The sequence below is a fragment of the Strigops habroptila genome, chromosome 4, assembly GCF_004027225.2.
Source record: "Strigops habroptila isolate Jane chromosome 4, bStrHab1.2.pri, whole genome shotgun sequence".
NCBI classification, from domain to species: Eukaryota; Metazoa; Chordata; class Aves; order Psittaciformes; family Psittacidae; genus Strigops; species Strigops habroptila.
In genome coordinates, this window is record NC_046358.1 from 12,787,049 (window position 1) to 12,859,137 (window position 72,089).

Genomic DNA, 72,089 nt, shown 5'->3' on the forward strand with positions numbered 1-72,089 from the left:
GTATGGCAGAAGGAGAAAATAAAGCACTTTTGAAGTGGGAATAATCTTGTTTTGGAAGTATCCTTTTGTTTAATAGCCCATATACTTTCATTAAACATAATTCCATCACTCAGTTTCTGCTGTCAATGAGATTATCCTGTGCAGCTTCTGGAGTTCAATTGCAGCAATGTAGAGAGCAGAGCATAAATGCTTTGCATTGGTATTACTGCAAAGAGGCAAACACGGCTGCATTTCACTCTGGACATCTTGAGTCACATCAATCTTCTTGTGAAGCAACAAACCTCTTCCAAGCATGGGGGCCAGTAAACATCTAGATGTCTTGCTGGAGACCTGAAGATTGTCATAAGGTGGCATTGAGCTGCACGTCTTGCATCTTAGTAATCACTCTTAGCCTTTTATATTGGGGGAAAAAAAAAAGTGGTAGGACAAGGGAATGCTTAAGCTGGTTTGAATGTGCAGCATCTCTCCTCTGTGCTGCACCTCTCAGGGTCTGACTGAGAATTATAGAATAGTTAGGGTTGGAAAGGACCTTAAGATCATCTAGTTCCAACCCCCCTGCCATAGGCAGGGACACCACACACTAAACCATGTCACCTAGGACTCCGTCCAACCTGGCCTTGAACACTGCCAGGGATGGAGCATTTACCACTTCTCTGGGCAGCCTGTTCCAGTGCCTCGCCACCCTCACAGCAAAGGACTTCTTCCTTATATCTAACCTAAACTTCCTCTGTTTAAGTTTGAACCTGTTACCCCTTGTCCTATCACTACAGTCCCTAATAATGAGTCCCTCTGCAACAAAAATTTGGGATGAAGGAGGCTGTCCCTGTGGCAACACCTACTCGGTTTGGCCTATGGCTTTGCAGTTGTAAAATGTATGAGCTACATGTGTCATTAAGGGGCAAGGGTTCATCTTGGACACCTTAGGTAGGTCTCAGAGAGCAGCAATCTCTTGCAGTTGTACACGAAGCTATGATTAAGCACATCCCAGAGATGCTCATTTCACCCTGCAGATGGAAGGTGAATCTAGAGGGCACCTCAGGTAGTTCAGTAGAGGTGAATCCTTGATGGGACTTCCAGCTGTAACTCCTGGGGCATGGGGCAAATGCAGGTTAGTAAAAGCACCAATTTGGCCTCATGCTCTCTCTCTGCCTTTTTTGCTGGCTATTTCACATGTATCATCACTTCTCACAAGCAGAGATCACAACTTCATTTGAAGGAAAGAGATGGTGTGAGAAGCAGGGAGACCTCCCTGTGGGAGGAATGGGCTGGTGGAATTGAACCAAGCAGAAAAAGAAGAGGTCAGGAGAGAAGGCTGGTGTGAAACAACCTGAGTAGGCACTTGGTGAAGGCTGATGCTGGGGGATAAGTAGATTCCTCTATAAATTTCTTTTTAGATAGATGAAGTCAAAAGACACATGTTGAGAGGAAATATTGTGGCCCTCAAACATGTTTTCTTAAGGATATTGATTGAATATTATGGGAGGAGATGCCCAGAAGCAGGGGCACTCTCTACGTGCTCTATTGCATCCAGTCATTACCTAACCCTCTGTTTTCAGTGACAGGAACTTGCATTAGATGTCTCCAGACTTGGGTCTGATCCAGAATGGCTTTTTCTATGATAGATAATCCCACCAACAGTGCTGACAGAGGATGGGACTGTGCGAACAGAGAGGCAGTGAACTATTTGAAATTACTTATCCTTAATTACTACACTGGTGACACTGGGCCATGTGCATCTACAAGACATTTTGTTTCAAAACCACTAGAATTTTTCATTCTATGTCGAAGTTTTGACCAAGAAGCAAAGACTAGAGATAAGAGAGGAGAAAAACCTGCTTCAAACTTTGGTGCTAGTGTATAACAGTCTTGCTATGAAGAAAGCTTACAGACGTCAAAGTCTTTGCAGTAAACTTCCCCAGTGCCTTGTTGCTCAAGCTCCTGGCTAAGACTCAGCGAGGTTTCTGTTGCTGGCCCTCCCACATCGCTCTTTAAGACCTGGGAAGTTTGGCAGAGCTGTGATTTATCACCTGCGTGCAATTGTACCCCTCTCCCGTGAGTACAGCTTTGTTCTAACAATCCTGAGAAGTTGGTTAAATCAGCAAGTCAAGGCATCCCTGAGGATTTGGTTTCGCATTCAAGGTATCAGGCTTTTGTTTATTGCTTCCACACTAAGTTTTGTACATGAGCTGCTAACAGCAATCCTTGTGCAGTGGAGATGAATGATGCTTTGCTGTGGTGAAGGAGCGAGACTCTTTTACACCCAGCCTGTTCCTCCCATCTCTGCTACCCCACAGTGGGGCATGGTGAGCCTTGTGATTTTTCTTTTTTTTTTTGTCATGGAAGAACCAGCAACTCTGCAAGCCCTGAAGGCCACTGTTATGTTTTGGGTTTAATTGTGTGCATTACTGCTTAATAACAATTCCTTCCCCCAGGTACTGACCTTTAAATCTCATTGTTTTTTGGTAGTGCTGTTCAGGCTTTGTGTGTTTTGGGTAGAGAGGAGGCACCACCATGCAAAAGGAGAAGCCCTGTAACAAGAGAGTGAAACCCTTTTCTCTGCCTGTGTCCACCTTGCTTTATTCTCGTGTTTGCAAAAAAAACCAAACTTTTTTGTGTTCTGTACAGCACCCGGCTTATTCTCCTCCTAGCCCAGCTCTTTAGGGGTGCAAAGCATTTCTACCGTAAGCATGGAGAGCAGTGGTGCCCTAAGAAAATAAAGGAATATTTTTAACCAGCTCTGAAAGCACAGATCTGAATTTCACAGACATGAAACCACCCTTGGTTCAGACTCCCTAGAGCTTTAAGAAGCACTGAAACATAGGGTAGTGCAGAGGAGCTCAAATGTACCAGAAAATAGCTTAGTACTGTGATTCAGACACATCTCTTTGGAAAGGAGATTTTTATAATGAGGAATGAGTGAGGCGGGAGACTCAGCAGGAGAAAGTAGTTGCTAAATGTTGGTATTTGTAAGTCCTTATGTAAGGCCTAGTGTATAAACAGATAAAGATGATTTATGCTATACCTTTGGGAAGAAAACACTGCTTTATTTATATTTTAATTTGTTTAGACTGAATTTCTTTACAGTTATTTACAAAACCAGACTGTTGTGTAGACACAGGTGGGAAGTACTGATTTTAGTGCAGGGAGTGTAAACATGCTTTGGTAACAAATAAACTGTTAATGTGGGCAAACAGGAGGGAACCTGGTTGTGTTTATCCTGACGACTCAGCTGTGCAGTGAGAGGCAGGTGAGAGAGGCAGTGGGACAGGCGTGGGATGGGGACTAACCATGGCAGCACATGTTCACTGCAGGTTTGCTGCCCATGTCTGGGGTCTTCTAAGCTGGCAAACATAAATGCTCAAATACATAAAGGGAAAAAAGAATGCCCAAAGGCATTTATAAAGAAATCCTGCTGCTGGCTGGGGATACTGCAAGTTTCTCAGCATCCCCAGTTGGGACCTGGATACTCCAGCCTTGGGCTTGTAGCCTGAAATCCCACAAAGAGGCCATGCAAGCTGACACTCAGCTTTTCTCTAAAAACCTCACCTCTCTGTCATTACATTTCAAATTACTCAGCTTCTTTGGTTTGCTTCCTCTCCCTCCGGGTATATAATTGATATCTCATACTATATCTTTAATATGACACAGAACTAAATGCCCTGCATGGCCAGATAACTTGAAATAGATAGCAGTCCTCCAGCCGCTGGTTCTGAAGAATGAAATGCTTTGAGAATAACTGAGTTGAACATGCAGGTTTTTAAAGCCTGGCACACAGTAACAGGACATATAGAGCCGTTATTTTAACTGTTTGAATTATTCTTTTTTGCTCTGTGTTCAAGCACCTTCAAGCAGAAGCTCCTCTCCTGCAGCTGGGAGGTAATTTGGGCATTTCTGTGGGGCTGGGCAGACAGGGGGAGGTGAACATGGCGAGGGGTCAGCCCAGCTGCTTTGACACCAAACCATATATTTTTCACGTCTGTCATATTCTCTGCTGCCTTGAGCATCTCTGCTGCAGGTCCAGCGGTGCGGGGAAGGTGTGCCTGTGGCTCCTGGAAGGAAAATCATTTGCATTTGTCGGGCCAGGAGAAGTCATCAGCAGCTGGCGGTGCGCCGGGCTCTGCAGTCACTATGCAGGAATGGTCTGAGCTTGTCGTTCTTCCCCAAACCGAGGGAAAGTGCTCGCTTCTTCCTCACTCAGCCAGAATAGCAATGACCTGCCATTAACCCCCTACTAGCTAACGATTTATTGGAGATATTGCAGAGAACAGCACCATTTTCAGGCTCCTGTAATTCTGATAGCCAAACACTGCCTGACCTGATACGAGGAGAGGAAGCTGGAGGATATTTTGGATCTTTACTTGAGGAATCCAACTTGTCTCTGCAGAGATATGAGGCAGGTAGTAGAGGTGCACCTCAGCATGGCTGTTGTTTTCCCCATGATAAGGAAAAAGACTGGTGAGGAATCAGCTGGAGGTGTGACATGTTGCATGAATCACAGCGTTTGTAGGATAGAGATGTGGTGCAGACAGGGTAGATGAGGCTGCAGAAAAACTACAACAACCTCTGAGGAAGTCCAGCCCATAAGCAAGGAGACAGGGCTGCATATGGACACACCTAGGGAGCAGCTCTAGCAAGGTCTGAGTGCCCAAGCAGAGTGTGCTTGGGTGGGGGTCCCAGCATGGCTGGTCAGGGCCACTAAGCCCTATTGGTGCCCTCAGAATAATGGTAATGAAGCTAATCTGAGTTAGAGGAGCAGATACCCTATCTGAGACTGCAGAATTGGCTGCGCTGTTTCACATTTCCCAAACCTTCATTGACACCACAAAAAGGGACAAGACTTCCCAAAGTAGGGTGGATAAACACAGATGTGGGACAAAGCAAGAAACTTCCACTGTTCAGCAGGATGTGTGCTTTTCTCACCAAAGCCAAAACCCAAGATCACAACAAGAGACTGATCATCAGATTACCCTCCAGCTTCCTGCTTGTCTTGGCACACATGGCCTTGCAAACTTGTTGGCTCTGTCACCATCTCTCTGCTGATGACAGACTGATTTCCCTCTCTCCATCAGCTTGTGTTTTAGCTCCTGCTTATGTTTTCTTTCAAGTCTTTGTGAACCAGCCAAAGCTCATTGTGCTGTTCTGACATTGAAGTCTTTCAGCCTGAGAATATGCCGCTTCTAGTTGTTTCATCTCTTCAGACCTCATGCTGTTTTAGGCACCTGTTTGGTGCTATGGAGCAGTTTGCCTCATGCTTGAATGTACTGTGAAAAAAAAGGTTGCTGAGTTTCTGAACCACTGGAAATTGTGACAGTTGCTGCTGAAAAAAATAACATAGTTTGAGCTACTGCATCATTTTCTGCTCACTGACTTTCAGGGAGGAAATCTTCCATGCCAGGAGCTGAAAGGAGAGACGTTGTGAAGATGAAGTGTGGCTTCCTCCGTGCCCGGCGTACACAGGGTGATGGGGCTCAGTTCCCACAACATGTGTGGAGTTCACAAGGAATAGCACAAACACTAGTGCAGTAAATATCATAGAGGATGTTTCTTTCCCCTTCCTGTTTCCTGGGGGCAGATACTTCATCTAGTCTCAGGAGGTAGGCAGGACCCTAATCAAGAGTGTAACAATAGCCAGCATGAAAAATCCTGAGTCATGCCATGAATCCTGGTTTGTTGGAGCACAGGTGTAAATTTAAGACTGCTCAGTTTATTTAATCCTGTGCTGCTGCTTGCTGGCTGATTTGAAGGTGGACCCAAAATGGTAGCAATTAAATACAAAGATGTTCAATGATTCACATCATAATGATGGAACGTCTCATGACAAAGGATTTTACTGAAGGTTATGCACTAACCCCATAGAAGCAATGGACTTGTTGAAGTTCTAACACCCAGCCTAAAGGCAGCGTCCCACTACATGGGGGAGGATTTTAGTTATGCATGCATATGAGTTCAGCTCCTGTTGATTTCAATTGGAATCAAACTTCTGTGTTTCTGAACAATCTGTTAGCAGAGTTTTCATGTCACCTCTCTTGGCTGTCAAGTGGAAGACAGACTTTTCTGATGGCTCTCCAGCCCATCGTAGTGCTGTGCTCTGCTTTGGATGTGCCTTTGGGAAACAATCCTGGGGTGGTGCCTGTTGCACTAGGCAGTGGCCAATCTCTTGCACATGCCTCCAGAAACTGATGGGTGCCCTGGTATCTGAGGAGGTGACCTGTGCACTGTGGGGAGAACTGGCATACACGTCATGCCCAGCTCAGAGATGGTAAAGAGTGGAGAATGGACAGCATCTGGTTTGATGCCCCCTTCCAGCATAATCCCCATGTCCTTACCTGAAACGCTGACATTGGTACTCTCATCAATATATAAATATATATGCATACACACACACATATATATCTTTTCCATGCTTATAGACAACCAAATCAAATTTTCATCTGCATGGGTCTAGCAATCACCAAGATAGTAGCTAGCTCCCAGAAGCTTCTCTCTGTGCTTTAGGATAATTAAATGTGCAGAATGCATTTACCTGCACTAGAGAGGGATCATTAAGATAATCACAGCCTTTGTATAGGTGTAGGGTTGCATTAGTGTGATTTTAGTAGTGAAACTCATCTTTCTCTGCCCAAATCGTGACACAGACAACCCAACAGGAAAGTCAGAGAAATGGTGTAAAGAAGATGTGTGAGATTTCTGCATTTGAGATTTGTCACACGTGCCAGTGGAGCTGCTGGATTAGCAGCACTAATCAAGATCTGGAGAATATGGTTCTCCATTCGAAGGGAGCATCCCTTTTGTATTAGTCTCTGAAGTTATTTTAACTTGCATTGACACAAATTAAACAGGAATCTTGCTGTCTATTGATTTTGTCAGCAATGTTTTTTTCCCCTCCTGAAGTCATCTTTAAAGACTTTACTTTTATTAAACCAAATGCTGCCAGTTAACTAAAGTCTTTGTTTTTATAGACTCAAGAGAACAAGATCTAACATAAATTAATCATGACTTAATTGACTGAACTAATTCAAGTTCTCTCCAGTCCACTGCACAGCAATATTCCTGTCTTCCCAATGCTGTAACTGAAGGCTAAATGGTACATTGCTTGAACAGCATAAACTTTTTATATCTTTAACACTACATTTTTACTGTGGACAAGTTTTAATTTCTTTGGAATTAAGTCCACAAAACATTTTCACGGTTAGGAATGCTGAAGTTAACACCCCTTTTTGTAATGCATATTAGAGCTGACTTCAAATTCTTTCTATGATCTTGTTTTTTTGTCTTCACATGGACTAAATTATTTATTTGGTATTACTATTTCGAAGGAAAACCAAGCATTAATTCAATTTACAACAGTATTCTGTCACCCTACAGAGGATAAAATGAAATGCAATGAATTGCTAGTGTCACTGATGTCAAGAACACAATGCACTTAGCAAAGCTGGCTAAATCATTTATGTGAGTGGCTCTCCTCAAAAAACCACTGCTGTGAGGAGCCAGCAAACCCAGTACATGGCTTTTGGATTTAGCCCATGCAGTGAGTCTGGGGACAAACCCACCAGTTGTGTCCCACACAGTGGAGCAGGCTGAGAGTTTGGGCATGCCTTGTGGGAGACCTTGCAAAATTAGGGAAAGTTCTGCTGCTTGATGAACTTTCAAGGCCATTAGCCACCAGCTCCAGAGAAGACAGCCTGGCAACCTCACTGCTTCCTTGGGACACCACTAGAAATGTGGGCAGACAGAGCTTCTGCTCAGGATATTCACGACTGACCCATGAGGCAGTGGGCTGAAAGACTGTTCACCAAATGCATTTGAATAACGAATCCATGCAAGGAAACTGCAGGCTGCTTGTGAGCTTTCCACTGTCGAGAGAGGCAGAATTAATTAAATAGGCTGTCCCCTGCCTAGTTTTTTTTTCTTTAGATTTGCATTTTTCAGCTCTGCACCTCCCAGTGCTACTTTTTTTTTTTTTCCTGCAGCAGAGCTTCAAATGTCCCAAGCAGCGGTGGGTGTTGCTATTACTTCCCTTAGGAGCCTGTTCCTTAATCTAATAAATCTGTCAGGAAGAGGGTTTTTCCCCCTATAAGCCTAAACTTTTCATAGCTTTACTTCATGTTGTTTTGCTTAGTTTTGCTCCTTAGCATTGTCCGCAATAAATTCTACCCCTGGGACAGTTCAGAGAATTATCATGTGATATCCCACCCCAGTGTGACTCTCATCTCTCTCCCGTTGGATGAACTGTGCATATTTTTCTTGGTTGAATTATTTATTCAACTGAAAGTCACATTTAATACCAGTCTCTGTGCATGCTCTAATTTCATGTCTTTTTGGTGGCTTCCCTACTGCATGTAGTCAATGCAGTGTTAACGTCTGGTGGTTTGCAAGATTCCAGTGATACAGAGAGCTTTTGAGCAGAGCTTTGGAGAAAGGAATACCCAATTTTAACATCTCCTAGTGGCAACATTTTATAAGAAGCTGCTGCAAGAGATTTCTGTCCTTGGTGTTTGCTGATTTGGGGCAGATGAAGAGGGGATTTTGCACTGGGTTTTTGGCCACTGGAGGGGTATCTTGCAGACCTGGGAACCACACCTGAGACAGTTGTGGGGACCATCCTGTTTGTGTCCTCTCAGAGGCTGCTGGCAACCTGCGTGCTGCCTTGGGAATGGCCAAAAGAGAGTTTCTTTAAGCAGGTGTTGGAAGATATTTCCATGGGGAAGTTTTTGTGTACAAGCCTAACAAGAACATAATGGCTTAGACTTTGAGTGTCAGGAGCTTGAATCCACTTATCCAGTGTTTTGCTAATGTGCTTGAAAAAAACGTCTGAAGTTGTACTTCTAGTCTGTCTGTCATTGGTATCTAGTCGTCCAGCTGTTTTATACTGGTATGTCTCTGAGTTGTTTCTTTCTGTTCTGTTAAGATGTTTCAACCAGTTTACATGATACTGAAATAAGCAATAATGTCCGTTTGTGACTACCATGTTTGTGGTCAAACCTTGGTTCTTTGAAGGTGGCTCTGACCACAGACAAATCCCACCTTGTATTTTATACAGATGTGCATGCGAACTACACTATTTTCAGCAAAATTACAGTTATGTACCTCAACTAAGAGTCTGAAGTTACAGATTTTGTTTTCTTTAGGCCCATGTAGGCTATGAGCACCTAGAGTACTGTGTCCAGCTCTGGGGCCCCCAACATAAGAAAGACGTGGACTTGTTGGAGCAAGTCCAGAAGAGGCCACGAAGATGCTCCAAGGGCTGGAGCAGCTCTGCTATTGTGACAGGCTGAGAGAACTGGGGTTGTTGAGCCTGGAGAAGAGAAGGCTCTGGGGAGACCTTAGAGCAGCCTTCTAGTACCTAAAGGGGAAAACAGGAAAGCTGGAGAGGGATTTCCATAGGGAGAGGAATGGCTTTAACTGGCAGAGGGGAGATTTAAATGAGATATCAGGAAGAAGTTCTTCCCTGTGAGGATGGTGAGGCACTGACACAGGTTGCCCAGAGAAGCTGTGGCTGCCCTATCCCTGGCAGTGTTCAAGGCCAGGTTGGATGGGGCTTGGAGCAGCCTGGTCTAGTGGAAGGTGTCCCTGCCCATGGCAGGGAGGTTAGAACTAGATGATCTTTGAAGTCCCTTCCAATCCAAATTTTTCTGTGATTCTATGATGCAATGGGATCAAGGTGTATACATTCTTTGGACTTGGGAACTCAGAAGGTGTTAAATGCATTAAATTAATGTCACCTTTATAATCATTTGATCAGGGTGTGTAGAGTAGTCCTATCATCACTGGAAACTCTCACTCTGTGAGTAGATTTGCTCTTCCTCACCATGGTGAAAAGACTGCAGTACTTCTCACAAATGCTTGATAGATGCACACACAAAGCGTTAATGTGCTCTAAGACAAAAAGAATTAATGTACCATACAGCCCCATGTACTGTTTAAATTTAATTTGATGAAATACCAACTACCAACAAATGTAAAAGGTCTGCAGTAAATATATGTAGGGTTCTCCATAATGAAAGTGTCATCATAAGGTATAATTCATTATAGGCTCATCACTTTGCTTTTATGTTTCAGGTCATTAATTGCTGATAGAGGTTACAACACTGAATGGATTAGGTGATAAAATTACATTTCAAGTCTGCCCTTTTTCCTCTGAGGACTAAGAAATTTACATCTCCAACAACAAAGCAGCATCCAAATACCTCAGAGCAGATGTAAACTATCAGCATTGTACTTGAATGCAGCTGCATGTAATGAAAAATCTGAAATTGAATTTTAACTTAATAAAGTAGATTGTTTTTTAATTGAATGTCGGTTTGTTGTTTTTGTTGTTTTTGTTTTTTGGTTTTCTTTTGCCCTTGACTGGAAACATTCCCACTCTTTAATTATGTTTCATTTAAGAGAAGGACAAATAAAATCAATTTATTTTCTGACAGTGAAAAGGGAACATGCAGTATTTCTCAGCAGTTTGAAAAGCAGCATCCCACACCTTGAGTAAATCTATTAAATAATGTGCTTAAAGCAGGCAGTAATTTTTAATTAAAAGAGCTCCTCTCTGTAAATAGCTTACATATCAAGGCATTATATATTCTCACTGCACGCTGCATTTCTTTTGGTAAGGGCAGCTATGTAACGTATGGGAATAGAAAACCATTAGTAGAGGAATCTCTTTTTGAGAAAGCTCCTCTTTTGTTTAGTGCTGGACAGGTGCCTGTCAGGACCCCATGGGCTTTGGTGCATGTCTAACCCCTCCTGCACTGACATTCAGCCACCAGTCCCTGGCCCCCACTTCGCACTTACAAAATGGGCAAAAATATTCCATGAGTTCTCCCCTACTGACCCTGTTTGGCTGATAATGGGAATACATTTCTGCAAATACCTTGTTCTTCCCAGCATGGCTGCAACAATCTTCCTTTGCTCTGCTTTGATGCCTTGATCTGATTTTCAGGGTGAAAACAGCTGGGGCTGTACTTAGCTGGCTTTCCCAGGGACTGAAGTAGGTTTTAAAGGGAATAAAACTTATATTTAGTGATGAATTTTCATGACAACGTATCTTAAATACCCAAATCCTTCAAAGTTCTGTAAAATTTCCTCTCTTCAGGATAGGGTGAGTAAAACATTCGTTGTCAGGATTTTTGATCTCAGTTGTAAAGTTTGGAACAGAAACATCAAAGATAAAATGTGAACGGTCTCACATTGCATTTGTGTGCCTATCATCATTTGTCCTTTTGAGAATGATGGTGTTTCTATTTTTCTTTTAGGGCAGGTTTTTTTTGTGGGTTTTTTTTTTTTTTGTTTGTTTGTTTGTTTGTTTTGTTTTTGCTTACTCTGTGCTTGGTTTTGGCATTAAACAAATGGAGGGTGTTAAAACATTCCCTTACCCCAGACAGGGAGAGAGTGGGGAAATGGCAAGAGCAATACTTCCTCCTTTCCATCACATTTTATGTTTTTTCCATGCTCTTTCCCCACTGGAAAGATTAAAAGAAGAAATAAGGACAGCAGTTTCCTGCTTTATTCTTTTTCTTTTGGTTGGACTTGATGATCTTAAAGGTCTTTCCCACCCTAGTTGGTTCTGTGATTCTATTGCCGATAGACTTTGCTGGAAATAACATATTTCCATTTCATGGAAAATTTAATTTGAAAAAAAACCCCAAAACACAAAAAAAGCCCAAATCAAAACAAAGCAAACCCGAACCAAACAACCAACCAATCAAACAAAAACCAACCAACCAAAAAAAAAAAAAAAAAAACCAAACACCAAACAAAAGAAAAACCCCACGGTTTCTAACATGTTTCTGTGGAGTGAGGAAGCCAGCATGTCTGGAAAGATGGAGTGATGTTTTCGTTTGAGTGTTTTGGGATGCTCTGCAGGCTGCTGGGTGTGCTGCAGCCACTGTGCAGGAGGGCGATGAAGGGTTCTGGGAGCACCCCGGAACCGTGGAGTCTGGTGCATCGTGAGCCAGGACACCCATGCAAGCTGCTGGGGATGGATGTGAAGGGTGGCTAGAGGATGCTGCAGCAGTTTGGTGGCACCGCTATCCTCAGAGCTGACCTCCTGAGGCTGTTGGTACAGCAAGCATCCCTTCCCAAAGTAGTACTGTGTGAAGCAGGAGGCTGCAAGCCAGCCACTCTCCTACAACATGTTCTTGCATTGGCTTCAAATTATCAGTTTTTACTGCAGCAGTTCGGTGGTAAAGACTGACAGGGTAGAAAAGGGCAGAAGGTGTTCGTTTCGCAAGGTTATGTGTCTGAAATCACCCCCAGGCTGAAAGCCTGGGGCTCAAAAATGGGAAATTCTTATCTGATGTATTCCAAAAATGGGAACAGCGATGTGTGAGACTTCAGGGTCCTATAGTGCTGTAGCCAAGTCCCTGCCAGAAGCTACTTTCCCTCCCCTCAACCTTTTTATTTCTTATTTCACACCCCTGTAAGAAAAGTACCAAATACAGATTTCATAGCTGTTTGGTGGGGATAAAGACAGAAAAAAACACAAGTACCTTCCTCTGCTCTCCTCTGCACATGGTGTGTTGCTGTGCCATGCTCAGCATGGGAGCAGATGCTATTGAGTCCATTCAACCTCTACTTTAATGAGCATGTACTTCAAAACTGAATTAACATGTGAATAGCAAACTTTTATGAGATTATTTTATGGAATAGCCATTTTTTTTTAAAGGTGGGGCTGATCCCAGTTGTGACTTGCTAGCTGGAAAGGATGCGCACACTGCTTCCACCTCTGCCTTCCAGTTACAGCTACACTGCTGTTGTGTAAATGCTGTGTATTGAAGCTTACTCATTGTGGAAAGCTTAGAGAAAGTATTTTACTTGTAAGTTTCTTTCTTTTTGTCAAAATGAAGAATCCTATTATTTTTTCTTAGTTTCAATGAAAACCTGGAAATCTTTGGCCAGAATGAGAAAATGGTACTTAAAATACAAAGAACTGAAAAAAAAAAAGATTAACCCATAGAAATGGAAAAATGTCAGTTTACAGCAATGGCCACATTAAGAGATTTCTGTTTACCAATAACAAGCTACTGCGAAGCCTTAGTTTGGTATCGAGGCAAAGGTTAACTTCAATAGGATTTTGAACAAGTGTAATGAATGGGAGGAAGGATAACGCACACCTTACCCATCCCATGCACACTTCGATCGGATTTCCCCAGAGCTATGTAGACTCTATAACAACAACAACAAAAAATTGCTTTTAAAAAATATTTGGGCTCCAACAGCAGTGGACTGCTGGATTTGTGCATATAGTCTGTTCTGTGGCTGGCGTCAGCAGTGTCTTTTCATTGGTTTTTAAGTGGTTTGGGGAATTCTGTGTCTCCAGCCGTGGAAAAAACTAATTTTGCTGTTTTTTGGTGATTCCAGAGAAAACTGGGTTAAATAGAACAATTGATCTAGCTAAGACCAAGCAGTTTCCTCCTTATTTCTACTGTTTTCATAAGGACCTAAACCAATAAACAGTTACTGAGGGGAATTTGATTTAAATGAATAAATAAAACAAAACCACACAAACAAAAAAACCCCAACAAACAAAAAACCCCACCCCGAATAAAACAAAACAAACCCCAAAGTGGAAACTTGGGGAAAAAAAAAAGTTTCATTTAAGAAATGCGAAAATTGAACATTTTTACTTTCCAGGGTTACTACTATTTCCCCCCCTGCCCCCTGCCTTTTCTTCCCAGGCAGAAGTTTTAGAGATGTCAGCATGCATCTGCAAAACATTTTGGTGTACCTGAACCTGCAGTTTTTAGTGGGAAAAATGTGGCGACCAAAAAAATTATTTGGGTTTCCTATGGTTAACAGAGGAAGCTATCATTGCACCAGCTATGTAGCTACATCCAAGGGAATTTCCTGCATCCTTCTTTGCTGTGACCTTCCTGTGTAGCATTTCTTAATAATTAACAACATCAGTGATAAACCCCGACTCAGGAAATGTTTGCATTCATGTGCTTTATGGGGCTTCTTGTCCTTGCCCCTTATAGTGGTACGTCCTAGAGACTCCTCTCCCTGGGGAGAACCCGGGACGAAAGACATAGCTCCTGCCTCCTCCCAGTCCCTGGGTGGGACTGTTGTTCACTATTTCAGGTCTGTTTGCGGAAACGGTGCAGAAAACTGCCTCCCCTCTCGCCCCCCTCCCCTCCTTCCTCCCCCTGCAACTAATTACAGGTTTGGAACATCCCCAGAGGAGTATGTAAGGTTTGATTTCCTGGAATATCAAAAGGTAGCAGCCCAAATCTGATTAAGCATGAAGTGCTTGATGAATATGTTATGTCTATAGAAAAGGAATTCCCTACCAGATTTCTCTCTTAGAGCAGCTACCAGCAGCTACTATGGCAAAAAAAATTTTAAACTGCTGCATTTCATGTTTTTCCCCATTTGCTCCATCAGATCTCATCAGAGAAAGAACCCGCAACTGTTGCGTGTATATAGAAAACAAAAAAAGTTTAATCCTTGGTTAAATTCCCCACAACTGTTGCCAAGCTCACGCTGCATGACCATGCACTGGCTACCAGCTAACTGGTGATGGGGGACATTTGCATGCCAGGGGACAGCAGATCCTATCTTAGACATCCATCAGAGGGTGGGGTGTCTCTCTTGACCTCCTTTTTTCCCCTGTTTTCCTTGGAAAAAAGTACAGAATGAGAGCCTAGGTTGCTTTTTAGGGTCTGGTGCTGTACTTCTCTTGATAGAGACAAAAAGCTCCTAGGTCTATTTGTAACCCAGGATTCTCCATACCATTGCCTTAATCAAACTAGTGACAATCAGTTTTATTTATAAACAAAATTCCTGTGGATACCAGGTACTTCACACTGTGGAACCTGACAGGAGGAGAATTTTGCACTGGAATGTGGGATGTTTGTTATGATCATGGCAATGCAGAGAAGATGGAAGAAACTGTAGGATGTCTAGTCTGGTCCCATATATCTAACATGCCTCCAGTGGTGAACACTCCATAGCTTTTCTTGTCAAACTATTTTAATTCTTTGTTAAGATTACTGTTTAAAAAATTTTTTCCTAATGACAGTCTTAATTACCTTTCTCATAATTTGCTTAAAGCCCATACACTTAACAAATCTCAGCTGAAATATATTTCAACTAAAAAAAATTTAAAATAAATTTTTTTGATGTGAAGAATGTTTCCTTGACTTAATTTGCAGTCTGAACTCTCTGATGTGTTTGACTTCAGTTGAAAATAGCTTCAGTTTCACCAAAACTCGACTCCTTGGTAAATTTAGTATTCACAAAAGAGAAACCCTAGCTTTAAATTCATTGACTCACTTCAGTCGCAGGAATCTGCTGGCTTAAATTCTGAATAAATTCAGGAGGAGAAAATACTGTACTATGGAGCCCAAAGTAAACAGAGAAAGAAAATAAGGATTATGCTGCTTTTATATAGTATAATAAAGTTCAAATTTATCTAGGTGTAGAGTAATATAATTGGGGATCTGGGTGAATCCCATAGCCAATGGCATCTTTTAGAGATAACCAGTCTTTTTAGAAATGAGATTAAGTGGGGTAAAAGCCTAGTTATGCTTATTAAAGCTAAAAAAAAAAACACCCAACAAAACAAACTAAGGAATAAATTAATTTTAAAAATAGCCTGATGCTTAAAAAACATGAACTTGAGTATCTTTAAAATATGTCTGATCCTTGTTCCCTGCTTGCAAGTAATATCCTAGAGAGGGTGCAGCTATGGCTTGAGCCACTGCTCCATGTCTGAGGCAGTGCTCAGGTCTGGGACAGGATCAAATTCAAGGAATCAAATTCAAGGGATCAAATGGGCAGACAAATGCAAAATGCTCCACTTGAACTCACAGACAGGGATATTTCATATATTGTTAATGCCTTCCTGGAAACTAAACAGGTACTTCATTTTTTCATCATCCCTTGTATCATTGGTGCCCTTTCTTCTGCAGTTAGTATTTTCCCTAACCAAAATTTTGAGAGTGATCTCTGCAAAGTCCTATGTGGTCCTCCTGTTTTGGACAGGAGATTTTGGCCAGAAGCTTGTTGCAGCCGAACACAGCAAGGCTCTGGGTGAGGAGCATTGTGGCTCAGGCCACATCCATCCCCTTGGCCACAAGAAATAGGGGCCTGAAACAGAGATGGAGGAGCATCAAAGAGGCAACCTGCAGGTCTTTATAATAGTTTAAAACTGAACTGCATTAGTAAAAGAAAAAAATTTTGCTCTGTAAAGATACTGTTTGACAGTTCACCAATTGCTAGCCAGAATGCAATGCAAAGCACCATCCAACTTATCCTTTTTTTAGGGATATCTGCATTTCTCTCAAGGTCATCCTACACGTGTTGTTTATCAATTCTTGGCAGCAGCACAGAGCCTGTATGCTCAGAGCATTACCACCCATCCTGACTGATGCTGTATCATCATTTCATTGCATTTCCTCACCTTGTATTCATCTGCTGTTGCTTGGAATGTAGTACTTGCTGTATCCAAGTTGCTATACTTGGATAACAAAAACCCAGACTGATTAGGGCTCATCTGGTTGCAGAGCACCATACGAAAAGGATCCAGAACCCACACACCACTGCAATGCAAATGAGATATTTATAAATCTTTGGGGACTGACAGAAGTCTGTTCATAAATGTGTATGCACACACACAGACTCATGCTCAGTTTAATTTAGCTGGTGGCTGAAGAAACTGTACCTCTTGCAGCAATGATTTTACAAGGATTAGGTAAAAGAGCAGGAGGTGGTTCTGTGCAAACAGTGCATGTGTTAGAGGAACTTCTCTGTTACTATGTTTTGGGTAATGCTTTTGAAAGGCATAGTGGTATGCTTATGTCTGGTGCATTTGTGAACTCTTGACTCTTAGAAAGAAGATAAAGGATCAATGGCTTTCCTAGGTTTAGAAACAGGTAATTCTTCCCCCCAGGGGAATCCTTCTGGATGAGCAAAACATTTTGCTTGCTTGAGCAGAAATATTTACAAGTTCAATGCCAAGAAAATTTTTGCTCAGAGGGTGTAATGTGGCATTTGTCTCTTTTGCACCCTGTCTAGCAAGAAGCATGCACAGTCCCTTTAAGTGCAGAACAGCCTCAGAAATAACAGTGAGGTGCAGGATGAAGAGTGTTCGTTAATGTTCTTATTTTGCTACTTAAAATCGAAAGGCAAACATTTGATTATGCACTTGTGCTGGGAATAGTTTTACAGACAAAGCATCTCCCTTTATTTGAGAGCAATCATGGCATGTGCTGTATGTTTAATCACATTATTTCTTTGCTGTTTGCCAAGGGTTCCCTGCTTTAAAGTTAGCTGAAATGAAGTCTTTGATTTGGAAGGGGCATAATTCAGTGCAGTATGAACCTTTTCCTGTGGAATTCCTTTCTGCCATTGCATTTATTTCAGTGGAACTGTTTGGGGAAGTAAATGTTGTAATTCCATAGATTTTCTATTCAATAGGTGCTGGCCTATGAATTTATGAAATGATGAAATTATTATTTACGAACTGGATTAACTCTCTCTTCTCTCTAAGCCATGGTATGGTGTGGTGAGGAAGAGCTTAATGAAATCACACCCAACTCCAATACATCCTTTAACTCCTTTCTTACCTATAAAGTGCTGCTTGCATTGCTGCTCCTTTCAGTGGTGTGGACTTTGGGTCAATACCCAGAGGATCTGGCAAAGTCTGGGGAAGTTGGAGGCATGGGCAGGATCACCTGTGGGATGAAACCCCTCTTCCTGGGCAGGGTGATTGCTGCCGGGTGTAAATCAGTGAGCACTGGGTAACAGGATGTGAAATACAGCAGTTAGCCTACCATGCACTGTATTTCTACTATCAAAACCTCATTTATGAGCAAAAAGGAAGCATGCATTACACATAAAGACAGATTTTTTTTTTTTAAGATTTAATGAAATCTTGAAAGTCTAATCCAAAAGCCCAGATATACTTAATACAGAAAGAGAAAGAAAAATATCTATGCAGAAAACCTGTTAATAGTTATAATAATAGAGTTAAAATTATGACTTACATGCTCTGTAGTTTCTATCCCTTTTCCTGGCATTATGTTCCTCCTTCTCCTCTGGGTGCCATAGGTGGAGGTTTCACCCTGGTGCTGGCCCCATGGTAAGTGTCAGCATCAGTGGTCCTTTGCTGGGATAGGATGTCATGCTGATGGTTTCTTCTTCACCACCACTTGAGAGTGAATTTTATATGTTGTTTGCTAACATGCTTTATACCTGTTCCTTTTTCATTGGACCTCAGCTCCAAGTCACATTCCAATTTACTGTATGTGGTGGATTTTACACATTAGATACTATTTCAGAGTATCTGAAATGCTGAAAACAGAGATGCTGTTTTCTTGGTTATCCCAGAAACCAGTTTTGTCCAGCTCTAGATCTGCATTTTTCAATTGTCTGTGGGTGAGCTGTGTGCAAATATGAGGTTTCCCATGCCAGCCTGCACCCATCTCTTACCATATGGTGCCTGCACCCTCCCCAAACTTCACCCCAGGTCCCCACTTCTCAAAGCCTCTGCTATTGTAGCAGATCTGGATTTCTCTACTCACCAATGTGTTAGTGATAAATATATTGTTCTGCCTAGAATAACTGCTTCTTACTGCTGTCTATATAAAACTGTGTTTGTACCACACAAAGATAAACAAAAGTAAAACGAATTAGCCACAGACAGCTGGTCATTAGAAAAACTGCTGTTACTGCTAAAACACGTAAGAGAAAGCTGCAGGCAGGTCAGAAAAAGTTCAGGCAGAGCGGAGCTGAGGCCATGAAAACTTAGGGCAAAGCTTACGGCTTGTAACTCTCTATGGTAATATGCTATTATAGGGCTACAAGGCCACAGGACGACTGCTGTTAATGCAGTGTAGCAATGGTGCAAACTGGCTGCTGATGGAGGCAGTGCTTAGTCAAGTGGGCAACTTGAGTGCATATGCTTAAGAAAAAATATGTATGAAATAGGTGAACCAGTGGGGCAGAGGGGGAAGGCAAACCAGCACATTTAAGCAACAGTGGGTTTTGCCAGGATACTATCTTTGGTGTTTATTTTATTAACTCACAAGCATGAAGGCAACGTGGCCAGCTAGGCAGCTGTCTTGTTGGCTTGTTCCATTGACTGCAGTAGAGACTTCGTATCCATTTTCTTTGGTTTCCATAAGACTAATGTGCAAACATCCCAGTAACAGGTTATACACACATTGCAGAAGGACAAATGCATAGTGGGATTTGCCTCTGACTGCACCTGAGGGTTACTTGTGACAATCCTGAGTTAGTAACATGTTATGGGTAAGAAAAGCAGCAGGTTACAGATGCAACATTGTCCAAAAATTACAGATTGTAGACGTCTCCTCTCAAGACTCTCTTCTTAACATCTGCAATGGCTTCACTCTTAAGGTTATAATAGGATGTCAAGAAAAAAAAAAAAAAAAAAGGATGGGATTTAATAGTACCAATGAGCAGACTCTTTTCAGAGTCTTGTTATAATGCCGTTTAAACACTGAGAAGGCACTTAAAAGGTCGGTAAATCCTGAGAAAGAATTTCTTTTTATTTGTTCAATACACTTAGCATTAAAGGAAGCTGGTGTGTCCCTGCTTTGCTTTAGAATTAAAAGATACGTTTTAAAAACATTTTTCTTATGCTTTTAGAACAGCTTTCCCACCAGGTTTGGGTTATCCCTTCCAAGGTTTATTATTTCTCTTGCCTAAAAAAGCAGCACCATATTCTTCTCCCTCCCAGACAGGGAAGTCCAGATGGCGAGCCTGAATTTCCATTTCTACTCTATATTGCAGGTAGGAAGAAGGAGATGAGCAGTACCTTTTTCTTAAGCCCTTCTTTCTAACATGCCAAGTCATAAGGAGGATTTTGCAAGTTGGTTCTGAAGTGCTTTAATTTGCTGTTTGATACCTGGAGCTTTGGAAGGTGGTGATGGTCATGCCAGACTGGTAGGTGGTGGGAGTGCGTGCCTTCTGCAAACACAGGAAAGGAACCAGTCTGGGACCACACAAGTCTTGACGTCTTTTATTCCATGAAGCAAAGGAGAATCATCCACAGCACAGCATTTATAGACAGAAAGAAGCTGCAGTACAACAATATGATTGATTTTTCAGGCTCTCTGATGGATGAAGACCGCATTTCTGCTCACACAAGGAGCAGCATTGGAGCGGAAACCCCAGGGCTGCACTCAGAGTTTAGGAAGCTACTTTTCAAAATTGGACATCTGGCATCGATGAGGCTGTTAGTGCTATTTGTGAGCTGAGCACATTGTTTTTCCCAAGGGCGGTGATGCATTGTAATTCTTTGCTGTTCATTTAACAGAATATTTTCCCAGTTTAATGTCATAATAGTCATAATTGCTCTGCTTATAAGGACTAAGGTTTACTAAATTTAAATGGCGCGGTGGATGCAAAACCCACATAAGAGTATTTTATCACTGATACTATAAAGACTATTCTATGATTCTATGACTTCTCATAGTCAAATATGTATAGCAAACATATTTTTATAGTCTGCAAACAGCTTTAGAAGTTTAACAGAGAGCACCATAAAAAAACACCTTAAATTAAAGATTGCATTGACTTTAGTAGTCTACCCTTCCCCCATACTACCATTCCAGCAATAAAACCACAATGATGTTTACATGATTTCCAAACCATAAGCCACTCATATTTCATTATTTCTCCAATCTCATAATGTAGAATTGTGTTTATCTATAACTCAATACATTTTAACAAAAGGCCTGACATTCAAGTAAGTGCTGATAGGAAACAAGCACAGAAAATTGTTTGTAAACAAGTTAATGAGGTTACTGCAAGAAAATTAATTGGAAATAAAAATTGAATCTATCAAAGAAACATATTGACAGGCAGTTCGTACCTGAGGTGCATTTTCCCATGAGTTTTTATAAGCATTATCAGTGTAGGGCTCCATCATTACTGAACTCCAAAATTATAATGTCTGACACCAATATAACATCAGCCTTTCCTCCCTTTCCCCTTCTGTCCAAATGATGCACCGGACAATTTTGCACCTACCTGGAACTGACACTGAGTATTCAAAAAGGAGGAGGTCTGGAAAAGAAAGTTTATTGTTATGTTATTTTTCTGGTGTGACAGCAGAGTTATCCAAAAGGGTTTAAGCCATTCTGAATAGAGGTGGCCAGAAGTCACAGCAGGAAAATCAGTGTGTTTTTCTAAGGTAATTTCCAAAATCCAAAGCCCGGCATGTGTGGCCACTTCCTTGCATCCTGGCCACATCTCTTGGAGGCTGGCTGTGGGGGCAAAGGCAGTGTGTTCATGCTTTGGCTCAGCGTCTTCTTGATGGACCTGTCCCTCTGGCATAAGAAAAGTAGGAACAAATAATTAACAGCGGTGAATAATTATAGCTGTAGCACACTAGAATGAGCCAGTGACTTCTCACATATTTCTCCTGGTGATAGACAGGAACACAGTATAATGGATTATTTGTCACTACCCTAGAATTTTAATGTATGTATGGGAAATAATTTGCAGGACACTGTTCCCCATAGGAAGTACCATACTGTTTCCAAGACACAACTTTATGCTGCTCTTCATTTACTAGAATTAAAAATATTGATCTCTTTGGGAAGCACAAGCCCTCTAACAACAATTGCTCTCAAACAAAAAGGCAATACTGGATCCATTAATATAATTGCATTATCGTGGAGTTGATATTGTATATTATTAGGCTGGAGGAGAGCAGGGAGTGGGATTAAACACATGAACCAATCAACCCTGAAGGTGTAATTCAATATAAATCATTTTTTAATCAACGGGAGGATGTGTTAAAGTCGTTCGTTTGTTTGTGATGCCTGTTTGTATTGAGAAAATACAGCCATATTAAAAAGAGTTAATGTCTCTGAATGTTTTTTTTTCTTTTTTTCTTGGCCCATAGTACAATAGACAAATGAGATGTTATCAAGTAAATATCTAATATCTAATAAATCTGAGATGGTTACATGTCCTCTGTAGCAGATGTATCACCTCGGTCGGCAGATTGAAAAAAATCCGTGTCTCTAGTCTTTGTGTTTACATATTGCCCCTGTTTTGCCTTACTGTGATAATTCCCTGTGCAGTTTGTACCAGAATATGCAGCTCTGCCATGGCCATGGTCTGCCCTGAGCAGCGCTGCTAGAGACATGCCGCAGCTTTATTTGCTGAATTTAATGCCATGCTCAGACCACATTACATTAACCAATGGCAAAGAAACAATTTGTCTCCTGCACTCTGAGGGTTAGAGGTTTTAATTTCATTTAAGTGGATTAATGCATTAAAAGTTGTGGTTTTAATGCAAAGGACAGAATGGCTTCTTTCGGAGGGTGGTGTCCTCTTGTACCCGCCTTGAGTCAGCAAGGTTGCTGCAGAGGGAACAGTGCTGGAAAAGGAAAGAGTGAATTTGTGTTATTCCTACAGAAACAAGGTTGGTTCAGTGTGGTAGTGCAGCGGCTGCTCCCTCCTCTGCCCAGCTGACCGGTGTGTGGGATCACTGCTAACTTATAAAGGTCATAGGTTTTTTCCCTTCCTGATTAAAGACGTGATGCTGTTGGGTTGCTTGGGCAGCCTGACCTTTTGCAGCAAGGGTGTGCTGATACTGGTAGGATTTCAGCTGCGCCCTGTTCAGGTATTTCTTATGGTCTGTAGTTTGGGAGAGACCTGTGGGATGTGAGAGGGACACCAGGGGCTGGGGCTGAGTCTGCCCAGTCTTGGCTTCCCCATCTCTTGAGGAAAAAAAGTTCACCCCGTGACTTCCATGTCACTTGATCTAAACAATTTTTCGCCTCTCTGAGCCAAGGAGGGTAGCCGGGTCAGAGGGCAAAAATCACCTCCTTCTTCTAAAGGGCAATTTTTATTCTTCTTCTTCTAAGCATCAAAGCAGGTGGAATGTGCAGAAATGGCTCCATCAGCCATAAAACTCTGTGGTCTGTCATACTGTCTGCACTGTTGGTCACTGCTTGGGAGTTGGAGCAGGATCGAAGAGCTGACCTCACTTCTTTGCAGTTTTTGCACTCTCAAGTAATTTAAAGGGTAAAGAAAAGATCCTTTAGCTGTTACAGCTCTTAACAATTACTCTTTGTATTAGCCGTACCTCCCCAAGACAGCTTGCCTAACAAATGAATCTGCTGCACTGATATCGAATTTTTTTTGAAAACTACTAAAGATTTTTGATTACACATGCTTCTTTCCCTAAGTTTAAAATGATATGTGCATGCATTATGGACTTACATTAATATTTGAGCGATCAATTGGAGATTGCATTTGACAGCAAGTTTTTTTTTGCGGTCATGCTCGTGTACCCAGACATAATATGACTGCATTTTTAGCAGCTTATAAATAAATAAAAATAAATAAAATTCTTCAAGATCTACTCAATCAATCTATCAAAAAGAATCAATTTGATTGCAGGGACATTTGCTGTCTGACCTTGCCCTTTCCCCAGTGTCTCTCTGCGCTATCCCTCTGGACCGGGGGGGAATATCATCAGGGTTTCCAGAGTGCTGAATGCATGAGCAGCACTGCAGCTTTTTATCATCCCATTGACTTTTGTGCTGTGAACAAAGGCTTGTGAACCATTGGGTGAACTTAATTCCTTCCTTGTGTTTGTGCATCATCCAGGAGCAACTGCTATTTTATACCTTCACAAATACCTGCAAGGAGCAGTTCTGTGCCTGTATTGAATGAAGAGCTGTTTTGCAAGAAGGCGAAACTGTTAATCAGGTGAAGACTCTACTAGTTGGCAAAGCATTGTTTTAAAGGTCTACCAGATAAGCTGAGCTCTATAGATGAGAAAAGAAAATCTTCTTTCACTTGTGAATTGTCTGTGGACATTTATAAGCACAGGATAGAGTCATTGTGTAAATGGTGAATTCAGGCAGTGACTCACATAGTGTTTAAATTGTTTATTCAGAATATTGCAAGAATGATAGTAAGTGCTTTAACGTGCACATTACTGTGTTTGGAGAAAAAGAAGAAATAGGCTTAATTTGTCAAAAACTTTTTTTGGATCTTTGTTCCTGTTGACCTCCTCATGGTTAAGAGATTTATTTCTTCTGCACAGCAGTCCAGCCCTTATCCTTCACATGTCTTGCCTGATTGCAGAGCAGGTATTTGCTGGTCAAAGGAACTGGGAATCCTGGCAAAGATCTTTCTGTTCATGTCTATATTAGTTGTCAATAGTGCAACCAATACATACACGAGAGGGGGAAAATATCAACTCACAGGAGTAATTTCATTAGCAAGTTAAATCATTCCCATGTGTCAGCTGTGTTTCAGGAAGGCAAAAACTCTCACTAGATTGTTTTCCATGGGTGATTGTGTCACTCATGAAGGCTGCTGAAATTAAGGGAGGCTGTTTGAATCTTTCGCATGGTTGCCTTTCTGTCCTGGTTCCCATGAAGTGCTCTTAAATTTACAGCATTTTTGATCCATGAGTCCAAATAGTTCTTGCAGTATCTAATTTACAAGCTAAACCAGACATCTCTGGGGATGTCGGAAAATACAGATGAATGCTTTTCCTTTTATGAACAAAATCTAGTAGCAGCAGTTGTCTCCAATGTCTCTGCAAACAGAATCCGCTTCAGCCCGCTTGTCCACTTGTGGGAAGGAGCTGATTTCTTCAATGGAAATGTGAGTAACTGTGTTTAAAGTAGTGCAGATGGCGTAACTATATGCTATGTGCTAAATGGTTTCACTGTAGAGAAGGAGGTGTGCGTATTTTGAACCTCCAATTTTTTCCACTTTTCCTCATTTGTGTGTTAATTATTCAAGCTGTTATGAAACAGAATATACCTGGAGAAATCAAAAAGCAGTTGCGCAGAGCAAAATGAAATAAAGTTCATTTCAAAGCAGAAGGGAAATATAGGAAAATCTGTAGGCGAGACTTCAGGAGGAGCTGAGGCATGGAAACTAAAATCCTGCTACTTCTCTTGTTCATCTGGCCTAATGGCGCCTCACAACTGTCCTGCTTAATGCAGGCAACAAGTGGTGATTTGAATGTTCCAATGTGAAATGTTCATGTGCATTCTTGGAGAAGGATTTGGAGATGGTTCTTCTATTGGTGGTGGAGACGTTGTGGTGCCACACACAGGACACCAGTGCCCAATAGATGGGTAAGTGTTCTTGTGCCTCAGTCCCTTCTCTGCAGAGGGGCAGCTCTTTGCACGATTGTCGTGGTTTAACCTCAGCCAGCACCTAAGTGCCATGCAGCCACTCATTCACTTCAACCCCCAATCCAGTAGAATGGGGAGGAGAATTGGGAAAAAGGTAAAAACCTGTGGGTTGAGATAAGAACAGTTTAATAATTGAAATGAAAGTAAAATATAATAACAGCAACAGGAAATAGAGGAAATAATAACACCCTCCCTCCCCCCCACCCAAAAAAAACCCAACCCCAATAAACAAGTGATGCACAATACAATTGCTCACCACCCGCTGGCCGATACTCAGCCCATCACAAGCAGCGATCGGCCCCTCCTGGCCAACTACATCCAATTTATATACTGAGCATGATGTTCTATGACATGGAATGCTATGGTATGATATGGAATATCCCTTTGGCTAGTTTGGGTCAGGTGTTCTGTCTCTGCTCCTTCCCAGCTTCTTGTGCCGCTCCTCACTGACAGAGCATGCGACACTGAAAAGTCCTTGATCAGGGCAAGTGTTACTGAGCAACAACTAAAACATCAGTGTGTTATCAGCATTATTCTCAGACTAAATCCAAACTACAGCACTGTGCCAGCTACTAGGAAGAAAATTATCCCAGCTGAAGCCAGGACAATGACCAAGACACTGGGCTATACACTGGGTTTGGAAAATCCCCTATGCACGGAGGTAAACTAATATCTTACTGCCACTTTTCTGCTGTCTCTCATATTGAAAACCCCAGTTAAGCTACTGAGATTCAAAACAGTGGCAGGCAGTTATTTTGGCACGAGCATCACTGGGTTGTCCTTGAATCCAGGTGTTTATCCATCCCATGGATGAGCCATTAGCATCTTGTCTGTGAACTACCTTGTAAGTTCCCTTTCTCTCTCTTTTCTGCAGTATTTGGATGTTTGAGGGTCCTTGTGCATATGAAGGATTTAGTATAGGGGCTGTAAAGGCAGGTTGTTAGGCTCTGCTAGGTCTAAACAAAAAGAACAGGTTATAAATTTCTGTTTGCAATTTTTCACTTTGATCTCGCATTTAAGTGCTTTTGAGATTTAGAGTCCATTCAGTAGTTGAGATGTTGCCTAGTTACCATTTTTGATATCACAGAGAAAGAATAAATGAAATGACATTTTAATATTAAATGCAGTGGCTTGAGAATTGCAGATGTGCTCTCTGTGCGTCAGACAGCCAAACCAGAAATCCTCTTTTGAAATAGTTCTGATGCTTCCTAGGAGACTCTGAAAACTGTCCTTTTTATGTTTTTTTAATTTTTTATTAAAAGCAGTCCCTGCATTGCATTTGCTCTGCAGTAGGGATTATGAGACAGGGCATTTTGTTAGCAGGGCCCATTAACCCTAAGCATAAATTCTTGCTACTGAGCATGCTGTTATGGGCACAGAAAACTCCACTGCTGCAGTTGCCACCAGCCCAGTCATTGCTCACTGTTGTGGTGTCCTGATCTGCAGCGCTATATTTGAACTGCCACATACTCATTGTGCTCATCGCAATGCATTTACAGAGTTCCCCACCAAGCTGCCTTAGGAGAGCAGGCAGCTACTGCTGTTCAATGACGACAATTTACAAAAGCAATGCCTGCTTTTGAGGAGGCTCTTGACTGCTGACCCTATTTCATCTTCAGTGCCTTGCAACATAAGAATTAGGCTTTATTCTTGCTTCCTGAACTTGACATTTGAGGAGAAGTGTGCATGGTGCTCAGAAATCTTCCATTTTGCAGCAGCTCTCTAATCAGCAAAAAGGTGAACGTCTGGGCAGGCACACTGGGAACTTCTTGGGATACTGCCTGATTGTTGAAAATCATCATATCTATAACAATGGGCATATTTAGTGCTATCTGACATGCAGAAGACATCAGTCGCTATCCCTCAGTCAGCCCATTATGAACTCTGAAAGTATTGGAGAAGGCAGAATATGAGACATGACTGTCCTCCCTTCTGTGTGTCATGCACCGCTTCATCTGCTAACCATGATTTGATGGGATGGCAGAGATCTCTCTGCTTGTGTGTTTTGTCCTGACTTCCCTCCCTCATTCTATCCTCTATAAAAAGCACACTGATGCTGGTTTTTAATCACTTGCAGGTCATTAACAATAAGGAAGAGGGGTCTGGAAATTTTTACTCTCAGAATTCAGTCTTAAAATTCCCATTCTTTTTTGTCTCCTTTGGTAAAGATGTTTGTTTGGGCTTTTGGGTGAGTTTATTCTGGTAACGATATGTATTCAGGCTTTCCTGGGTAAAGCCTGAAGTTTCCTGGATATCCTTTCCTATGTAAGAAAACCCAGCAAGAAACACAGAAAAAGATATTAAATTGTGGAGTTCAGTAGGTACTTTATAATCAAAAATTATGAATTCAGGGAAGTTTCAGCTGGCATTTATATTTAAGAGAAATCTATGAAATGGTAAGAAACACATAGCTCAGGAATCTGAAGTGCCTTTCAAATAACATTTAGAGGTATACACACTGAAATACTTTAACTGTATGGCCTTTGCATACTGTCATCTCATCACTTAATAACTGGCAGGAGTAAGCACTATATTAGGTGCTAAAGATAACCCTAATTTGTGCAAAGGCTTTCAATTGACTTTAATTCCTGCAGCAACATAAAGTGATGAGAAAGTTCCATTGCAGCCAGGAGATATCAGTAAACCTTTCCCTAAACATTAATGACAATATATGAATATATATATATACGTGGAGATAAAGAGCTCTAGACAGATATTTTAAAAAGCTTGCAGTGCATGGTTTCCACTGACTAGAAATATCACATAAAAGGATTTTTCTGGGCTACCTGTTAATGAATAAAAATATTGATTGTTTTCTGGCACAAGGAAATTTTCAGGCAAAAGTCTGCGTCGATCTGCACTTGTGGCTGAAGATGTATATTCATAATTCGAGATTAAAATTCTTCTCAGCAACGAGACTGCAATATCTTTCAAAACAAGCAGTGCGCAGTATGAGCTACTTGGGGTACTAGTATTTGTTTAGGGTTGGGATGGACATTAAAACAAATACTAATTTATCAAGCTAGAGGAAACTTGCAATGAAGCTGCCCCCAGAAACCTTTTTTCTGCCTCCTGGGGGCACCATGGACCATTTTTAGTACCCAAAAATGTCTCTTCCAGCTTTGCCCAGAGGTTGTCTACACCTCTGTTTTTTAGCAATTGAGAGAGATAAGTGCTAACGGACGGGGAAACCTTCCAACTGCTTTAGGAGGGAGGTGGGAGCCGGACCATGAGCTTGGCTTTTCACCAGCCGAAATGAACATGTGCCCTTCCAGACCAGAAGAATCTTTCCCTATTGAAAACTTGCTGCAACTAATTTTAAGATCTCTGTGAAATAGATGTGAGTTTTGTCCTCCTTGTGGACAAGGTGCAATAAAGCAGTGTTAAAAGCCAGAGAGTTGCCTTAGTTTTCTCACTGCATTGCAAAGCTCGTCTCGTCTCCTCCTGAGAAGGTGTCCCCTGGCATTTCTCTTTGAGCACTCACTTTCTTTCTGTTTCTAGTTCTTTCTAGTTCAGAGATAAACCTTTCTTTTGATACTCCTAATCTGAAGCCAGTAAGACAAATGTGTTCTTGTGATGCAAGATTTCCAGCTAAATTGGCACCAGTAGCATTGGAAGAGGAACTCTCTTTCTCTGCAGAACAGTAAAGCTTGACATATTCAGTTTTGAGCAGATAAATCAAAATCAAGTATGATTTCAAAATGGGAAAGATAATCTTGATTTAAGATGAAATGAAAATATAAATTGATATTGCGAAGGAAATTGATCAGTTCTTGACATGTACATATCTGGTAAATGTTTAAGCAAAGGGAATTGTACAAGTTACCTCCAAAGCTATCAAGAGCAGACATATTCTGAAGCTATTTTTTACTTTGACTGTTTTCTGTGTTTTTATGGAAGTACTACCCTTAAAATAGTTCTATCCCATTAAAGGAGGAATATTTATGATATTTCAATTTTGGAAACCAGATAGCATTTTTTGGGCTGTTCATTAGGGAATTTTATTTAATTTACTCTGTTGTTGCTCAAATTACTTCAACAGAAGTGAACTCATCCTTCTCAGTTTTAAGCAATTAACCCTTAGTCATTTCTTTGGAGATGAGACTTTCACTCTGTAGATGTTCCAGATATATTTTACAGCAGAATTACAAGCTATTAAAAAATAAGATTTTACTCTGAACACTAAAAAAAATTCATCTCAGGTGGCAAAAGCTGTCTTTCCTACAATAAAAGCCTTTTTTTAAGATCTGGGTAATGGGAACCACATCATTCAAGCTCATCTGGCTAACAATATCTGCCAGTTTTTCCAGCAGTTTGAGAAATTAATCCATGAAGCTTAATTGGCTTTATATATTTGCATTAAAAATATTCAAAGGGAAACTCCAGTTTATCCGATGGGTCGCCCACGCTTCTCTTTGATGAGCCTCATCATGAATAAAGATGGCTTCAACTGACTTTCAAAAAGAACCTGTAAAGCATTGGGGATCTTGCAAGTCTCCAGGTAAGGCAACCTAAGTATCAAAGTCTCATCTCCTAAGACAGATTTTTCATAAATATTATGTGAAAAGAGTTGATGATTTCTTCTTCCTTTCTTCCCCCCTCCTCCTTCCCCCATCCCTTGGCCATAAGAAAAAGCTATTCCTGTTCTGCCTGTTCACACTTTCCCTCCAAAGCACACAGCCTGAGCTCAGAAAATCAACAAATAATGTGACTCGTTGATTCCCATCCAAATGCCCATGCCATCCAACTTGAAGAATGATTATGTTTATCAGGCAAACTGCACCTGCTCTGACACTAGACATTCACATCTTTTACGAAAATGCTCAGTGGTTTATAAGGAGAATTTAGTGCCTGTTGCAAGCCAAGAAATCTATTTCCCAAGCCTCAGTGGACACCCAGGCCACGGGTCCTTCCTGGAACCTAACTCAGATTGAATTACTGCTTCAATTCCACCTGGCAAAGATGATGCTAATGCAGAAGATGAGTTAGAAGAAAATAAATAGTGACTGTAGTAAAAATGTGTGTGGATGAAAGAGAATGCACTCAAATGAAATAATGTCTTCTAGATAGCATCACTTAAAATCAGGAGGCATCTTTTAACTCAATAGTCAGGAAATTAGACATGTGATTCCCAGCAAGTTATGATGAAAGTTGCCCTAAAGCTTCTTATGGAACTGCAATTTTTCTACCAATTGTGCTCCATTTTGTTTATGAGGTTAAGCAGTCCACCATACCTCTACTAAATGCGTTTGCTCGTCTGATAACCATTCCCTCAGTCCCTTATTTCTGGGGATATCCAAAAATAATTTTTTTTGCAAGATGATTACTTTTTCAGAGGTGCCAAATGCATTGCCTTCTGCCTCAAAAGTAAGCTGTAGCATGTAGGGTTTTTTACAGTGACTGTGAATAGCCATCTTTGGAAAGACTATTAGGAGTAAGTAAAGAGGTACACGGGCAGTAAAGGGGACTGATCAGCAATAAGAAACAGATATTGAGGGTCAGAAAGAGATCATGACTTGAAAGCAGACCTTCCTCAACTTGGGCTCAATTAGACTTGAGAGAGACTAGGTAACCAAGTGAATCATCAATTATAAGTCTCATACCAAGGACTTTCATGCATTTTCTCAAATCAGAGATGGTACGGTATAAAAAGGCAATAGCCAACACAGTACTTGAGTCCTTTTATTTAAGAAACAGAAAAAGTGGTGTGAGTGGTTGTAGCCTACTTGGTCTGACCTTGGTGTTCTACAAGATAGTGTCATCAAGGGAAATAAAAACCAGGGTAAAACCCACTGTGATGGATGGCAAAAGGTAGATTGTGTTAGCCTAACCCATTATCTTCCTGTAGTAAGATAACTGAAGTGATATCTCACTTGATGGGAAATGTGAGAAAGATGACGTTAGAGAGGAAAAGATATTCTTAGAAGAGCCACTACGGTGGCTGGTGGCATCAAGTCACTTACGGCAAATGAAAAACAAAGAGAAGGACTGAAACAATGAACATTTTTTATTGTGTTCAAATCCTACTTTAGGCAGGATAACAAAAGGTGGTGGTGGTGGGAATTTAAGCTTTGTTTTGCATAGCGTCACGTTTTCCCCAAGGAGAACTCCTCTCTACTCCTTCCATCAACTAGACACTTGTGCTACTCACAAGTCTGTGGCTGGGAGCAGAGACCAGCATTGGGAACACTGCTGCCGTGGGTCAGGAGCAGGGCACGGTCTGCTGGCAAGGACAGAGATTGTTTGGCACAGAAAGGTAGAGGTGGCATTAGGAACACACAGGCTAGCTTGTAGGAAAGGACAAAGCAAAGGACTGCAAAGTCAAGGAGACTGTCTGGACCCACAGAAGAGGGCATTAGCAGGACCCCAGGTCTCCCTGTCTTTTTGCCTTGGGCTGTGAGCAGGATGGAGAACTGCAGCAAGGAGTTGGGCAAGGATTCCCACAGCAAAACATTCATGAATTGACAAAACTGGGACTTCTGGATATTGGAGAACTTCAAAGACTTTTATTTGGACTTGCCCTGCTTTCCCTCTGCTGCTGTGGTCCTAGTAACACTGTTCAGTTCTTCTCCTTTCTCTCCATGTATCAGCCAGATCTTTATGTACAGGCTCACGTGCCTAGTCTTGCTGGATCACTGCTGTGAATAAATATGATTATTAGTAATAAGAATGACAAGAAGATTACTGGGTTTAAAGTCAGAAACTAGGTTTTCAGCCTGGAGGATATGGGGAACAAGGCCCGCTAGTTTTACCCTGGTGAAACTGAGGTGACTCCAGACTGATCAGTGTGTTTCCTGCATGTAGAGTAGCCCTATTCTAGTGCCCTGTCCCCAACAACCATTTGTTCTGTCCTCAACATATTTCAAACACATTGGAGACACAGTTGGTTTTGTCTAAATGGCAATTCCTCATATTTTTCCCTAATGAAACTGGCAACATGGCCAGTAAATGCTACCAGCACTGCTGTGCATCACAACTGTCTCATCTCCTTGATATGATGCTGAAGTTCTATCCCTCCAGTTTGCCATGCTTCATTTTGGGACATAATTTCTAAATGGAAACCCATCCTAATCACAAATAAAACTTAGCCAGTTTCCTATGCTAGGCAGAGTTACCTTTTGGCACACAGAAAGATAAATCAAACCTCAGGTCAGAAAACAACTGAATTTTATCATTCAAACCATTCCTAGGCAGCATTCCTCCCTTTTGGGAACTGGAAACAAAATACACCCCTGGCATCCTTTTAGTAAAGCTTCCCCGCTAGTTATGTTTTAGACTAACCTCTTTTAGGGCTAATGAGGCAGTAAATTATAGTAATATAGCTATATTCTGTAGCATTGGCCAATGTTTTGCTAAGTGCTGGTGGGGTGTATCACTGCTGCCATTCCTGGGTTGCCCTGTCAGCGCTGTGGCTGTCACTGCTGTAGACTCTTCGAAATAGTATGGCTGATCTCTGCGGGAGCCCAAGTCCTTATTCATCCTCTCACTGCAGCTGAGGGATTAGGAGCTATTTTAAGCCTAGCAAATTAAAATGACTTGTACCAGATTTTGCAGTTACTGCTATCCCAGGATTTGCTTGATCCCAGGAAAAACAATTTGCAGTTCACAGCAAGTTGTAGTGAGAGGAAAGGAACATATTGGCTCATGTATAGTACAATAGTGAAAGCTTACAGCAAGACTTGGTGCTATTGAAAAAGTCATCAGATTATTACTAAAACTTGCCACATTGTTTTTTTCATTTTCCAGTAGTCTCATTTGGGAAGTGGTGGTGTTGGCACAGGCAGCGGAGAACAAAGTCATACTTAGGGTTCACAGGAGAGGGCTTGTGTTTGTGCATTATCCAGCACCTTGGAGGAGTGGACATGCCCTTACAGAAGCGCTTTCTGGGGGAACCTCTGAGTTTGCTGCCCCTCCCTTAGAAATGACTTGGGTCAGCTCTCCTTAACTGCTTAACGAAGACCTGCTGCTTAAAGGCTGACTGTTAGCCCAGCTTAGTTTGGTTGAAGTGAGCTTGGTGGGGGGTTCAGGTAAGCAACTCCTGGGCTGTTAGCTAGCAGAGGAAGGCACGGGGTCTGAAGGAGGATAAGCTTTCTATATGCCAGGCTTCTCTATTTCTTGCTTGCTGGATGTTTTCTGCTATGTTGAGGAGCCCAGTGGGAAACTGCAGAGCAGTGATTAATTGCTTCTCTGTAGGCGACTTGCACAAATACGTTTTGAGGCAGAAGTACAGACAGGGTACAGACAGCATCGCAAAAGAGGCACTTGGCATCTTATTGACATAGTTTTTGTGCTGTAAACACAAAGAATGAACAGACCAATCTATTTATGTTGTCATGTCTCTGACTGAGCTGCTCTCTATTTTTGGCCTTGGTAGCCTATACAGATACGAATGCATACCCCATTACAGTGCAAGCTCCTGATTTTACCAGCCACATGACTACTTATTCATTTAAATCCTAGATTATCTTCAGAACAGAGATAATCTTGGTGCATTTCGTTTGCTCACCAGTTGCTCTAACAGTGTTGTAATCTCTCACTAGAGTCCCGAGATGCGACTTCAGTTAAAAAATTGCAGTAGTATTTGCCAAGTTATCTTTGCTGTCAGGCCTGCTGTGTTACAGCTCTTAGAAAAGACTTGGCTACCTGATTATTCCTTTACCCAGGAAATATATATAGGTATATAGCTTCAGGCCATAAGTGTCAGAGAGAAATTTAGCATCACCAGGCTGGGTATGAGATCCAGCAGGACTGGAGTGTAATTTACTAGTAGCAAGTAGAAAACCAATCAAAGGAACTGTTTTTGTTTTTTTACTCCATGCAGAAAATCACTAGCTCTTGGATATCTCAGTCAAAAGATCCCTAGATAGACCTTATTTTCCCTTAAACCTCTAATTTCTACCACCATGGGACAGGATTCACTGGGTTCTAGGGCAGCTGTTTTTCTGAATTTGGGAATTTATATTATTCAGCTGTTGCTTTCTTGGAGCCCACCCTAATCTACCAAGTGGTGCAAACAGCTGCTGATGTGCAGCCAAAATGAGTGTGCCACGTTTCAAACTCCATGCAACTGCTGATTCCAGCTTCCTGGATTTCTCAGGCCGATGCAGTCAGTCTGGAGGATTTTAGGTCTGCCAATGCCAACAATGATGGACCATAGCCTGGCTTACCTGCTCTCCTTAAAGGCTTGGTTGTGCAGCGGATTGCTTGAGGCTGGGGATGATATCTGAGGAGCTTCCTAAAGGAAATGGTATCTGCATATCCTTTCCTTGCATTGCTGTAGCATGAAGGCTTGCTGAAATGATAGATACACAGCATACTTGGGTTTTCCCTTTAAGCATGTATATAGCAAATGATGTAGCTTATACAATTTACCTGGTTTTTGCTTTGTTTGTTTGTTTTGGGGTTTTTTGGCAAAGACAGTGACTCATCTCAGAAACCTGGGCAATAAGTATGGGGAACCAAAGTCCGAACAAATTCTAAATTCTGTGTGCCATGAAATAAGTTAATATTTTGGCTAAGATGGGGAACTTTGGGCTGGAGTGCAGTGCTGCTTAATTCATGGTGCAGTGGATGTGGTAAGTAATGCTCAGGAGGCAAACTTATTCTTAGTATTAGAACTTCAAATAAATCCAGCTGGCCCTAGAAACAAAAGCTCTTCTCATATTTTCTTGTTTTCTTTCCTGGAAATACTTTCCCAATGAAATCTGTACATTAGATGCAGAATTGATGAAAAAGTAATGAATGCATTTAACACTGTACTTCCTTACCCAAAGGAAAGCAAAAGGAAAACACAACCAGGATTTCTGCCTCCTGTTTTCTTTATAACATTTTTTTTTTTCGTGCTTAAAGTGCTAAATGGCTGGCACCACACTGAGGAAATTCATAACTAGCAATGTTTCTTCCTTGAGGGGTGGAGACTACAGTGTTCAAGGGAGCTATTTCAACTGGAGGTGTAACAGGAATTGAATGCCTAATTCCTTAGAAAAGTCCTTGTTTTCACATGTAGGTCTGGAGTTTGTGGAAAAAGAATGATTGTCACAGGCTCTGTGCTGAGTCCTTGGTGAGGAACCCATTGAAGTTCATGCAAAGATGGTGCCTGTCCCTTTAGCAGCCACTTGCCTCCAGTGCTCCTTGGTTTTCCATCTTAATGTTCTCCTAACTCTGATGCTCTCCTACCTGCTGCTGTTCATGTTTCACTGTGCTCTTTGATCCTCTCCCCTTGCTCATACCTGATTTCTCATCCCTGGGATTTTGCCCGAGCCTTGGTCTCTGCTTCTCTCTTCTCCCTGCTTCTTGGACCTTTCCTTTCCTTGACTTCTCACTGGGTCATACATCTCATGAATACCTATTTCCTAGTCCTATCCTTTGCCATCTTTTCCCAGACACGTTCTGCAGCTGGGGGAGGCAGTGGTGATGTAGGCCTCATTATGGTGTTGCTTGTGTTTAGCTGAAGCTGTTATTGACCCCTGCTGTGACCAGTTGCTTCATGGTGGTATGGGTCACTCGGATGAAGAGGAGTGCAACTTTGGGGTTTTGCTATTTGTACTGCATGCTGTGTGTGTAGCCAGAATGAATTGACAACACAGGTTTCTGGGTGTCACCTGTGTAATATCTGGGTTTGTGGTTATTTAAGCTTCATTTGCATCAGGAAGCTGTAAGGAAAATGCTGCCTGTTCTGCTAAGTGGTCTTGGGGAGAAACCTGAAACTGAAAAACTTGTCATTTCCTTTGGCTGTATTTTCTGCTGTCCTATCTCACAATACACTCAGAGGTGCATTAAAACGATTAAAATTCTGATTACTCACATGAACAATGTGGGAAAGAACAGCTTTGGAATTAAAATTCAGGGAGAAATTGAATCCCATAACAGAGTCTGCATCTATATTCAAGATATGCTAATATGATGTTCCATGAGATTTTTGGATTCAATCAGGAAATCACCTAACAATAAAAGCCTAAAAATATATACAGAAGAGAAGGCAAATGAGAAAGCCAGTTGATGGCATTGATAAAGTCTCGGCAAAGATTTAGACAAACCTGATTGATAGCTTATTTTTTAAAGATTTTTAGGCATTAATCCAATGCAACTGTTTATGCCTGGTGTCTTTTTGTTAGTTTGCTCTTGGTGTTGGCACTGTGAATGAACACAGCTTCTCTCTGGCTTTTGTGGTGTAGCCCTCCTTCTTCTTTTCCTGGTATGATCCTGACGTTATAAAAGAATGAGCTGGACTAGGCAAAGTAGTAGGTTTCTAATTTAGTTTGTTATGTAGCTGAATATAATTGCTAATAGAAAAGCAAGTTATTACTGGCTGATAACAGGAGCAAAGATCAATTTGAACGAACTCCATTTCTCATGTTTAGTAACATCACTTGGCTTTTTGATAGGCATGACAGGAGCTTGTTATTTCTTACCGTAGAGCTGTGCAGTGTTTGGTGCAGTTAAAGGAAAGAATGTTTGTATCACAATAGGTAGTGGCAGTGCCTGACTGAACACAAGTCGCTGGGGCTTGGTGCCTCATGCAACTGAGCCCAGATCTTCAAATATCTGTGGGCAATTGAAGCCTGTTTATTATTGTGCATATTAAGGACTTGTGTGTATTTAAGTGCCAGGGCCTTTGCCATTAGAGAGGTCTCTGCTGTTGAATGACAGCCTCTTCCATAATTTTGCTGTCAGTCTTGTCCAAAGAAACTGTTAGCAGCAGTGAAAAGATGTACACTGCCAAATACAAAGATGGTTAATCAGCTGCTCCTATGGGAGATATTGAAGGGCTTTTTGCAAAGCTAAACTATCTCCAGAAGATTTTTTTTTCTAAAGTGGAGAATGCCAAGAAGTTGCCTTGTGCAATACGCAAAGCACCTGATGGCAAATACTCCAACCATTGTTCAGAGACCTGAGAAACCTTGGGGTGTTGCATGCTGACTGCGGGAAGGGTTGTAAGTGGAGTGACTACTGGATTGATGTTAAATTTTCAGGGATCTAGCTATGGTCCATCAGATTCATGAGTTGTTCTTAATATGGGGGTTGAATAACTGAGTTCTTCAGAGGAGCTGTTCTCTGCTGTGGTGTGGTGAGGGACTGCAGCTCATGCTGCAGTGCTGCAGGTAGATGCAGTGAAAGTGCATCATCTCCCAGCACGTGAAAGTGTGTCATGTTTTAGGAACCTGGAATTTTTTTCAGGAAAATTGCTGTTTCCACTTAAGAAGCAAAAGATCTTGTATGCTGAACAGTTGCTTTTGTGCTGCTCACAGGTACTCTGATCATGATGCAAATTTCCCTGGAGTTTAAATGTTCCTATGTTACACTGAGCAAAAGATATTTGCAAGCTGTAATTGCAAATCTGTTACAATTTCATCATATTAATTCTCATACCTGCTCTTTAAACACTCTCATGTAACTCTGACAATGATGTGGCATGGCCTGGCTTTTTCTAGAGTCACTTAGCTACTTTTCATGCGAAATCATGGTTTGTATAAGAACTACCACATTTTTCTGGCAGATGTGGTACTATGCTTTCATCTTTCTGGCAACCTAGGTAAGATAAAACTAATTTCCAGCCCTCACCCATAATTAAAAATCATCCAGGTTCAATCTTCCTTAATGACCGTAATCCATTGTGCTGTGTCTTCACACTGACAAAAGATTGAATAACAAGGTTTTGTCTTCATGGTTGTGCTTGTATTGCTTGTTGGCGCCTTCCAGCAGTCAGAAGTGTGAACACTGACAGAAAAGTTTCAGCTCTTTATTAATAGCTCTAACACCTCTAAGAGTGTGGGAAACCTTACAAGGAAAGCCTGTTCCTCTGCAGCTTCTGTCCCGCTGACTGGATTCCTCTCCCACATTTGAACTTTTCACTCAAACTCCCAGAGCTTTTCTTGTCTCTAGAAGTTTGCATGACCTGGTATTGGTTGCCATGAAGATTAGGAGAACTTGTACTGCGTATTACAGAGGTCTATAGTGGTAATTGCTAGTATCTAAATCCTGACAGGCCTCTTATTTGTAATGACTGCTGTGCCTATGGGAAAGGAAATTGAAGATACCTGTCTGGAAACTCCTAAATCCTATGCTTAGTCCTACTTATAATAGTAATTCTAAGATTATATGGCACAGAATGACAATAATATTCCAATATGAAAAAATAAGCTGTACCCTTCCTAGTCTGCTTAAGACCTGGGAGTCTATGTCTAAAATGTGTACATTGTGGAGGAGTGCAAAGTGTGTGTGCAGCCAGCAGCTCTGGAGGCTGCTTTTGTGAGTTAAATTATGAATAAAACACTGTTAGTGTTTTGAAATGAAAGCTTACAATATGTTGCTGCCAGTGCACATTTAGGGCATGGATATGGAATATGTCACCTTTGTGTGCTGCTTCAGGTATGCTGGGGGGAGAGAAAATATTTATTTTCATGCTTTCAGGTTAAGGAGAGACCTTGCTGCTGGTAACACATGCCCAGCTGTGAGATTCTGCCTTTTATCTTATGGACTAGGGCCCAATCTCATAAACCAAACACATCATGAGATCTGGAAGCCTCTTATGCTTCATTTTGAAGTACTAATATCTCAATTTAAATTGCGTATAAGTAAACTACACTCAGCAAATAGTCATGGCTGACTCGTCTGAGAGTATGAAACAATCCTACTGTCCTGTTTCAGTTGATTTAAAAAAAAAAAAATTTGATACTTGGCTTCTGGGAAGGTATCAAACAGCTTTGAATCTTCTGTAATAAATAAATCCAGCCTTTCCCTCCTAATTCTTTGAATAATTGAAAAGAGATTTGAAATTCTTTATGAAATGAGCATTTTCCCAGACTACATAGATATTACTTACATTTGAAGCCAATCTACATTCCTTATCTAGTTTTAAAAATTATCTTAATTCATCTACAAGACTGAGATTTCTTCATAAAAATATGAATCTGATTATATGTTTGGGAAACTATATGAAATCTTGCATATGAGTTTTGCACACGCTTTTCCCTCTTTTCAGAAGGAAACAAAGCTCAGGAAATTTGGTGTCTCTTCTTCCCCTGCATCCAAAGCAGTATGTAAGACATGGGCTCATTTCACATAAACTTTGGGGAAACGGAAAATTCTATTGCTCACAAAGCTACCTATTCTCACCTGTCCAGCTTGTGGGAATGGGAGATTGATTGATGATAGCATGGTCTTAAACACAGGACTTGTAAGGCTAGCACAGGGAGGACTTAGATGCTAATAACTGGAGGGGTGTGGAGACTTGCTTTTGTTCAATGTCAGTGCAATTGCTCAGACCCAGACTTGATCTCATGTGAGTCTGAAGAATTATAGCATGTACTTTTTTCCTTGCATCATGAGGATTTTTTCTATTATTTTGATGGAACACCTCTCCCATAAGGAAAGGTTGAGAGAGTTGGGATTGTTCAGCCTGGAAAAAAGACTCCAGGGAGACCATATTGCAGCCTTCAGTTCTTAAAAAGGGCCTTATAAGAAAGATTGGGAGAGACTTTTTAGCAGGGTCTCTTGCGATAGGATGAGGGATAATGTTTCTAAACTAAAAGAGAAGACTCAGACTGGATGTGGGGAAAAAATATTTTACAAAAAGGGTGGTAAAATACTGGCACAGGTTGCCCAGAGAGGAGGTGGATGTGTCACCCCTGGAGACACTCAAAGCCAGGCTCGATGTGTTTCTGGACAACCTGATCTATTTGAAGATGTCCCTCCCTGTTCATTGAAGGGTGGTTGGACTAGGTGACCTTTGAAAGTCCCTTCCAACCCAAACTGTTCTATGAAGTGTGTTTCTGCTGTTAAATTTTTGCTGAAAGGTTGAGTAAAGAAAACTCTGGCACGTCAAGTCTTGTCTTTAAAGTTGCGGTGCTTCCTGCCGGTCCAAGGATGCTCAGAACTCCAAATCTAAGATAATTGTCAGCAAGGGTGTTCTGATGTGATTCTTCTTTCTATACCTCCTTTTACTTTTTTCTTAAAGCAATGGAGTCTAGTTGTGTTTCCTCTGTACTGAACTGGGAAACCACTCCAGGTCTCATCATGCACAGCTGTTTTTTGTTCCAGGACCACTGTTTCTCCTATTGGATCAAACATTGTTCTGGACATGCACTTGCTGGAGCATGCCTGACACACACAGATTATACTGGGCATAATCAGAGTTGCCAAATGGCATTCAAACCTGATATTTTTGCATGGGAGAGAGAATTTCAGGGGCCTCTGCCGTAGTGGAAGATGACTTTCATTTAATCATGCTGACTGGGCATCCCTTACTGTTTGAGATGCAGGGAAGGTGGAGAAAAGGTGGAGGAGGGAGTGCTATGTATGGATGGTGGCTGTTGGGATTCTTTGGTGCTTAAAACTTGCAATTAGGGTAACTAACATAAAAAGGACGTGTGAAGGAGAGAGGTGGATCTGTGCTCTCAGTGCTGATGAAGGATAGCTCTGGTTCATAAGGAAGGAGTGGCTCATCCTGCTGCCTCAAGGCTGTGACTTTTTGGGTCAGCAGGGCCAAGAGTCTGGAATATGTTTCTAGATATCATCTGGAGTTTAGATTTAGTCACCATGGCTGTATGAATGATCTGCACACAGGATCCTCCCCTTTAGGATGGTTTGGCCCCTTCTGAAATATGACAGATTTAATACTGGTATTATGTATCCATGTAAGTAATCTATCATATCTGCTGTTATACTGTTGTAAATTGCTTATGTAAGAAGTTTGTAGTAATCTGTAGTAACATATACCTACTTTGTTATTGTTATTACTGGTTGTTATGTGATCACTTGCTACTAGTATTAACTGCTGCCATACTATTGATTGCTACTATATAATTGACTGCTGATAGTGATTTGTAATAGCTTGATCTATGTATCTGCTTTCTTAATCATGGGTATATTTGCTAGTGGTACTATTTTGTGGTATTTGTGGTAATCTGAAATAAAATAGAGAAATTTAGAGGATAGAACTTCTGTATTAAGGAATCCTATGAGCGCATGTCTGGTGATCTCTATAAACCCACAGACTGGATAATCCTTGGGTCATTGCAGGCCCTTCTCTGCAGCTGTGTATGTTGTATAGATACTGCTATGTTACTTGCACTGCTTTCTGCCAGGCAGGCAGGGCTGGGTGGCTCAGAGCAGAGTGTGCAAAAGACTGCTTCTTGGAGTTGGTCACTCTGAACGTTGCTACGTTTTTCTTTTTTCTTTTTCTTTTTTTTTTTTTTCAGTTGAGAAAGTATCAGTCATAAGTTGTGTTCTCCCATGTAGCTGCAGGCCAGGGAGCAGCACTTAGCCAGTTTTATTTACTACTGCAGACATAACTTGAAGCTTCAGCTGGAAAATCCTTCCACAAATGCTAGACGAGATTCATGGGTAGATTTTATTCATGCTCAGCTGCTCTGTCATACCTAAGTCTTTATGTCAGTGTTTTCCACTTAGGTTAGCTGCAGCCAATATGTTGAGCTGTGCATGTGGAGACTTGGATGAAATGTGGACTCTGTTCATTGTAGTTATGAATCTCAAATGAGTATGACTTGTTTCCCTGCTGTCTTCTAGTGCTTTGGTTATTCATCCAGGAGACACAAGATGCTGTTTCAGATCTGTATTTGAGGCAGGTTTTGATCCACAATCTGTCCTTTTCTGTAGGAGTAAACCCTACATTTTAGCTGTTGAAAGACGGTCTCTTTTCTGTAGTTATGTGAAGCAGAACAACTGCTTACTGAGACATTAAATAGGATGAGTAGTTTCTAGACTGGGTAAAGGCAATCACCTCGGATAGGGTAATGCAGGCCATGGCTCCTGTGTTAATCAAAAGTCATTAGAAGAGGGATCAAGAAATAGTTGAGAATGTTTTCAGGACTGTCTTTTGAGGACAATTTTGGAGGAAAGTGGAAAGAAAGTTTGGCTTGAATATCTTCTGATCAAACAGGAAGCGGTTTTGAACTGGACTGGCACAGTTTGTGCAGGCAATTACTCTGCTGAATTTCTTCTACCTTTCTCGACTATCAAAACAAAATGTTTTATTTAATCTGGAGTAAGTTTCTCTCTGCTCCTCAGTGAGTGTCACTGATTTGACTAACAAACCAAAGAAATCAATTATTCTCACAGCTCTCTGTACAACATGCTTCAGTCTCCTACCAAAATCACTTATGAGTGTTTAAGCTTATGAAAATAGCATGAGGTTGTTTGCACTAAAATGTAACATATGGTAGACAAGTCAGATGAATATCGGGAAAAAGTATTATTACTCATGTCGAACAGCTGGAAAATTGTATTGTCATTATATGGTTACTTCATAAGGGATTCAAAAACTTCTAATGGGAGAGATCTCCAGTGCACATGGCTCTCCCCAACAGCCCAGGACCATGATGTTTAAAGTCTATGCAATACTAGCAGCCTTGGAGCTAACTGTGTCAATCACTGTAGAGTCATCTCATGTAAATTCAGCATCACAACAGTTGCTTTGAGAGGTGTACTGTTGAGAAAAGACCTGATAAAGATGGCGCCCTTTGTATAAGGTAAGAAAAAACCTTCCAGTCCTTCAGTCAGAATCCCAAAAGGAGGGTGAAGGTTTTCCACCCAGTGTGACTTTGTGGATGGTTACCTGCCCTATAAGCAACTGGTATTTATTCAGGCATGTATGCAGGGAGATGATGGTTTTCAGAGACAATTCTGCCCCTTAGACACACACTATCTGAGTTGCAGGAGCTCAAGTATGTTAAGCTGTGGTGGAAAATGTTATAGTCAAGATCCATCTCCAGGTTAGCTACACCTTGCTGAAGAGGAGAAACTTCTTGGCACAGGAAATAAATGACCATGTAATCCTTGGCATATAGCTTCCTGGTTTGGGGATCCCAAATCAGTAACAGGCAGGAGTGTGATGCTAGGAGATCTTGTTATCAAGCATTGGATATCTGGATTTATAAAACCAGTGGCTTTTCAGCTTGGTGCAGAAGACCTTTGGGAGGGGAGGTAGTTCTTGTTCACAGTGATGAAAACTATAATGCTTGTAGTTCAAATGTACATCAAGTGCTAGGGGGATTGGAAACTAGCCTTGGAGGTAAAGTATAAACTACTAAGCTGGACTGTAGAGATCTGAATTGCAGTGTTACCATCTTTCTTTAGAAGTGTTCCCATTGTATTCAGGGTTGTGCATTGGACCTTGTTCAAGATATATCAAAACCCCCCCTTTGTCATAAGCACCAGCATGTTCTCAGATTCAGTGCCTTGTAGTTATTGCATGTACAGAAAAGCCACTTTTTCAAAAAAAGAAGCAGCTAAAAGGATAAAACACTTGTGGGTGGAATGGATATTTTTTTAAAGATGTCATGTTAGAGATATATAGCAAATATATACTATGTACTGAAAAGGGTGTTAGGAGTCTGAAAGTTTGCTTTCTAGGCTTCCTTTATAGTGAGTAGAAGGAGAGATACAAAAGAGAAAACTTCTCCAACTTCATAGAGGAAGAAATTACTGTCTTCAGGAAACACAAATGTCAAAACTTTGCAAAAACGATAACGCATTTTCAGAAACTGTAAACCTGCTTAAAATTGAGCCAGTGCTTATGATACAAAATGAACTTGGGGGATGGTGGTGATGAGAGGGGAAGAGATAACACTGTAACAGAGAATCTGGCACAATTTTCTGTATCACTTTCACATGATGGAGTTTTGACAATTCATTGTATTGGCGTCTTTCCCTATGAAGGGAAAATAGTATTAAAATCTAGTGTCAGTAGAAAAGGTTAGAGGGAAATGATAAAATTAGTTGTACCTACCACCTACTCAAGCCCCACAAAAGCTCAAATATTAAATGACCCACTCATTAAAGTAGTAGCTATTTCTTCATTTAGATTAATATTGGAGGAGAGAGAGTTCAGGGGACTTTGACACTGCAGACCACTAAGCCTTGCTTTCAAGACTTGTAAATCAGGTGGAAGTAGGACAGTATTGATTGATAAATATATATGACAAAGAAGAAAGTAATACCTTCTGAGAGAATTAATAAATAAAAAAATAATATTGAGTGGAGGCTACCCAAGTATTCCCTACCAGAAGTGGAGAGAGTAAACAGACATCTTGTTTATTGTTCCCACGGTGACTACAGGGATCCTTAAGTTAGTGATCCATGTGTGTCTCCTGTTTGTTTTCCTCCCTTTGTGTCTTTGGTATCCAGAGAGAGGAATGAGGCTGTTGATATCAGTCACCCATTCAGTTGTATCTGCACTGGTTGAATTTCAGGGCAGATCTGGTAGCTTCTTTGAAACTGTTATACTAGAAGCATTCATCTTAGAAAACCATTAGGTAGTGAAATAGAAAACAATAAGGAGATCTGGATTTAAGTAGAGTATATTGTTGGTCTGCAGTTTTAATCAATTAGTCATTTTATAATTTGATTTTGTTGTAGGAACTGAATTGTTCCCCAATCAACAGCATGGAGCTCCAGGATTGTTTTAACATGTTTTTATATTAAATGGAATGAGGATGCACCAACAATTCATACTCTGCAGGTATGAATACCGCAACATACTGCAACACCTGATGAGGTGCTAAATGCAATCATGTGAGAACACCTGGCAATAGATGCTTAATAAACTGTCTAATCAAACTGCCACTATACTCTCAGAATTAATGAGATACTGAGTGTGTCAATACCAGACATTTTGTAGAAATCTTGTATTTTATTAATTTAGCAACAATCCCTAGCAGATGACTATCAATAGGAGTTGCAACAAAAGTGCTGGGGTGCTCAGAACTTGTTCAGGGGTGGATTTAGGCATAGCTAGTCTGGATGTTTTTTAAAAAGTCAACTATGCATTATTCTCCCACATCTAAAACTAGCTATATTTTAAAAGATAAAAGTGTTAGTATTCTTGATCCATGTAAGTTTCTTCTTTAAAATGAATGCTTCCATGCATACTGAGAATATATATTAATCTGAGCACTGAGTTTACTTACGCAGAAAGTATATATGTAAACACCTTTGTGTGTGCAAGACACACGCTCAAATGCTTATTTGCATAGCTAAATGGGGGAGTTAGAGCTTAGAGATACTGCAAATGTTTTTGTATCTGGATTCAACAGATGCATTAGTTCCCATTTCTAAAAAAGAAATGGTCTATCTCAAGTAGTGTAAACAAATCTGCTGTGTATTTTCTTTTTACAGAAGTAATCAAGCTTTACTTTGGAAAACTGTTATTACATTTGAGCCAGTACTGGAGCAGATACTTAAAGATATTTCCATTTCAAATAGACATTTTTGGTTGCTAGTAGTTTTATGATCTTAACTTGCATGCTGCAATCTGGCATGTGGATATATGTACATTTGTTTCAGTGCAGGAACATGTGCTTTGAATACAGTTTGACATTTTGGGGAACAAATATGACGTTTCACTCTGTGGGATGCCAGCATCAAGATTTGCTCATTACCCTAAACTTGGCACTTGGGTTTTCAGAGGACTTCAGGTGCTTTTTTTGCACTCTCAAACTTCCATTACAAAATATCAATTGCTAATTGTCCAAATGCCTTTGTTGATCTTCATCTGGTCCTCCAAGATTGTGATGCTTTGCTAGTTAAGGACAATTTGCAAATGGAGACTTCTCAGTAGGTAAAAATCAAAGTCCATTGAATCTAGGTGAAGAAACACTGAATTTCTGAAGCCTTTGACAGATGCAATTTGATGCTTATACAGGGAAGGCAGAAAGCTCCTTTTTTTTTTTTTTTTGCCCCTTCTCTAATCTGCTTTCACTGTAAGTTGCTGTTTCCAGCAACTGAGCTGAAAACTGAGCCATTTGTCTGCACCTAAATGTGATGATTTAGATGCCTGAGCAAAACGGATTTCTGTGCTGAATCTTTATTTGGAAGAGATGTCTACCTGCAGTCCAGTATTAGCAATCTAAAGCCTGAACGATAGACATTTTCTTCTACTTTTTTTCTTTCTTAGCTGATATAAGCCTCTCTCTACTGAAAATTCCCTCTCAGTTTTCGAGCTGTGCATCCGGCATTTAGGCATTTCTGTTTAAAGCCATTCCCCCTTGTCCTATCACTACATGCCCATGTAAAAAGTCCCTCTCCAGATTTCTTGTTGTCCCCTTTAGGCACTGGAAGCTGCTCTAAGGTCTCCCCAGAGCCTTCTCTTCTCCGAGCTGAACAACCCCAGCTCTCTCAGTCTGTCTCCATAGCAGAGATGCTCCAGCCCTTTGAGCATCTCCATGGGCTCCTCTGGACTTGCTCCAACAGGTCCATATACTTCTTGTGTTGGGGGCCCCAGAGCTGGATATGGTACTGCAGATGGGGTCCCACAAGAACAGAATAGAGGGGGAGAATCACCTCCCTCAACTTGCTGTCCATGCATGCTTTTTATACAGCCCAGGGCATGGTCTGTAAGCACACACTGCTGGCTCATGCTGATCTTTTTGTCAACCATACCCCAAGTCTTTCTCCTCAGAGCTGCTCTCAATCTACTCCACCCAGCCTGCATTTGTGCTTGGGATTGCCCTGGCCCAAGTGCAGGACATTACAATTGGCCTTGTTGAGCTTCATGAGGTTGGCACTGTCCCAACTCTCCAGCCTGCCCAGGTTCCTCTGGATCTCTTCCCTCCAGCATGTTGGCAACACTGCATAGCTTGGTGTCATCTGCAAACCTGCTGGGGGTGTGCTCGATTCCACTTGTCCATGCCACCAGCAGTACAAGTCCCAGTACTGACTCCTGAAGAACACCACTTGTTACTGATCTCCACTTGGACATTGAGCCATTGCTGGAAAAACACTTGCCACTCGGGCATTTTTGTAGGTTTTGAAAATCAGAGTTGTGTATTGAGCAGTTCCTCATTGGGAAGGTCAGACTGGACTTTTTTTATCCTTTAGCCTGATTTTTGGTGATTCTGCAGGAATTAAATCTCACACAAGCATTTTTCTGTAAAGTCAGACTTGTCCTCCAGCCTGAGCAGTCCCCTCAATATTGAAATTCATCCTTCAAAAAGGCATTGGTTGGACCAGTGTTATGATACACTGCTTAATTGTGATGACTCAATTTTTTTGAAGTGAATTGAAAAATTGGCAGAAAAGGCAAAAAGATCCACAGACTGGCCTTGGGGCTGTGGAGAATGCATTATAGTAAGAGACCTCAGAAACACAATCTGCGTAGTCCATCAGAAAAGGCAATTAAGGTAACTCGATCTGTTTAAGTTACTTCCTGATGAGGATATATTGGCTCCTAAAGTTGTCTTAACAAGGTAAAAGCAGAGGAAAAAGAACCGATAGTGGGAAGCTGAAGCAATAAAAATTCAAATACGAAATAGACCCAATTTTTTAATAGAAGAATGTAGTTAACTGCTAAAGTAAGTGTCAGCTTCTACTGATGTCTTCCTAGCGCTAGTGAAAAAACTGTTTTTAAAGTATACTTTATCCAAGACATAATTATTCTTCAGTCATGTATGATCTGTTAGGCTCTATGTAACAGCAGCTGGATAAAGTACAATATACAGGATTTTGTTAGAGGACTTGGTGGTCATTTGTGCCAGTATGGAATTAAAAGTATGGAATTAAAGGAATTATTCTTATGCTGGGTCAGACCTAAGATCTAAATCTCCCTTCCGCAAGCAGGCTGAGGGACACAAAATCCATGAGAAGTGGGGAAATATACTAACTTTGTTAGTGGGGAGGTTATTGTGAACTGACCTGTTGGACCAGTGCTGGGTAGCAAAAGTGTAAAGTTTAGCTGTGATGTTAATTTCTAGGTGAGAGAGACACTGGAAGCAGGTTTGATCCAGAAAATCTTGAAACACAAAAGCTGACAAGTTGCTTCCTCTCTATGCTCTGGCATTAGGAAATTGACCCACTTTCTAACAGGGCTTCAAATTCTCTTGAACTGCTTTCAAGGAGACAGACGCATAATGCAAGTTGACATCTTTTGCTTTTACCGGCATGTTACAGCTTTTGGAGTCTGTGGCATAGCTTCCAAGTCCTAGAAGCTGACTGTCTGCCTCTCACTTGTGTATTTCATTGAATATTCTCTTAGCACACAGCAAAAACCATGACAAGATGTTATTAAGAATTTGATGTGCTCTTTGTTAGAACCATTTTCTTGGAAAATGTTTTTCACCAGATTCAAAGTTTTTATAGAAACCTTCCAACTCCAATGAAATCTCAGTAAAATTGAAATGAAATAGAGAGGACTTTTTGCTTTCTTACACTTACTACCAAGTAATATAAAACACCTAAGAAAAATTTGTATGAGGAGAAAAAGCTGAAATTTTCTATTCTATGTCATATTACCCCACATTGTTCAATAAACTTATTTTGTGGGAAGGTTCAGCATGATGGATGCTCTTTACCTGTGATTATGAAGCAGACAATGATCATCAGAAACCACAGGTCTGTGGTGGAGTTTGGGAGATTGTTTTTTTTAGTCACAGGTTAAGCCAATTGCCAATAAAGTATTTCACAGGTGGCAAGGGGTTTGGAGACAGTAATTAATTTCCTGTAATTCTGACAGTAGCATCACTTTTTGGATTCACAGAATATAGACATAGATATCATCTAATCTGAACTCTGTAGATGACAGGCTTAATGACATCTCTCTGTATGAAGTGCAACAAAATCAACACTATCTTTATCACATCTCATGACCTCAATCTTTCCTTAGTTAATATGCCTTTGGCTCCTCTCTCTAAAATAAATTTTCCTAATTTTCATAATTGTGTAGTCATCCTTGTGACTCTCCTCTAACCCCTCTTTTTCAGTATCTTGGTGTTCCAGTTGTAAGAGTTACAGCTGTGACTGCTGCAGGGATAGTTGGTCTCTGTTCCTGCCCTCTGTGTCTTTCACCAGCATTCTCCTCCTAGACTGAGTCTCATCCTGGAAGGTCATGACTAGTGGGCTGAGAAGGGTCTCTATGTGGATATTAGTTTTTTACAATGCCATCCCAGTCCTGGAAGTAGGAGCTGTGTTCTTTGTTTATATTTGCATGGACCTGTGCTAAAGAGCCATAATGCTGCTTCCACCTGTCATTACCAGGCTGACATGAAGTTGTACACCTGCCCAGGGAGGCCAGGGTATGGGAAACTGATGAAGCTCCCCCTGGAAGTCCTGCTGTTGTTCCTGAGCATCAACCTGAACTTCTCTCAGGCCATTTCACTCATTGCTCCAGGCCCTGCTGAGAACCAACTTGAGCAGTTCCAGCAACCTGCTGTATTAGCCCAACAAAAGACCATTTTTTTGGGCATTGGTAGGGCGTTTGGTAGAGGACCTCAGTTGTCTTACTATTTGCTGTGTTTAGGATGCTTTGGGGTGATATTAGCACCTTGGGGTTACTCCTGCACCTCACCTCTGTTGCTAAAGACTTCACAAATGCTTGCTTGGTGCTCTGAGCGTGCTTTGACATACGTTGCTTTCCACCTCCTGCAGCAAAGAAACCTGTAATGAGAACCGATTGAAAAAATGTGAATCAACATGACTTGAGGAATAACGTAATTGCAGGATTAGAGGTTAGAGCCTGCACCGCTGAGGAATAGGTAATATTTGAAGGCTCATTACCCTGCCTCTTTAGGAAGGAAATCTTGATTTTTTGGTAGAGCGAAGAATGTTATTCCCAGACACCTTCTCTATTCCCTCTATTTTTGCTATTTTTTTTTTTTTCCTCTTGAGTTCTGTGTGTGCTGTGTTTCAGTGTTGTTTGCTTTTTGGTTACTGAAATTTAGGCACCAACAATTTTATTTGTCTGTATCAAGCTACATTTCTCATTTGTGGAAAACACAGGGCAGATCTGTCTGTGTTTATCAGGTGCAACCAAACAGATTTTCTAAAGGGTCTGGAACTTTTGTCCCTTGAGCTTCTCCATTAGCCTGCTGACCAACAATAAACATCTCTGTGTCATGGAGCTGGCCAGGTACAAAGTAATAGTAGAAATTCAAGTATGTTTGGCAGGGTAGCTCCACAGAGACTGGTTCAGTACAGCACAGCAGAAGGCATTAAAATGCTAGGTTATACCAGATGAAAATACATGCTGTTAGCTATGATTTCTGCCCCTCCTTACTGCAGGCATCATTATGTGGTCATCTTTGCATTTATTTCTGAGTGGGCTGTATACTTCACTTTTGGGGAGTGAAAGCATGGAGTCAAAGATATTAATGCAGAGCGTGAGACGATATGGGGGAAGAAAATCTCTTGATGGGGAAAAAATGACAACCGCAGGTGAATCTTTCATTAAAATGAAACAACCTGTGCAACCCGTTTTTCTTTTTTCCTAAATCTTTTTTGAGCCTGACTTAACTTGCAGTTCTCATAAAACTGGAGATGGGTAATTTGGTTTATTGGTGATTCAAATACTAGCAGAATAGGGCTGAGTTTGTCAGTCCACAAACTTCACAGACATTAGGCTGTTCCCTGCAATACCAGTCTGCTGTATTATTACAGTTGCAGAGTCACTTTCTGAAAAAGCAGCAGCTCCTCACTGAAAATAAAGATCTTCTCTCGATCCTGTAAGCAAAAAGCTGCCTTTTAATCATTAAATGCTTCATACTTTTAACAAAACATGTCTTATTGACAAAAGTGTTATATTATCACTGTTCTATTGCCTCCAGTGTTGAAGTCTTCTCCCTTGTACCGGTTTTCCGTGTGAGTCCTTTGACTTCAATAACTATATCTTTCAAGTAATTAAAATTGGATCCTATAATACTATATCCTAATATACTACAGCATCAATACCTCAATTTACATGCCCTCAATTTACTTTTCTATAAATCCTTTTGTTGGTACAAGACCCCATCGTCTTTGCAATGAGACCTCCAAATTCACTGTTTAAGAATGTGAAAACTGTAGAGGTTCTAGAGGTATTTACTAATACAGGTAGCAAAACCTGATTCACTGTCAGTACCCCACCAAGGGATCATGAGAACACATACAATGTGTTGTTGAATACAATGGTGGTAGCTTGTGGCTGATGCTGGGGGCTGTGTAAAGATGGGGTTGGAAACCAGGTTTGGTTGTGCTGGTTTCATCCACTAAGAAGCTTGTAGCCCTACTCTCAGGCAGCAATGCTGCATACACTGTATCTCCCTAATATGCGCTTGGAACACCTATACTTTAATCATCTCGTGGGTATGCACACTGCTTTAATGCTGAGGTGAGTTTTTTTGAGGTGTGATTCAACCCAGCTGTTATCCTGGGCACTAGGAGCACCAAGTCAGCATGAGCACCAAGCTCCACCTTGTTACCCCAGTCCTCTGACACTACCCCAGCAGGGTAGGGCCCCCTACAATGTTTGCATTATTCAACCTTGTCTTGTGCTTTTAAAACCCCATCATGATGGCCTGAAATACAGACCTCGCTTTAACACTAGGCATTACAATGAAATAATTGCAAAAGTATCATAATTATATGCACCATGGGGGTGCTACATGGGGTCCAGGTAAAAGCTGTGCATTGCTTCAGGGAGAGCCAGCTCTGAGCTGCGCTGATGTAAATCACTACATTTAATGTGTCACCAGAGATCACTTCCAAAGGCAGATGCCTTTAGCAATGTAGGCACAGCCATTGTTAGACTACCCTGGATGAGAAACCTTTGTTTTTGCTATTGCAACTGGAAAGTATGTGATGCATCATGTTAGGTTATACCATCTTCTGCTCTGCAAAAAGCAATTACAGATACAGCCTCTTGTCTTTGCAGCTGAATAAGCTAGGGTTTCTAATAGTCTGGGCAAATGAAAGAAACAGCCTTTTTAGTGTTTCTCTGTGTGCTCTGAGCTGTGGTAACATACTTAGCCTAAAGCTTTCCACAGGGATTTAGCAGATAACAAACCGTTCACCATTTCAGCTGTGTCAAACTGTCAAAAGAAGCTGATTTGTTGAAACTGAAACTGCATGGAGAGATACCTCTGGGGGGAGGGAGAGAGTGAGAGAGGAAAAGTTAATGGGAAAAATTTTCCTACTCAGAGGTGGGGTTTTTAAGGAGACTAATATTTCTAATGAGGCAGTTCAAGCTTGTTATTGTTGGATGCCACAGCCAGAACTGTTGCACTGTCATGCAAATCCTGTTATGCTCTCTCAGTGCATGCTTTATCAGATTTTGATGTATTAGTGGAAATAACTTTCTAGTTGTTTTTGTCAGCTGTCATGGAAACTTTTCTGTTATTTTCCTTAGGGTTGGCAACACGTCTTAGTCTGCAGTCTCCTATTGCCCTCTTTGCCACTGCCATGTGTTGACATGCGAGAATTGCTCTGGTCCCTTGAAATGCACTGATGTATTGAGATGTGTTAAAAATATACAATGATGTCTTGTGAATGGTTTGTAATTCTGCCAAGTGACTGATGCTTCAGGAAGGGGAAAAATATGGGTTGTTTATCCTGCTCAGTATTAAGTAAAAATGATGTTGGCAGCTTGGTTTGCTACCTGTGGATCTCAGCTTGCCCCAAGCCCTCATACTTTGGTTGGGGTTTGCTGCTTCAAGAAGGATTTTCATGTGGTGCTTCTTGGAGAAAGCTCCTTTGCTTTGATCTCATCCCTCTGAGATTTCCAATTCCTTTTGATAACCATCTGTGATGGATGGTGCAACAAAAGAAGACTTAATAAATCCTTAAAAAATTAATGTGTAAGCAGTTTTCCAGAGGAGGGAAAAAAGAAAGAAATATGCTAGGAAAGACATTAAAACAAGTGGCCAGCTATTACTGATTCACTTGTTGTTCTCTGCAATCTTGAATCCAGAGGGTATGAACATGCTTTTAAATAGAATATCTTGTCCAGGAAATCTCTTCCAAATTCCTCCTGATTACAGGTTGTGATGGTGACTGATGATTCTGAATGGAAATGCCAATTTTTGCAAGACTGCAACCGGTTGTTCAGGTTCCCTGTTATAACTAAGAGACACATGTGAGAGATTTACTGCCTCTTTTTCTTTTTTTTTTCTTATCTTTTTTTAAGAAAGATTTGATTATTGTGAGGTTACTAGGGGTTTCAGAGAGAAAATGTGCTGTTTTTTCCCAAGTAAATACTTCCAACCACCCATGCACATGCAGTCCACGCTTACCTGCAGGTAGCTGTTCATTCAGTTCACATATTTGCTTATTTATTATTTTCAAAAACCTGAGGGGCTTTTGGCCCAGGGTTAACACTTCCAATTTACCAGTGTATCAACATGTGTTAAAATACACAGGAAATAAATGGAAAGAGTGGTGGTTTTGGGGGCTTATTAAGTATGCCTTTTGCTTGTTGTTCTTAATTGTGGATTTGCATGTTGGCTTGCCTTGAGCTCGTAACTGATCCATGTGCTGCCCTGGGCTGGGTGCAACAAAAAGAATTCCTATCCTAAACATAGTGTGCTGGGCAATGCTGTCTGTCCTGGAAGGATTTTGATGGCTTCCTAGAATATTTTTACACATGCATCCCCACACATACCCCCACCCCTTTGCTTGTGGGATTTGTAGGAGCAGCCTGAGGCAGTGTAGTGGAGACGGGCAAGTGTTGAGTGGGCAACAAAGATAAGAGCTGAAGAAGATTGCTGAGTGTAGTGGGAACAGACTTCAACTTCCACAGTGCCTGATTAAGATCCCTCGCTCACTATTAATTTACTGGGTACCTTTTCTGGTTTTCTGTTTGTGGAGACATTTATGGCTTTTTTAGTGTTTCTATAGATATCTAGTTGCTGTGGAGTTTTTGGTTTAATTTCAGTGAGTCTTTGAGAGTAAAAGCCACTCCATTTCATCCCTCATGCCACAGAAACTCTGGCTTAAAAACACTGACCCTGTCCCATGTTTTGTTGTCATACCCTTAAGGAAATGTTTCCCTAGATCAGTCTGCGTTCCTGCACTGATGGCATTAATAATATTGGTGTCACATCCGTGCAAGTAGGCAGCCAACTTCTGCTGACACCATTTGTGGGTTAGTTCAGATGCTTTTATAGCACTAGACCTTGCAGATCCCCAAAGTAGTCTTCAAAAGAGGCAGGGAAAGTCTTTCTGAGACTCCAGGAGTGAAAGGTGTTTGAGGAGTGAGTGCTGATAGTCTCTGAGAATTAGGGAAGACAAAGAACTGTGCCTCAGGGTAGCTTGGTGTTGTGTCAGCATTGCTTGGTCAGTGTTGTTGGAAAGTCTTAAAGGAGAGAAGGTAGGATGGCTTAAAAATCGTCCTTGCTTACTAATGTAATGCAGATGGGCAGGATTTGCATGTGCTCTTGTACCATGACTATGATGCTTGCAGAAGTCAGTCATCTCACCATCAAGGAAGAGCTACCAATTGGTAGGAGCCAGAGTAGGATCTGCACAAGGGTTTGAATTTAAAGTTATACATAAATTTAACTGCAAATTCTCTAAGGCAGTCTGAGCTCTTTATTTGCTCAGCCCTTGTCACCCGGCATTCAGCAATGCTGCTAAAATGCAGTGCTGTAGGTACGCAGTACACATGTTAACATGTGGTGTGTTATCAATCTAAGTGTGCCAAAATGACATGTCTTTATTTGAGGCTGGCTTTCTAGTCTCTCCCAATGAAGTAATCACAGCACTTCTAATATAGTCATTTGATGCTGCGATATCATTTCAACAAGTGCAGTAAGGCAATACTTCAAGAAAAAAAATATAAAATGAGTGTGGTTCCCTCGTGTTCAGACTACATGAAGGTATATCTGCTATTTAATTTATTGAGTACTCAAGGGCATCGGGCAGGATAGATGTTCCAGTCCCAGCCCATCTGAAATAACAAGCCAGGAGAAGTCTCTACTACTGATAGGAAGTGTCAGGGAAGAAGAAAAGCCTGCAGGAAAGAGAGCATTACTGAATTTAGGCAACATGCCAGAATTTAACCCTACAGAGAATCTTCATTTGATTTTTCATCAACCCTTCTTGCAGCAAGTTAGGAAGAAGGATTTCAGAGGTGACTGAATCCTGTTACCTGCACTGGACAGGAGGGCAGGGCTTCCATCAAACAGAATCTGTGCTTATGCCTTGGGGGCGGAAGCAAAATATATGATCAGCACCTTCCTCTCCTTAACATGGAGAGGCCAAGAAATTAAAGCAGGAGGAGGATGTTTAGCACTGCTCTGGAGCTCAAAGCCCACTGTTTTGATGCATGCAAAAATAATCTGTACAAGAGAAGAATAGGGTCTGACAGATTATTGTTACTGGCAGAAAATCGAGCTGGTGTTATTTTTAAATCAGGGTGAGCTCCTTTAAGATGAGCTCCTCAGCAGCAACAGTCTGGAATGGAGTGTGTGGCAAAGAGAGAGGGATGGGGCCAACAGGCTGCAGGGCCAGCAAGAGCACATCATTTTCTGAAGACTCCAAAATGCCAAGTTGCAAAAGAAGCTTCAAGTGAAATGCAAGGTCCATCTGCATCTTGCAGATGGCAGAGAAGAATTCGTGGTATCCAGAGTCTCATCTGGTTGCTATGCTGTAATGGTCAAAGGAGAAGATGAAAACTTCTAAGCAGCACAGTAAAAGAAGAGGATGTATAAGGAGATGGAGCATTTTCAAACAGTTGGCCACCCCTAAACATTTTATCAGCTATGTATTAAGGCTAACCACCAGTGGCAAATGGCAGTAAGCTGCTCTTTCAGCAATGGATCATAGGTGCTGGTTTAGAGACATTTTAGGAAGGAGCGCAGAGTGGTAACTGATGAGATGTCAACCCTGGGAGCCCTGTGGTACTCTTGCTTTGAGTGGTGAAAACCAGCTGAAATCAAAGCAGCAAAGTATCTGGCTCATTTCTCTCCTGGAAGGTAATGGTGGGGTGGCAGCTTCATCACATCAGGAGCTAAGGCACCTTTTTTTCTTCTTTCCCCTCAAGGCTTTGGAAATGTTTTTTTTTGTTTTATACACAGCAATAATAGCAGCTGCTATTCATCTGAGCTACCGTAGCAATGTGATTTAAGAGGACCATCAGGAGGCTGTTTTGGGAGTGGGGATATCTCAGGTTCAAGTGAGGTGTATGTCTAAATTTGGCATCCTTGGGTATTCTTAAGCAGTGGTTTGTCAGCTCCCACTCTCATCTTCTAGCCTCACTCCAGTAACATATGTTTCAGAATTGCCCCTACACTCATCTTTTAGTCTTCTACATCTCTCCATCCTACACTGCTTCTTTCCTTTAGCCTCACCTTCATGCCCCCAACAATATAATACTAAACACAAGCTCTTTAAGGAACATTTGTCCTTTTCAGTATAAATCCTCCTGAACTGGAAGATGCAAACCTGAATGATAAGGGATTTGATGGCTTGTAATATTTTCTTATTCTTCTAAATTTCCAATTTAGCTTTTTTCTGCACCAGCAATGTTTTGCGTTCTCTCATGTTATCTTTCAGTCTGATGGGCAGAAAAAGGTCACAAGTGATTTGGACCATGAATATGTCCAAGTACTGTTGATTGATTGCTCCACTCTGAATTAAAAATTTAATGTGCAAATTAGACTCTCCTTTGGCAAGCTGAAACCAGGCATTGAGGACAAAGCCAAGGAATGTTATTTTTGAAGTAAAATACAAACCCAAGTAAATGTTCAGTTGTTTAAGCATATAATTGGGATTCAGTGACTGGCCCATTTTTGTGACTTTCAAGATGATTGCTGCCTGAACTTCAAGATAAAGGGTTGAGAAGAAAACTTAATAAAACTAGTGGTGACCATCCTTTCGTTTGCACATTTCAGGTCACTTCTGTATTAAAAAGGACACTGCATTCTTAGAATCATAGAATCATAGAATAGTAAGAGTTGGAAAGGACCTTAAGATCATCTAGTTCCAACCCCCCTGAAATGAGCAGGGACATCTCACAATAAACCATGTCACCCAAGACTCTACCCAACCTGACCTTGAACACCGCCAGGGATGGAGCATCCACAACCTCCTTGGGCAACCCATTCCAGTGCTTCACCACCCTCACTGTAAAGAACTTCTTCCTTATATCTAATCTAAACTTCCCCTGTTTAAGTTTGAAGCCATTACCTCTTGTCCTACCACTACAGTCCCTAAGGAAGAGTCCCTCCCTAGCATCCTTATAGGCCCCCTTCAGATACTGGAAGGCTGCTATGAGGTCTCCACGCAGCCTTCTCTTCTCCAGGCTGAACAGCCCCAACTCTCTCAGCCTGTCTTTGTATGGGAGGTGCTCCAGCCCTCTTATCATCCTCGTGGCCCTCTTCTGGACTTGATCCAACAGCTCTAAGTCCTTTTTACCTTTACACCAGAACTGTACACAGTACTCCAAGTGAGGTCTCACAAGAGCAGAGTAGCGGGGCAGGACCATCTCGTTTGACCTGCTGGTCATGCTTCTTTTGATACAACCCAGGTTATGGTTGGCTTTCTGGGCTGCAAGCGCACACTGCCGGCTCATGTTAAGCTTCTCGTCAACCAACACTCCAAGTCCTTCTCCGTCCAACCTGTAGCAGTGCCTGGGATTGCCCCGACCCAGGTGTAGCACCTTACACTTGGCTTGGTTAAACTTCATAAGGTTGGCATCGGCCCACCTCACGAGCATGTCAAGGTCCCTCTGGATGGCATCCCTTCCCTCCAGCGTATCAACCAAACCACAGAGCTTGGTATCGTCAGCAAACTTGCTGAGAGCACATTCAATCCCACTGCCCATGTCGCTGACAAAGATGTTGAACAGGACCGGTCCCAACACCGATCCCTGAGGGACACCACTTGTTACAGGTTTCCAACTGGACATCGAGCCATTTACCACCACTCTTTGCGTGCGGCCGTCAAGCCAGTTCTTTATCCACCGAGTGGTCCATCTATCAAATTGATGTCTCTCCAATTTAGAGACAAGGATGTCATGCGGGACAGTGTCGAACGCTTTGCACAAGTCCAGGTAGACGATGTCAACTGCTCTGCCCCTGTCCATCAGTTCCGTGGCTCCATCATAGAAGGCCGCCAAATTGGTCAGGCAGGATTTCCCCTTAGTGAAGCCATGTTGGCTGTCACCAACCATCTCGTTGTTTTTCATGTGCCTTAGCATGTTTTCCCGGAGAATCTGCTCCAGGATTTTGCCAGGCACAGAGGTGAGGCTGACTGGTCTGTAGTTCCCTGGGTCTTCCACCTTCCCCTTCTTGAAAACGGGGGTTATATCACCCTTCTTCCAGTCATCAGGAACTTCACCTGACTGCCATGATTTTTCAAATATGATGGACACTGGTTTAGCAACTTAGAAATGGCTTCGGTCACTTGTTCTCTTATGATGAGTTTGTGTGCAAGTGCACAGCATGGGACAGATCTAGCTAAGCTCTCTGGGGGCTCAGTTAGAATGTGTCAGACAAACTAAAATCACAGCTGGAATTTTCATTGAATAGGAAAATCCTGCATTAGCATAGAAATATTCTGTCCTGTTTTTTCTTCAAAGATCTGGTTTGTGCATATCTGCTGTGTTCTTCACTCTTTTTCTCCTCCAGCCTTTCTCTCCCTGGAACTGCTGTTTTCAAATGAGCATTTTGTTTTCACTGCCTGTATTGGATGCTGGGTTTCCTTGTGTTGTCAGTGGTCTAAGAAATTACAATATTGGTGATAAATGAATAACAAGAAATCAGAAAGTGATTTGATGTGCGAAATACAATGGCAGAAGGATGTTTTTTAAGTACCAGCAACCATGGCGGCAGGCAGTGATTAGTTGGTGGTCCAGCCCTGACAGGTCCACTGACGATGAAGAGCTTGGCTTCCCAAGTGGGATTGCTGGAAGGAGGGGCAGGAAGGAGGGCAGGAACAGAAGCTGGTTTTGCTGTTGCTGCAAGGCAAAGCTACACAGGTCTTACAGTGGAGAACCAAGGAGTCACTAACAGGCAACCAGCAGCATGGGAGCTATTCTTTCCTTACTTGAAAAAGGGAGCAGGGAGACAGAAAATGGGAGGAAAAGTGAATCAGTGTGACTGCATCAGAGCTCTGGAATAATTCATGAATAATGTGCATTGACCTGGTTAGAGGGTTGTTTACTGTATGAATGCACGGATTTAGCTTAACAGGGAGCTGTAGGGGGAAAAACTTGAACAATCAGGAAGGGAAAATGACTGAGAAAATTCCTGTCTTCATTAAAACTTGAAGCTTGTTAAGAGACAATGTCAGGACAAGAAAATTTGCAGGCACCGTTAATTTGAAAAGAGAAGATATTGCATAAGAGAGTGAGATCAGTAAACTCTGTTATTCCTTTTTCCACTGTTGGACCTCCTGATGAAGCCACTAGCATGCACAGCACCCTGTGCAAGGGGGGACTCTCAGACTGAGACCTTGCAGTGTGTCTGCAGGAGTCTTTTTGCCTTCATATGATCTACAAATATCTGGCTGAGGTTTGGCTGAGATTTCCTCAGGAAACTGGGTTGGGCCACTCTTCTGGGATGGCGAGATTTGAAAAACTGGCAGAATTTAGGAAAATCTGGATGCATGAAAGACTTTAAAAGAAATTACAGCTCAGAAGGGGTAAAGACTTGACGCCTGCCGTCTCTTGGGGTATGTTTAAAAAGGATGGGAGAGGGTCAGAAACGGAGCTGAGTCTGGGAAGAAATTTTCTTTAACTCTTTTTCACTGGGAGAGGAGGGTTAAGAAAATTAGAATATAAGCAAGAGATTGACAGGAAAATTCATATACTATTGGGAGTAGATTATGTAGGAGGAAATTATAGGGACATAATTATTTCAGATGATAAATGAGATGGGAGGGTTTGTGCAGGCCTGCAGCTGTCTTGGTGGAAGGAAAGGAAGGGGAAGCTTTCCTCCTTGGAAGAAAGGGGAATTTCTGTGCAGTCGTATTTCTTTGGTGCAGGTAGGGCCTGTGGATGTTTTGAGTGATGAGTGGGAATTAGCAGACTTGGGAAGGGTAAGTGGTTCAGGAGAATGGGTAAGTCCTACCTGTTAATATGAGAAGGGTTTGGTGGGCTTGAGACAAAGCTGGTGGCTGGGTGTGCTGGGACAGCCATGGAGAGATGGGGGAGGCATTACTTGTCAGGGAGGTGATGGGGGCCTAAGCACAGGTGATTTCTGACTCTAGTTGTGGGTCAGCTCAAACATGTCCAGCCCATGAGAGACAGACAGGTTGAGGTGTTGCAATAGTTTCTTCTGCTCTGAAAAATCTGCATGACTTGTTTTTCTGTAGCTATAGCTCATGCTTCAAACATCTGACTCAAAAAAGTGCTTTTCCTTCTTTCTAGATCTATCTCCCTCTTTTTTTAGGGGGGTGGAGGGGACACTAATAGATAATTTTATGCAACATGGAGATGTATGGTTTTTTTGGACTGTCTAATGGGGTGGCGCCTTTCAAAGCAAAGCTGGAGATATCATTTTTATTAGATTAGATGTGATGATTCAGGCGTTTTGCTTGAGTACCTTTCTGGTGAACCTTTGTGATTAAAATGAAAGTCGTTAACTGGGGCTTTGCAAGGCTCTTCTAAGATTTCAGAAACCCTGACTGTATTAGGGAAGGGAAAGAGAAAGAAAATGTCCTAGCTTATCTTTCCCGCTGCACTAACAAGCATATACAAACACAAATGTGTAAAACAGACAGCACACAGCTATTGTAGCTCTAAGTAAGAGTAGGCAGATGTGCAATTAAATTAGAGTTTAACAAGTCATCGTGTGTCAGCAGAGCCTCAGTTGCTGCCTGTGTGTGAATGCTGAGCTCGCAGTGGAGAGAGGCAATTTCCCGTGGCGTAAGCTGCAATGAGCAAGAATTGTGCTATTGTGAAATTACACAGCTTTCTTGTGATCAGAGGGGACGCATGCAGATGGCTGTAACAGATAAGGTGCTGGGTGGCAACTCACTGAGCTGCAGTAGTTTGACAGTGTTCCATCCTCCTGAAATAAGAGCAGCTTTGGGGTCAGGGTTTTTTTCCAGTGTATGTGCAGGTCACCATATATGAGACTGCATAAAGCAGCGTTTGCGCTTGCAGGGCTCTGAAGCAAAGGAACATACGTAAGTTTTCTGTTGATGGGGTTTGGGGTCTTGAATGGTTGAGGCAAATCCAAATCCCTCTGCGTTGGGTGCTGCTGCTTGCACTGACACGCAGCTGTTTGGGAAAGAGGTGCAAGTGACTCTCCATCCCGCTGCAGAAGGAGATGAGCCCTCACCTTGCCCATGCCTGACAGCCTCAGCCTAGCCGGCCCCTCTTTGCCTTCTCCCTTGGAAGTGGTGAAGTGATATGGTAATTGTCCCTGTGTTTGAAAGGCTGAAGCGCAGATGTTGTTGTTGCTATGAGATCAGTTTGTTGATGGAAAAAGGAGTGTGTGGCTGCATGTTGTGACTAGGGCTGGTAATAGTGTGTGATTATTTCTTGCAATATCAACAGAAGTACTTAATCAAAAAGATTGCACAATGACTGCTAAAACATTTGGTGCAAGAAGGCAGCAGCAGCTATGAAATGTGGTGATATCGAAAGGGAGGTTGAGGCAGAGGCAGTATTGTAATGGATAGGATTGCAATGGCAACATGGTGTTGCCATCCTTGATATGAGGGAAAATATATTTCTCTGAGGTTGTGTGAAGGGAATGGCATTGCGTTTCCTTTTGTCTTGCCAGAAGACTTCAGGGTTTGCTAGGGCATGTAGCACATGCTTTGTCTGCTCTCCACTCACACCTACTAGCCTGGGCGAGTGCTCCAACTTCTGCCCCAAGTGCTGGTTGGTGGGGCTGCAGTGTGATCGTCATGAGGTTGGTAGCTCTGTGCATTGTGCTTAGCATATGCCTTGCAGCCAGGCTGGTGTTGCTGACTTTAAGCTGTGAAAATGCTCAGTTTGGGGTCATTTTGTATATCCAGCTATTTGAGACATTTGACATCCATCATCTGTCTGTAAAGATGTAGAAAAGTGTGAGTCTAAACAGTGCACGAATAATATTTAGCTTGTGGTATACGGGCTCCTGTCTATTATGCTGAAGGTGGGTTTAAAGCCAACAGAGACCATCTTGTGAACTCTGTAATCATGAGTTTGGTTTCAATTTGGGTTACTTGATACTAAGAATATGCTACTGCCTCTGGACTTCCTTGGGACAGGAACACAAACTGCTCATTAAGAGACTTTTTTCTTTCTTTTCTTTCCTGTGTGGTTTGTTTCTACTGTTCTGCATGTAGAATGCATGCACCAGTTAAACTTTATCACTGGAGAAACCTCCATTCAGCTGAAAAAAAGGCTGCATCTCATTTGTCTTGATGAGCTGGAGAAGAGGTGCATGGTGGCTGCAGCAGGGGCAGATAATGAGGTATGGGCAATTCCTTACTCCTGTTACGATCACTCAGCTTAAACCAGCTCTCACTTAGTCCAGTACATGAAACTCCTCAGCTGTGGCTGGGAATGGAGATGTTGACAAATGGCTTGTGGAAATGTCTGTCCTTGTCAATCTCCCTTGTTTTTGTGCTGCCTGCTTTCACGACAGCAGCTGGCCCTGCTCTGAGATGCCACTCCACTGCTGGTTCTGCTCTGAGATATACTGCATAGATGGTTGTGCCAAGTGCAACAGCTCCTGTCTCATCACGCGCAACTCTGTTTTCCCTCTATACCTGTGCGATTACAACTTGCATTCACGCTTGCAACCCTAACAACACCCCCCTCAAAAACCAGTACTGGGGCTGTTGAGCAGTGCTGTCCTCCAACCCTTGCCTTTGTGCTACTGCTGCTGGGCTGATCCTGGCTCTGCTGACATTTTTCCCAGCTGACATCAGTGATGAAAGGTGGATGGTCAGGATCTCAGTGGGGGCACAGCCAGGGAATGACTCATCCATTCCCTCACATATACATATACATATAGGTCCTTGCAAGGTGCCTGCAGGGAGTGACTCATTTCACCTCTTTGTCATCGTTGCCTGTTGAGAGCCAGCGTGACTGGACCAAACCAGGTGCCAAACTTCCCTGTGGCAAGAGGGGGAGAGCAAGGTGGGTTTTGCTCCCTGTAATGCCAGGAAAGCCACAGGTGCTAGTTGTGTATTAGTGAAAATTGCAGCTTTATAGCCTACCAGCTGCTTTTCCCTATGTTTTGGGGGACAAAATGCTAGGTCTCCAGGGCAGGGCGCAGAGCCTAATGTGTCAGCTCAGAGCTGCTCAAAGTGGGTGTCTGAGCCATGTGTTATGCTAACATGAGGAGGAAGATTGTACTGTCTTGTTTTTTCCCCTCCCCTGGTGTCCCTACACACTCCTGCCCTGTCCCAGGTGGATTTGACCTTGTTAGGACTGGCCCAGTTCATCTGGTGATTGTGCAGTGTAGAATAATTTGATAATAAGAGGCCATGTAGTTTAGGAGATCCTGAATGCTTTTCCTCAGACTCAAGTCAGAGTGGTAGTAAAGGAAAAGGCAAAATTTTAGCTCTAATCAGCATTGCTATGTTTTTAAGAAAATTAATCTCTAAGAAAAAATTAAATGAATTAAATGCAAAAGAAATTAGTGTGTGGTTGGCTGTTTTTTAATTTTTTTTTTTTTGGGGGGGCGGTTAGGGTTTGCACTGTGGAAAGCAATTGGTAGAACTTTGGGCTCTCTTAAAGGTAGAAAATGTTCTGTGGTCCCTGCTAAGTCAAAATCCAGAGAAAGTAGCTGTATCTTTCCCAGGCTGTCTTACTGTGGTTGGGCTGCAAGTTGTACTGCTGCTGCAGTTTCTCCTGTGGAAACACCAGGAGAAAGCTACAAGTCCAGCTTTTTGCTTAGTTTGGATAGGTCTTGGACTTGGGACTTCAAGTGAATTTGGCCTGGAGTCATAACGGGATGTAAACCTAGGGATTAATTCCCACTGACTTTGATTTTAGCACAAACCTAACATTAAGCATGGTGCAGGAAACACCTTCGTCTACAGAAACATTTGCAAGGCTTGTGAGAAGCTGAAGACCTCTTTGCTCAATAATGCAACTGTTTTAAATAAGATTTCTACTTCCATGTTTTCCCAAAGGGCACAGATTTATATGTCTACAGACCTATATGAAAAAAAGCAATTTTATGCCCAAACTGGATAACAAAATATCTGAATTGACTGATCATTGTGCCAGTGCCTTTGCCAGGACATACTTAGATTAGCAGGAGATCTGGATGTAAAGATTATTATATTTTTCCTCCCTTACGCAACCTGCATGCAAATCCAGTCCTAGAACCCTGTGCTGTGAGCAGGCAATGAGAGGGTACAAAGCAAAGTCCAGTTCAATCACAAATCCTATGCTTTCCGTAAAGTTACAGGTACTTTCCCCTGGAAAAAGGAATTTTAAAAGGAATCATGTTTGCTGGCACTGGTGCACGATGCATGCTCCATTTGTCAAGCTGTAGAAGAAATCCAGAAATTCATGTAATGAATTGCCCACTCAGCTTGCCAGCTGGCAGCACGTACTCAGGCAGTAGCTGTGCTGAAAGCAGTTATTCTCTGAATTTTCAGGGATAAATAAAATCAGATCCCTGTCAGCTGCTTTCAGCTTTTGCTTCCAGTTACTCTTATTTTCTTCATAGACCAGGATTCAGCTTTCTCTTTTGTCTTTTCCCAGACCCACAGTACTTTTCATAGGATATGTTTACTTTCCCACCTCTAAGAATAATTAAACCACCATTAAATTGATTTGTAAGTAAAAGATAGGGCTTTTGGCAGAGACCCAAGGAACTCGTGTTTGTGTCTGAGACGTACATAAATGCTGGACAAAGAAGTTTCAACCCAAAAAGGCCATGCAAGGGCAGAGAAGCAGAACCGCTACCTGCAGCAGGCAGGGAGTGCATGAAGCCATGGAAAAGCCAATACAATTGGTAGACGTGGGCAAGAAACAAGGATGGTGGTCAGTGTTGCTAAGAAAAATGCTCTTTTATACAGCATTGTATTTTTCTCCTATACCTCTGTCTGCCTCTTCCCTTTGCTGCTGTATTTTTACATAGCTCTGCATTCCCTTTTTTTCTTCCCTTTGTGTTATTGAAGGAATTGTCTGACAAAAAGAGCAGCCCATATGTGAGTGTTCGAACAAACAGCCTCAAAGGACCAGCATTTGAATTCTGGGCACAAAGAAGTCATTACTTGGCTGCTCTGTCCATTTGCCATTATATGAAATGCACCCTGACTCATCTGTAAAAGCTATGAAAAGCCATCTGGTCATATTAGTCTTTTGCTTTTCTATATCAGTATCTGGTTGTATGTCTTTATAAAGTTCTTTTAGGAGAATCACAGTGTAAATGCTTGAGGCAGATGAAGAAGAATCTATGGGTATATCTTCCTTTGTAATTTTCCACAGGGGGATTTAATTCATCAAGGTGGTGGAAAAATAATGATAAAATAACTCCTTGTTGCTCATCTCAGGCAAAAGTTGAACCTCCCTGATTCTCAAAGCCTATGAGATGAGATCGTGGCACAGTGCATGTGCAGCACGAGGGAAAGGAATTGCAGTCATAGGCACTGTTCAAACTTTTTCTTCTTGACAAGCTTCCATTAAGCAATGTTGAATATGCTTTTTCTAGCACAACAAAGCAGAAAGGTACTGACCCTGTGGAGGCGCAGTAGTTGGGAGCCTGTGCATTGACAGGACCACAGCTTCTCTTGTTGTGATCAGTTAGAATGTGAATGAGTTTTGCTGTCCTTTCTGTGTTCAGGCATTTGCTATCACACATGGTGTTTTACAACTTAGAAGTGAGCTGCTGAATAAAGCAAGATCCATATTGCCCATGTTTAATAGCTACCAAACTGAAATCATTATGAATTTTTCTATGAAAAATTTATTGTTGCTTTTCTTTATTTCAAAATGTCTTACAGTCTTTTGCCAGCACTCAAAGAACACAAAAGCTTTCATTGTACAGCACTTTGTGGAAATGCTGTTGCATTTATGTTAAACAGGTGCATCTGCTGACGGCCTTGGGGGTGGAGAGGAAGTGTCCACATGTGGCTGCATGAATACACATTAAATAAGATGGTAACAGTTATCTTGGGTGTTGATTTGTGAGCCAATTCTTTGCTAGGATAAGAACTACTCTGTAAAAAGACTTTTTAAATCACAACTGTGTCACTTAGCACTCCAGCAACATTTGTTATTGTTTTATACCTCCCCCCCACCCTCACCCCCCCGGTGCGCTACAGATTGTGGTAAAATGGGAAAAAAAATCCCTTCTTAAAGGTCCCTTTTTATGTATTTTCCATGATCAATTTTCAGCCTGTAAGAATACTTTGTTGGCAGAAGTTGGGTGCTGAAGGGTTTGGCTGAAACTTTCAACCTGTTGTCCAAGGAACCTAAGGTCATCGTTTTACTAGTAGTAAAATATGCTTGTGACAGTTCTTTGTCATTGAAGTCAATTGAGCCAGGCTGGTCATATTACTACACATTTTTATCCAACATAATACGGTGCACCCATGCAGACCTTCAAAAATGGTCTTGGGAACAGTGTCTGGAAATTGTTTGAAAGACTGCTAAATGGTCTGGGCAAAACCATACAACTGATGTTAGCTGAGTAATTGCACACTGTTGTTTCTGCTTCTGTTGCGAGGGACTGTGCTCCTGGAAAGAGTTTTCAAGCACTCTCCTGACCCTTCTGCATACACCACTTCCTCTTCTGGCACAGGATCTGCATCCTTTGCTTTTTGAAATTGGGAAGTATATTTCTGAGAAATAATATTACTTCATATGTCAAACTTCTTGGCTGGATTATTACTTGAGATGGGAGAGGAACAAGTTGATTGTGACTGTGAAATAACATCATTATATCGCAGTACTCAACCAGGTGTTACTCAAGTGGGTTATACTTGGTGTCATAAAGGTGGACCACTGTTTTATTTTTCCTTTTCTTTCTTACCCATGCCTGATTTTTGGGGATTTCGGCTTTCTACTATACTCTATGTAGAACCAGTTTTCTTCTTTTGGCAAATACTAATTCCACATAATACTTTTCCCTGAGCCTTCTAGTTTTGGATCTTTAGGACACAGACATGAATGAATTTGTTACCAGCATTTGTGTGAGTTTGTCTTTTGTAGCATCTCATGTACAGGTGAAAGTTACTGCAGTTTGAGAAGCTGCTTCCTCAAAACATGGTTCCTTTAAAAAGTACATGCCAAAACTGAGAAGAAAATTTAAGTCTCTTGATTCATAGATCCTTTCTTATTCTCTAAAACATGTTTATTAAGATGAATGTCTATAAATTACTACTCCAAGTCTAAGGCACTGATTTTTTAAATTTACCTTCCAAATTATTTACCTGTTTACTTCCTCATCTTTCTTTCTCACCATCACCTCTGGAGATTTGTCCACATCAAATAAACTGTCCTCGTTTAAATAAAATGATCAGACTTCACAACTCCCTCTACAGCATGCATTTTACTGTGCAGTGTATCTGAGATGGGCACTACTGAGTGTCCCTGGGTGCCAAATCTTGCAGCATCTCATTGCACTAAGGAGCACGAGCATGACAACAGAGATGCTACACACAAATGAGAGAACTTTTCAGGTCTTAGTGCAACCTTGTGGGTGATGAGCCCTGTGGGATCACAAACTGTCTCTATGGAGCACTACTTTGACGTAATTTCTCCCACCCTTTGTCTTGAGGTTCCTCATTTTAAAAACATAAAATAGATCTAGAGAATGCTAAAAAAAATATAGTGTAACTGTAAATGATATTGACATTCTTTTTTCCAAGTAGTCAGTATCTTGTATTTTTTGTTATCCATGAAGCCTATAGCACTGTTGTGCAAAGGTTGAACACCCTGAGTCTAGCGAAGCACCTAACACTGCTTCAGCACTGACCTTGTAAGAGGTTTCTCTTTTTTTTCTTCTTACACCAAAGACTGTAGAGCAAGTTGTTGAAGCAACATCTTGGGTGTCTGTGTGTAAGGGGAGTGCAGCAGCATTGGCAAGGAGGTGGCATCTCCCTGTGGGAAGTGCTCTGGGGATTGAGAGAAAGCTGGTGGCTCCCAGAGGAACCTGTCCGTCTTGGCAGCACTTGGCTGGCCCATACGGGTAAATTTTGATCTCCTCCTCAGTGCTGTACACATGACTCCCTCCAAGAGCTCTGCTCCCTGGGGTTAGGAGAACTCAGCCCCAAGGCTGGGAGTTTGAGGAAAGGCTCAAATACCCAATCCTATGTGGGCTCCCAGCCCAACAGCAAGCTGTGAGTGTGGCTGTGGAGATCAAAAGCCCTTGAAGATGGGACACTATCTGCTGGGGTTTTGAATTTGACAACAAAAGTGGTTTTAATATCTGCAGGCTAAGCTGATGCACTCTTCTCCCATAGTCTGAAATCAATACATGAAGCTGCTCTGCATATTTATTACTCTAGCTGCAATGTAACCACTTGGACATCTGCTTGCAAAGAGCGGTTCACATCTCTACAAAATACATCTGCTTTCAGTGATTGAAGCTTAAGGAAAAAATATCAAGAAAAACCTATGGAAGTATCTTTATGAAGAAAGCTGAGTCCGCAGAGTCACTTGAACAGCACAGATATTGAATAGCTTTAATCTTCTCCATGGAAAAGCAGAGAAGCTTTTTTTAACTCCAAGAATTTCTGCAAATAACGGATTTTATGCACTGTTTGGCATAGTTGGGGTATTTACCTGATACAAGTTATCTGGGATATTTGTGGAGTGGGTTTTTTGGGGTTATTTTGGAAAAGATAGTGATATGAGGATAAGAAAAAAGAAAGTTCATTGTGAGCTACATTGGAAAATCTGGTAACAAGAAACAGATATTACAATACTGTAAGCAGATGTGCTTATTGATGTGCGGGGTCGCTGGGTCTGGCAGCTGACTAAGGAGAATCTGCAGTCCCTGGGAGTGCCAAGCTGTGGTTTACCTAACCAAAGTCCTGAAAAATATGACAGGGTGAGATTGAAAAATAGTAGTGTTGATAGAGTGTAGTTTTCCTTGTTTAAGGAACAGATACTGTATTTTTTTGAGATAAAATTGGATATTGCCGGTTGGCTTTGCATTAATCTGTTCTTACAGCCCTGTTTATACACAAAAGACACCGCTCCGTTCTTTAACTGGTTGTAAGTGAAATGGAGCAATTCTGCTCCATTCAGGAGCACTAAGGCAGATATGCTCTGGCAGGTAGTCTTTGGAGATATGGCTGCGTTTTGCTTTTTGACCTGCGCTTGCTGTTCCCCTGAGCCAGGTCCTCCTCTGCTTCCCTTCCTGCATCCTTCACCTGACTCAGACTTGTTGACAGCATTTCCATCATTCCCACCACAAAGCTTCTGCTGGTGGAGAACAGGCAAGATGTCCCTCAAGCATTTTAAGCAGAGGTTAAAATCCTCCCTTGAGTTTCCTGCTTGGCTCTGCCCTGCCAGCTGCTGAAATGGCCTTTTCTGTGCAATGAAGTGGTCTGCATCCCTGGGAAGTGATCTCTTAAGGTTTGTTCCAGCTTTCCAGATTAATCCCTTAGTCTATGAGCAGGAGAAGTGAATGATATTGTCTGGGTTCATTAAGGCTCAAATATTTAATCTTGTGCTGTAAAATCCAAAAGCTCTGATTGTGATTATGGGGAAAGGCATAGAAAAAGTTTTGTCTGGGCTCTGCTGGATGAAAGACCTCAGAGAAGATGATTGCTAAAATTTTGTTCTTTTGCTGGAAGCACCTCTGCAATACTGCCTCTATTTGCTTCTCATTTGTCTGTGCTTCCTTTAGTACCTTGCCTTGCTCAAAAGCTTCCCATTCCCTAAACTTACTGCATAATAAAAGAAAACATTTTGTAAAATGCTTTCTGAATTTCCAAACCTTTTATCTTGTGCTCAGGCAAGCTGTTAAACTCATTCAGATGAGTGAAAACTGTGAAAGCAGGCATTATGCATGCCAATAAAAAAATAGGACGCACTTCAAAGAGGAAGGGAATTTACCTTTAGACTCCAGGGGAATTCCACTGGAAGCTGGAATATTACTAGATACTTTAAGTTTCCTTCACCAGGAAATGTCTACCCAAATGCTCAGCAAACTGAATCACTCACTGTTGCAAGGGCAATGAGATCCCAGAGAAATTCTCCAAGGATGATTAATGACATCATCTCCTGGGTCCCATAGGGATGTCAGAGTCATTCATGCCTGCAAACAGCACCCGCTTTCACCCTGTCTCCAGGTGCGATCAGACAAGAACAGCCACCTCAGGGCTGCCAAGTCTGTCACTGTCTGATGGAATTGTTATTCCTTCCCCATGATGCAGAAGAAGCGCGAATCCCATGGCAGTTTTCCTGCCCCAGTGCCCCTAAATTTCCAAACCATCAGGCAGGACCGCATTATTCTCCCAGCAAGGGAAAAAGTCAGGAACAAATAAGCATTTCAAACATCTGAAGAATAGAGCTAAATTCTTGAGCCAGCTAAAGATTTTGAAAGCTTGCAGTATTTATTTACCTTTTAAGAGAACTCTTCCCTTAATTTGAGATTTTGGTTGGAGACTTCTGATTGCAGAGAAACTACTAAACAACAGATCAAATAATGATGAACAGGTGAAAGAGAGCAAGTGCTGATTTTTCACTGTTAGTCCAGTCAGGAATGTCTACAGAAAAAAATGTTCTTGCAGTTTATTTCAAGTGACACTCTTGACTAGTGTTAGTGGTTACCTGTGCGCAAATACATAGTGTGTTCTTCCTTTCTTGGGACTGGACTATGACTAGTCCAGTACCCATAAAGTCACTGAAAAGATGCTTTTTAGAAATCATGTTCATATGTTCTTTTGCTCACAGTAACTTTGTATTGCTAATTTGCAGAAAACATGGTGAGAGTGAAAGGTATGTTTTTGGTTGTGGAGGAACAAGTTATCTGATTTCCAACTACCAAAAGCTTACAATATGAGGAATCAAAAGCCAGCAAGTGTCCCAGCCACAAACAGCAATAATCTGAAGGAGGTTCAGGGCTGTGACCTGCTGTTACACTTGCACAGGGTGCTGGTGGATGCGTGGAAGAAATCCCAGTCAAAGGTTGCTGAATTCCGTTTCCTCAATAAAGAGCAAAAAGGGCGTTAGTAGTAACATGCATGAAGTAAGCAATGGTGGCTTTAGTCTGCAGGTTTTTTTATTAAAATGCCCTTTAAAGAGCTTTAAGAGAGATTATGCTTTTAAGTGGAGGTCGGTCTTTGGGGCATCTTTTCCCACAAGTTCTTGTTCAATCCTGTCTTAGCAAAGCATTACTAAAGATAGAACACTTCACAGAGGAGCAGAGTTTTCCATTTAAGAGCTGGTGAATCCTGTTTGGTAGTAAGTAACCTTAGCTAAAGCTTTCTGAAACCAATGAGAGCGTTTAAGCCAGTTACTTACAAGAAGCCACACAAGGAGTTGTTTTGAAGCAGACAAATCAATAGCTATAAAGAGTCCAAAAGCTGAAGGAAATCCCACCACTCCTCTCCATTTACCAAAGTTGACTCCTCTTCTCCTAGTAGGACTTTCTCTGCCACTGGAAGTTCAACGCACTGTGGTTGTGAGCTAGGAGATTTGGAGAGCACAAGGGGGGTTATTAGCTGTCCTTGGGTGGCCATGTATCCTCTGCCACATAGAGCCAAGCCGTGGCCAGCAAGTACAGCAATTTCTGATGCATTGCAGTCTTTGAGCTTCTTTTGAATCCTTTTATTCCCTGGGGTCTGCGAGGCAGTTTGTGAAATACTCGGCAGGCATTACCCGCCTGGATTTCAGTACCCCATTAAAACGATCCTGGAGACGTGTATATGTGTGCTATCTGGGCGAGGCTTGACAACTTCATCTTGCTGCAGCTGTAAGACAGAGGAACCTGAAAGGTTTAATCCCCTTCAGGCTGTGTTGTTGTTTCCTTTGCTTTCTGCTGGCCTAATTGCTGCTTGCTTGTGTAAGTGATACGGGTGAGCTGTGATAAAAATGAAAATTTGAGAACAAAGGGAGAAGTGTGTTTACTCAGATCAGGTGCATTATATTGTCTGTTCTCTCCATAACACTCTGAAAGGATGAAACCCACAAGGCTGCCATGCTTGGATAGGTTTGAAATTAGCTGCTGTCATCCTTTTCTCCTGCTCAACTTCTCTTTGAATTTATCTTACCAGCCTCTCCGCTTCCTGAAACAGAAAGTCCATTTAATCAATATGCAGTACATTTCTAATCACCTATTTTTTTAATTTTTTTGGCAGGGAATTCTTGGAACATCCTTA

At 41.7% G+C, this 72,089-nt stretch overlaps 1 long non-coding RNA gene across 1 annotated transcript; it reads left to right on the plus strand.

Annotated features, from left to right (window-relative positions):
* The first annotated feature begins 18,860 nt into the window (after nt 1–18,860).
* On the plus strand, nt 18,861–39,670 carry LOC115607700. Its single transcript, XR_003991324.1, has 3 exons — nt 18,861–18,871; nt 26,082–26,084; nt 39,578–39,670. It is a non-coding gene; the product is annotated as an uncharacterized LOC115607700 (long non-coding RNA).
* Nucleotides 39,671–72,089: the final 32,419 nt, after the last annotated feature.